The sequence below is a fragment of the Mustela erminea genome, chromosome Y (genome assembly GCF_009829155.1).
Source record: "Mustela erminea isolate mMusErm1 chromosome Y, mMusErm1.Pri, whole genome shotgun sequence".
Classification (NCBI taxonomy): Eukaryota; Metazoa; Chordata; class Mammalia; order Carnivora; family Mustelidae; genus Mustela; species Mustela erminea.
The window spans coordinates 4643043-4715131 of NC_045636.1; the positions used below are offsets into that span (position 1 = coordinate 4643043).

At 36.8% G+C, this 72089-nt stretch overlaps 1 protein-coding gene and 1 pseudogene across 1 annotated transcript; both read left to right on the forward strand.

The window, feature by feature from the left end:
- The first annotated feature begins 18784 nt into the window (after positions 1-18784).
- On the forward strand, positions 18785-51062 carry LOC116583920 (neuronal membrane glycoprotein M6-b). The gene is made up of 7 exons (XM_032331950.1): positions 18785-19255; positions 32179-32365; positions 44755-44911; positions 47556-47727; positions 49129-49202; positions 50378-50443; positions 50814-51062. The coding sequence occupies exons 1-7, from the start codon at positions 19195-19197 to the stop codon at positions 50892-50894; spliced, it is 798 nt and encodes a 265-aa protein (XP_032187841.1). The 5' UTR covers positions 18785-19194; the 3' UTR covers positions 50895-51062.
- Positions 51063-64352: 13290 nt separating this feature from the next.
- LOC116583919 lies at positions 64353-65723 on the forward strand (annotated as a pseudogene).
- Positions 65724-72089: the final 6366 nt, after the last annotated feature.

Below are 72089 nucleotides of genomic sequence, written 5' to 3' on the forward strand. Positions count from 1 at the left end.
CAAAAACTTCTGTACAGCAAAGGAAACAGTCAAGAAAAAAAAGAGGCAACCTAAGGAATGGGAGAAGATATTTGCAAATGACAGTACAGACAAAAGGTTGATATCCAGGATCTATAATGAACTCCTCAAACTCAACACATACAAAACAGACAATCGTATCAAAAAATGGGCAGAAGATATGAACAGACACTTCTCCAATGAAGACATACAAATGCCTATCAGACACATGAAAAAAAGTTCATCATCACTAGCCATCAGGGAGATTCAAATGAAAACCACATTGAGATATCACCTTACACCAGTCAGAATGGCCAAAATTAGCAAGACAGGAAAAAACATGTGTTGGAGGGGATGTGGAGAAAGGGGAACCCTCTTCCACTGTTGGTGGGAATGCAGGTTGGTGCAACCTCTTTGGAGAACAGTGTAGAGATTCCTCAAGAAATTAAAAATAGAACTTCTCTATGACCCTGCCATTGCAATCCTGAGTATTTACCCCAAAGATACAGATGTCGTGAAAAGAAGGGCCATCTGTACCCCAATGTTTATAGCAGCAATGCCCACAGTTGCCAAACTGTGGAAAGAACCAAGATGCCCTTCAACGGATGAATGGATAAGGAAGTTGTGGTCCATATACACTATGGAGTATTATGCCTCCCTCAGAAAGGATGAATACCCCACTTTTGTAGCAACATGGACGGGACTGGAAGAGATTATGCTGAGTGAAATAAGTCAAGCAGAGAGAGTCAATTATCATATGGTTTCACTTATTTGTGGAGCATAACAAAAAACATAGAGGACATGGGGAGTTAGAAAGAAGGGGGTTGGGGTAAATTGGAAGGGGAGGTGAATCATGAGAGATTATGGACTCTGAAAAACAATCTAAGGGGTTTGAAGTGGCGGGGGGTGCTGGGAGGTCAGGGTACCAGGTGGTGGGTATTATAGAGGGCACAGATTGCATGGAGCACTGGGTGTGGTGAAAAAATAATGATACTGTTATGCTGAAAATAAATAATTTTTTTTAAAAAAGAGCAAAAACTATAATAATAATGAATGCAAGTTCAAGAAGAGATACAAGACTGCTAAGAACAAATGGTTCTTCCTGAACTGCGCCTTCAGGAAGAACCATTTGTTCTTAGCAGTCTTGTTTCTCTTCTTGAACGTGCATTTAAGAGCAGGATCTCTGAAGTCATCCTTGTTATTATAGTTTTCTCCAAGAGGATAGCCACACAGAATCTTCATGGTCATGACATGATTGCAGTTATAAACTTTCACAAAAGACTTGATCTTTGAGCTCTTGGTTTTTTCTTTTTGCCTATGGCAGCTGTTACTTTGCAGGAATAGTGATCAATTCCAGTCACCAGAACATGTTTTTCATGGTTATCACTTTGTGTTCTGAGTGGTCTTCACAGCAACTACTCAAACCTGTGGCAGAAAAGAAATTAACAGCACACTGTTAATAAACAATCATTATGACAGAGAATAAACCACGTTAGAAGTAACCAGAGGTATATTTTCTGTTTATATTCTTATTTATGTTCAGTATATAATTTCTAGTCAACAATGGTTCAAGAACGCAAAGGCATAAATAGCTGCATCTATAGACAATGGAAATACTGTGTTCTATCTAAATTTTAAAATATTTCTTTATTCTAAAATTAATATGGAGAATGAAATTATTCGGTTACTTGAACTCTATTTGCGTCCAGCCGATAGAAATTCTAAATATATTAAATTGATGAAATTGTTAAATGGGTTGATAAAATAGAATATGTGTTTGATTGAAGCAAACTAATATTATATGATTAAAACACTAAAAGTTGTTGCTATTTAATGAGCATCAGTCAGATTTGAAGATAGTTTTCAAAATATTTATTTTATCAAAAAATAATTATAGTGTCTTTACTTCTTAAAACGCCAGTAACATCACCATAACAAAAATACAAATGTCCTTTTTGATAATACATATATGTGTGTTTTGACTTGTTACACTTTAGATACCAGTGGAGATAAATATACATAGAAATATATATAGCTGAGAATTTTTAACTTGTTAGTTCTTCATACATACAAAGAAAAGATTAGTTCACTAAAGATAATAATTTAGATAAACAATTGTACTGTTCACAGCAATTGCAGAGGTATTATATGTGGGTATATAAACATACAGATATATACATATATATGTAAGTGTGTGTATACATATGTATATGCTCAAAATATGTGTGTGTATATATACATATATGCTCAAAATAATCATGTATTTTCCATATATTTTAAAAGATTACAATTCAGATAATTTATTTTGGTACATATTCTGTTAATAAAGGGTTCAAGCAATTTACATATATTTTTAAAATAACATTAAAAGTTTTAATGTATACCTGTATGCATATTTATTTATGTCTATCCATCACCAAATGTATTCACATAAAGGTAGATTAACATCTTTACTATAATTTTTACATTTATAATGTACCTAAGGAGTAAATAAAAAATTGAATATTTTATACACTATCACTGAGTTATTTTATGCCCAGAAGAATAGAGGTTTCTTCTTCTTCTTTTTCTTTAATTCTTTATTTGTTAATAATCACATCTAGTGATTTTTAGTTTCAGGAGTAGAATTGAGTGATTCATCAGTTGCATGCAATATCTATATAATACCTGTTCATTCCATTAAGTGCCCTCCTTAATACCCAATTACTCTTTACACCTACTGATCTCCCCTCTAGCAACCCTTGCTTTGCTTCCTAGAATTAAGCATCTCTTAAGTTTTGATACCCTATTTTCATCTTACTTTATTTTTCCTTCCCTTCCCTATGTTCATCTGTTTTGTTTCTTAAATCCCACATACAACTGAAATTATATGTTATAACTGACTGACTGACTGACTTCACTTAGCATGATACCGTCTAGTTCCATCCATGTTTTTGGTATCTTATGTATATATCAAGACAAATATATCATGTCTTCTTTATCCATTCAGCTGCCAGTGGACATATGGGCTTTCTCAATAATTTAACTCTGGTAGACATTGCTTCTATAAACATTGGGGTGCACGAGTCCCATTGAATCACTTTGTATCCTTCGAATAAATACCTAGCAGTGCAATTGTTGGGTCATAGGATAGTTCTATTTTTAACTTTTTGATGTTCCTCCATACCGTTTTCCAACAATGCACCAGTTTGCATTCCCACAAACAATGTAAAAGGATTTCCCTTTCTCTGCATCCTTGCCAACATCTATTGTTTCCTGAGTTGTTAATTTTGGCCATTCTGACTGGTGTGAAGTGATCTCACTGTGGTTTTGATTTCTATTTCCCTGATGCCGAGTGATGTTGAGCATTTTTTTTTTTCATGTGTCTTTTAGCCATTTTTATGTCTTTGAAGAAATGTCTATTCATGACTTCTGTCAGTTTCTTGACTGGATTTTTTTGGTTTGGGGTTTTGAGTTTGATAAGATCTTTATAGATTTTGGCCCTTTATCTAATTAGTCATTTGTAACTATCTTCTCCCAACCAAAGGATGCCTTTTAGTTTTGTTGACTGTTTCCTTTGTTGTGCAAGTACTATTTTGAACAACAGTAATGAGAGTGGGCATCCCGGTCATGTTACTGACCTTAGGGGAAAAGCTTTCTGTTTTTCCCTACTGAGGATGATATTCACTGGGTGTCTATCATATATCGCTATTATGGCATTGAGGTATGCTCCTTCTACCCCTACCTGGCAGAGAGTTTTTATCAAGAAAGGATGCTGTTTTCATCAAATGCTTTTTCTGCATCTATTGAGAGGATCATATGGTTTTTATTCTTTTATGAAAGTGGTGTATCACATTGATTTGCAGATGTTGAACCACTCTTACAGCCTGGGAATAAATCCTACTTCATCATGGTGAATAATCCTTTCAATGTACTGTTGGATGCTATTAGCTATTATCTTGTTGAGAATTTTTGCATCCATGTTCATTGGGGATATTGGCATATAATTGCTCATGATATTATCTTATAATTGGGTTTCTATTTCTGTGGTGTTGGTTGTAATCTCTCCTCTTTCATTCATGTTTTTATTTATTTGGATCCTTTCTCTTTTCTTTTTGATAAGTCTGGCCAAGGGTTTATCAATCTTATTAATTCTTTCAAAGAACCAGCTCCTAGTTTCGTTGATTTGTTCTACTGTTTTGATTTGTTTCCATATCATTGATATCTGCCCTGATCTTCATCATTTCTCTCCTCCTGCTGAATTTAGGCTTCATTTGGTGTTGTTTTTTCCAGCTCCTTCAGGTGTGAGTTTAGGTTGAGTATTTGAGATTTTTCTTGGTTTTTTTTTTTTTTTTTTGAGGAACACCTGTATTGCCATATATTTCCCCTTTTAGGACTGCCTACACTACATCCCAAAGGTCCTGTACTATCATATTTTCATTTTCATTTGGTTCCACATACTTTTTTAAATTCCTCTATAATTTCCTGGTTGACCCATTCATTCTTTAGTAGGATGTTCTTTAACCTCCATGAATTTGTCATCCTTCCAAATTTTTTTTGTGGTTGACTTCATGTTTCACAATGTTGTAGCCTGAAAATATGCATGTTATAGTTTCAGTCTTGTTGTACTGATTACACCTGATTTGTGACCCAGTATGTGATCTGTTCTGGAGAATGTTCCATGTGCACTTGAATGTGTTGTGCTGCTGGAGGATGAAATGCTCAGAATTTATCTGTGAAGTCCATCTATTCCAGAGTGTCATTCAAAACCCTTGTTTCTTTGTTGATCTTCTGCTTATATGATCTGTTCATTGCTGTGAATGGGGTATTAAATTTCCCTACTATTATGATATTATAATCAATGAATCCCATTAATTTTGTAATCAATTATTACAATTTATATACTTGTGTGTTCCCAAGTTGGAGGGAATAAGTATTTACAATTGTTAGATATTCTTGTTGGAGAGACAACTTTAGTATGATATAGTATCCTTCTTCATCTCTTATTAGTTTTTGGTTAAAAATCTAACTTATCTGATATAAGGATTGCTAGTCCAGCTTTCCTTTGATGTGCATTGGCATAACAAATGGTTCTCCATCCCCCCACTTTCAATCTGGTGGTGGCTTTGAGTTTAAAATGTGTCTCCGGTAGGAAGTGTATCACTGGGTCTTACGGGCTTTTGTAGTTGTTCATTTGTTTGTTTTTATCCAATCTGATACCTGTGTCTTTTGATTGGAACATTTAACTCATTTACATTCAGAATAACTATTGAAAAATATAAATTTAGTGCCATTTTATTACCTGTAAACTGACTGTTTTTGTGTATTTTCTCTGTTCTTTTCTGGTCTGTGTTATTTTGGGGCTCTCTATTCAATCAAAGGATCCTCTTTAATATTTCTTACAGGGCTTGTTTAGTGACCACAGATTCTTTTAGTTTCTGTTTATCCTGGAAGCTCTTTAGCTTTCCTTCTATTCTGAATGACAGCCTTGCTGGATCAAGGATATGTTTCCCATTTAGCACAATGAATAATACATGCCAGTCCTTTCTGGACTGCCAGGTCTTTGTGGACAGGTCTGCTGTCAGCCTTATATGTCTACCTACCCTTAAAGGTTAAGGACCTCTTGTCCATGCGTTCAGGGTTTTTTTCTTTGTCTTTGAAATTTGCAAACTTCATTATTATATGTCAAGGTATTGACCTTATTGATTCTGAGGAGGGCAGTTCTCTGTACCTCTTGGACTTTAATGCCTATTTCCTTCCCCAGCTCATGGAAATTCTCACCTATAATTTGTTCAAATAAACCTACTACTGCTTTCTTCCACTTCTCATTTTCTAGGACACCTATTATTCAGATATTATTTTCCTTTATGGAATTTCTGAGTTCTCTAAGTCTTCCCTCATAATCTAATAGTTTCCTTTCCAGCTTTCTTATTTTGTGTCATTTTGTCTTCTGTACATTACTCATACTTCTCCCTCATTCATCCTCATTTTTATGGCCTCTGTTTGGAACTGCATCTCAGTTACAGCATTTGTAATTTCAGCCTGACTTGATTTTAGTTCTTTTATCTCTGCCATAAATGATTCTGTAGTTTCTTCTATGCTTTTTTTTCCAAGTGCAGCAGGTATCCTTTTAATCATTTTAAATTCTCGTTCAGATATCTTATATCCCTATTGATTAAATCCCTGGCAGTGAGTAATACTTCTTAGGGTTTTTTTTTGGGGGGGGGGGGGTAATTTCTCTGTCTCACCATTTTTTCGAGAAATGAAGAGAAGAAAGAAAGAGAAAAAAAACAACAGTAATAACAACAGAAACAAAACAAACTGAAAAAACAAATAACAAAACAAGAAAAAAGAAACAAAGCCAAGTAAAACACTAGCTCCTGGGTGTGTTTTGTTCTACCTGTCTTAAAGAACAAGAGAGAAAGAAAAAATATATATGTATATATACACACACAAAAATATAATTATAGAAATAAAATACAATGACAGGAAACAAAAAAATAAATCACATATATACATAACATATATACATAAATAAAAATTTTAAAAAGAATTTTATTTTATTTATTTTTTAAAGATTTTATTTATTTATTTGACACAGAGAAAGAGAGAGATCACAAGTAGGCAGAGAGGCAGGCAGAGAGGAAGGGAAGCAGACTCCCTGCTCAGCAGAGAGCACCATGTGGGGCTTGATCCCAGGACCCTGAGATCATGACCTGAGCCCAAGGCAGAGGCTTTAACCCACTGAGCCACCCAGACGCCCCTAAAAAGAATTTTAAAAGAGTTGAAAGAATAAAAAGAAAATTAAAAAGGGTAAAGAATTTTATTTTTTTTCAGATTTTATTTACTTATTTGATAGAGATCGCAAGTGGGCAGAGAGACAGGCAGAGACAGAGGAGGAAGCAGGCTCACCGCTGAGCACAGAGCCTGATGCGGGGCTTGATCCCAGGACCCTGGGATCATGACCTGAGCTGAAGCCAGAGGCTCTAACCCACTGAGCCACCCAGGTGCCTCAGGTAAAGAATTTTAAAAAGCAATGAATGCTATGTACATCCCTAAGAGATGAATCTTTGTAACCCTATGATCAGTAATCTTGGTGTGAGCCAGTTGTTCCTGCAGGTCTTCTGGGGGAGGGGCCCTTTGTGCAGATTCACAGGTGGACTTGCCCTAGAGGAAATGTGCCTCCAGTGGGTAGGGAGGCCGGATTCAGTGTAGGTGACTTCAGGCTCCACTAGGTAGTGCAATTTTGCTCCCTGAAGGCTTTCAGCACTGATGGGTGGGATGAATATGGTGGTTCCCCTCTCTCTAGCCCAAGAACTGAAAGTTCACACCCCCACTCTTCAGTGAGCCTTCACAGAAAAGCAGTCAAGTGCTCTTGTTCCCAGTTTCTGACAGAAGTCTATGTTCATTTCTTCACCTTCACTTCATTTCTGTGAAGAAATGTTATCTGAGGCATGCAACTAAGTGTCAAAACTCCAAATTTTATGGATTCCTGCAGAACAGACCCTCGTTCTTCCTCCCATGGGACAGAAGGGTTTCTATCCACATTTATGCCTATTGCTGGACCCCTGCCAGTAAATGGTTGCATAAACAAGCAGTGATTTACAGTTTATGGCAACACAGAGCAGGTGACTGACACCTAGACTTTCTGTTCTCAGCCAGCTTCCCTACTTATACACCTTGAAACTTTGCTGTACTCAGGCACCCATTCTTTTTGCAACCCTAGAAATTCTGAGGCCATGCAGTCCCACCTGGGATTCTGCCCCACTCTGCCACCTGACCACTTTTAAGCCAGACACATCCCCCACTATAGCAGACTTCTAAAAGTTTTGATTTGTGCTCTGCTGTTTATAATACTTTGCAGTAGCCTACTTAAGCAGACTTCCCCCTTCCATTCTCTCCTCAGATAAATCATCCCAGATTCAAGTTTCCACACCACCTGTCTTCCAAAAAGGGTCATTATTCTACATGCAGAATTGCTGCATTTCTTTTCTCAGATCTCAATTGATTTTGCATCTGTTCAGAATGCTTTCATATCTAGCTATATTTGAGAGACCAGACAAACTTAGGGTCCCCTATTCCTCTGCCATTTTAACTCCTAGAGTAGAGGTTACTTCTTATTTAGATTTAATAGTGGTTTCCTTCGGTACCCTGACTTAATTTTATTATTTATTTATTTATTTATTTAATAATGATATTAAAATTCATCCTTAAATTTTAGTTCCCTAAAATTATTCCACACTTGGGATATAAGCTACTACCCAAATTTAATTTAATTTCTCAAAAATTAATGCCCATAAGAAAAAAATTTTGCCGGTTTGCCAAAGTAAGAAAGCAAATATTTATACTGAGGTAAATGCACATTGGAAAGTCCACAAATTCAGAATTCTTTGAGGACCAACGGGTTTCTAAATTCAACAAAATCTTATAAAAATCAAATAACAAAGTAAAAATATAAATAACACAAAGCCCACAAGAAACCAAAATTTAAATATGCTTTGCTGTTACTTAAGATTTAAAAAGCAAACACACACAAAATCTTTTAAAATGCAAACAACCAGATGGTGGTTATGCTTTAATGGAAATACTGTGCTATTAAAGAATAAACAAACAACAAAAAACCTGTTAACTATGTCAGTTGCTACTGTAAAGATAGAAAAGGAATACTTGAGGAATGGAAAGAAACTGTTATTAAATGTCAAAAACCAGTAACAAGCCTTATGTTCTCCCATTCCATAGGATGCCTTTTTGTTTTGTTGATAGTTGAAATCAAATGAAATATCACATTATACTACTTAGAATGGGTAACATCAAAATGACAAGAAAGAACAATTGTTGGTGAGGATCTGGAGAAAAAGAAACCCTCATTCATCATTAGTGGGAATGTAAACTGGTACAGCTACTGTAGAAAACAATATGGAGGTTCCTCAAAAAATTAAAATTGTAAATGCCATATTATCAAATAATTCCACTATTGGGAATTAATCTAAAGAACATGAAAACACTAATATGAAGAAGTATATGCACTCCAATGTGTATTGCAATATTATTTACAGTAGCCAAGATTTGGAAGCAACAGGCAGGTATAGAGAGTCAAGAGTATAAAGCTAAACTAAGTAAGTCAGAGTAAGAAAGGCACATACCACATGATTCCACTTATTAGTGAAATTAAAATATTCTTAATATTTTAATAATAATATTATTACTATGCTATTAATAATAATAATATAATATATAATATAATAATAGTATTATTTTAAAAAGAATAAGCAAAAAAAAAAAAGGCAGAATTGGACCTGTAAATACAGAGAATAAGCTGATTGTTGCCAGAAGGGAGGGAAGGAGGTAGATAGTTGGGCAAAATAGGTGAAGAAGAGTGGAATGAATAAGTCACAGGAATAAAAGCTATAGCATAAAGAATATAGTCAATGGTATTGCCTTATGGAAGGCAACTGGGGACTTCCACCTCCTAGACAAGGCATAGCAAAAAAAAAAAAAAAAAAAGTGATTTGAAATAGCGAAAACTTTAGTAAGCTAAGAACTTTGATATGTAGGGGTCTGGGAACAAACTGCCAAGAAAGAATTCTTGAGATGGTGCAAAAAGCATAGGTACAAGACACATGGGCACAAAGACCCTTGGATTCTGGCGGGTGGCTGATTATATACTTTTACTTGAGAAGGGTTTAGGGATAGCACAAGTCTCTAAGGAATTTGGAAGCCAGTCTTCCAAGACTTTGAGGAGCCGACTGCTGTTAAGATAAGGTTATTTACTATTGTCTAGTAAAATGTTAGTCATGAGACCCTTCACGTATATGTCAGTGGGCCATAATGTTTGGAAGATGATTGCTAATACATCACAGGTAGGGTAGAGATGAAGGAAGTTTCCAGAAGGATTTTTATATGTCAAAGAACACTTGACAGGATCTAGGAGGTCAGGCTAATACAAAGGTAGGGTTGCCTTTTGCATCTAAGCAGAATATTATCATTAAGGCAGTTGTGTATTCCTGGAGGAAGGTTACTCTGTCTTGAGTATTTGTCAGTGGGTTGCAAGTTCTAAGATTTATTTTTTTTGCTAGACTTTTGTTTTTTGTTCTTCACATCACTGTGATTGAAAGGTTATCTAGATACTTGTGTTTTCAAAGCCAGCCTTATCATTGTTTAATACATTTTGCGTGTTGTTTTGTCAAGTCCTCAGCTTATTCAGGTGGCTCTCTTACTCTAAATAACTACATCTGTAGTTTTTAAAAACAAGACTCAAGTGAGTTAATATTAAAGATCTTATTGGCTTTATTCAGTAATGTATGATTTGGGCAGCATCCAACCTGGCAAATAGAAAGGAGCTCTGAAGAACTGCACAAGGCAACAGATTTTTATAGACCTGAGAGAGCAGGATCAAGGAAATTATTGTGATCGGTCAAAGTATGATAACTTTCTTTAAATGGAGCAAAGGGAAGTCTTGAAGTCTGGTCAGTTAATAGGTGTTAATGTAAGTTGGGATTGGTTGATAAAGCCTTCTTTTTGCAAGAGAGCGAAGCATAGAAAATTACTTGAAGTATTGGTTTGCTGAGTAGAGCTTAGCATGAGTGATTCCATCCTGGGTCCAATTTGCTTTTTAACAAATGCTAATTTTTTTATGTCTTAAACTTCTGTATTTATGAAACAAAATTATCCAGGATTTACATACAAGAGAAAATAGTATTGCGTAAAGGATCATATGCTCATAAGCAGAACTGTGTTTTGCTGTTGCTCTTACTGACTGATTTTTATGCAAGGAGGTACAGTGCTTCATTTAATTCATTCTAAGTATATTTTAGCTCAGTGTTCTTTGAATGTTGAATTTTATATAATGTTAACTGTGTTTTTTTGTTAGGGATAATGCTCCATAATTCTATTTGTTGTGTCTTTGTCTGGTTTTGGTGTCAAGGTAATGTTGACTCTGTACATTGAATTTGGAAATACTCTGTCCTCTTTTGTTTTTGGAATAATTTAAGAATCATATTATTTCTAATTTAAATGTTTAGTAGAATTCACCTACAAAGTCATCTGGCCCTGGACTTTTGTCATTCAGGGGGGAGGGTGTGTTTAAATTATCAGTTCAGTTTCATCACTAGTAATCACTCTGTTCAGATTATGTTTCTTTTTTACTTAGTCTTAGAAGATTATGTTTCTAGGAGATTATCAATCTCTTCTAGGTTGTCCAACATGTTGGCATTTATTTATTTTTTCATTGTAATCTTTTATTCTGATTTCTAATCTTATTTATTGAAATTACCTCTCTTATATTTCATAATGGGCCTGGCTAATAGTCTACAAATTTTATCTTTTCAAAAAAACATATGTTAATTTTATTGATATTTTATTGTTTGTTTATTCTCTATTTCAAATGTAAACTTTAAAACTTGTTTTTACTGACATTGGGTTTTGTTTGTTCTTTTTTCCTAGTTTTGTTAGGTATAAGGTTTAACTTCTTATTTCAAATTTTTCTTGTTTGTTGAGGTAAACCTGTGTCACCATAAATTTACCTCTTAGAATATACTTTACTAGGCCCCAAAGATTCTGAAACATATTGTTTTCATTTTCATTTTTCTCACTATTTATCATTTTCTTCTTTGATTTCGTCATTGACCCAGTGATCATATGGTAGTATGTTATTTAGTCTACACATATTTATGTTGCTTTCAGTTCATTACTTATAATTAAGTTCTAGTTTCATGTCTTTGTGGCTAGAAAGATGCTTGATATAAATTCAGTCTTTTTAAATTAAGGAGACTTTTTTTGAGAACTAACATGTGATCTATTATGTAAAATATTCCGTGGGCAGGACGTCTGGGTGGCTCAGCTGGTTAAGTGGCTGCCTTCAGCTCAGGTCATGATCCCAGTGTCTTGGAATCGAGTCCCACATCAGGCTCCTTGCTCGGCGGGGAGCCTACTTCTCCCTCTGCCTCTGCCTACCACTCTGTCTGTCTGTGCTCACGCTGTTTCTCTTTCTTTCTCTAACAAATAAATAAATAAAATCTTTAAAAAAAAAAAAATTCCGTGGGCACCTGAAAGGTATGTATTTTCTCCTGGCTTTTTAATGGAATGATCTGTATATATTTCTTAAGTCCATCTCATCAAATGTGTCATTCAAAGTCACTCTTTCTGTATGATTTTCTGTCTGAATGATCTATCCATTGATGTAAGTAAAATGTAAATGTCCCATATCATTATTGTATTGCTGTAATTTATCCTTTTATGTCTATTAATATTTACTAAATGTATTTAGATATGCCTATGTTTCTGCAAAGATATTTTCAATTGTTATAGTCTCATATTGAATTGTTCCCTTTATCAGTATGTAGAGTCTTGTCTCTTGCTGTAGTCTTTAAGTCTATTTTGTAAGACATAGGGTTAATATCCTAGGTTTTTTTCCCTTCATTTGCAGGGTAAATATTTTTTTATCCCTGCCCTTCAATCTGTATTTGTCTTCAGGTCTGAAATGAATCTCTCCTAGACAACATATAGATAGGTCTTGCTTTTTTATGCATTCTGACACCCGTTGTCTTTTGTTAGGAGCAATTAATCCACTTACATTTTAAGTAATTATTAATAAGTATGTACTTAGAACCATCTTGTTACTTATTTTATAGTTGTTTTGTGGTTCTTCTCTGTTTCTTTCTTCTTCTCTAGTTCTCTTGTCTTGTGGTTTGATGACTTTCTTTAGGGATATATTTAGATTTTTTTCTCTTTATTTTTTTGTGTGCCTTTTATAATTTTTGGCTTGTGGTTACCATGGGGCTATTGTATAATATATCCATGTTATGTGGCAGTCTATATTAAATTAATGGTTCTTTGATTTGGACACATTCCAAAAGCACTAAATTTTTACTCCCCCCTCCAGATTTTACATATGTGGTATCATATTTTTCATATTTCTGTTTTGTGTATCCTGTCCTTAATTTTTATAGATATAATTAATTTTACTACTTTTATGTTTTATCCATTACACTGACTTTATAACTGATTGCTTTTGCCAGTTTTCTTTTTTTCTTTTCATAATTTTCTTACTTTCAGTTATACCCCACACTTGGATGGGGGAAGCAGTGCTAGCAAGGTAGATAAAGTGTGTCAAAATTGGCTTCTACAAGCATTTATCCAGCTGGGCTGAAGGAAGGCAAGGAGAATGATGCCCCAACACTTTTATTCCTGGAGAAATATCCTGCAGTTCCTGCCTCTCTGGCCATGTCCTAAAAGTTAATAAATCATGTGTAAATCAGATGCTCTTCAAGTGTTGCTTCTGTGCTGGGTCTTATGCCAAATGATATAACATGCTGGGTCTTATAAGAATGGAGATTCTTCACTTCTCGGCCTTTTGGCTAAGATCAAGTGAAGAGTGAAGATGCAGTTTTCCATTACACTCCAGCTTTCCCAAAGTTAAGCCTCAGCTCACTGATTTTGAAAGCAAGAAATTATGGGAACTTGTTTGCACTGCAGGATCACAGGACTGCCAGTGTCTGGTGTGAGGCTTGATCTCTTTCTCCTCGTTGCTTCTAATGTCCCTCCTCGTTGTGCTTTGGTTCCTGATCTTGATTCTGCCCTTCCTGCCCTTTTTGATATGGCCTTTTCTTTAGGACTTTAACTGTGGAGGATCAGTTCTGCCATTCTTCATGCTATTTTCAGAGTCAGTTATGATATGTGTATTTTTTGCAATGTGCCCATGGAAAGTGGTATACTCAGGATCCTTTTCTAGTCCTCCATAGTCTCTCTCTCTCCTCTAGCAAACTATTAGCTGCTTTGTAGATACAACTAGAATTCCAATAGCTGCAATGTGACAGCTAATAATGAGGAGACTGGAAGGCCTGATATTTTTTACTTGACTGGCACATGCATGGGAGATTGGTTAATTGGGAGCCCGTGCTAGGAGAATGTATTTGCAGTGTGCCATTCTTAATGAAAAATATGGAATATAAGGTTGCCTGGGTGGCTCCGTGGGTTAAGCCTCTGCCTTCAGCTCAGGTCATGATCTCAGGGACCTGGGATGGAGCCCCACATCAGGCTCTCTGCTCAGCAGGGAGCCTGCTTCCCCCCCAACCCCTGCCTGCCTCTCTGCCTACTTGTAATCTCTCTCTTTGTCAAATAAACAAATAAAATCTTTAAAAAATATATGGATATAATAGTTATTAAAAAGGAAACAAATAAAGGGAGTAACTCACGTAGGAGGGAACCAGAATGGTAGCATACCCATTGTGGTTGTACACAACAGGATTCCCTCATTTGGGTCTTGTGCTCATTATTTCCAGAAATAATTTAGATTGCAACCATATAACATAGATAAAACATGTTTATTGCAGTTGGAGATAAAACTAACCTGGGAGTATAATTAATTTAATAGGTAATGAAAGACAAATTTAAAATTATCAGGAGAGGTTACAAAAATGAACCAGGATGTTTAGGCAGGGACATAAAGCCCTATGTATATGTTTAAAGTTAAGTTGGATAAGAGAAGTGTCCTATTTTGTTAGTAATAACTGTAAAAAATACTGGGTTGCCTCACATCTGTCTCTGCTATTTAACCAAAACTATTCTTAATGAAGTTCCAGTGGTTACTTGGCAGTAAAAGCTACTTTCTGTTTGCTAATCCTTTTCCTTTCTGCTCTTTCCTGACCCTTTATTTAACCCTATACAAAAGTTTAACTAACTTCCTAATTCCATTATCTCATGTTTCCCTAATTTCCCTGTATGTCCTATTTTTCCTTCTTGGTCTCTTTTACCATACCTTTATTTTTTTTTTTTTAAGATTTTATTTATTAATTGGTCAGAGAGAGAGACAGAGAAAGAACACAAGCAGAGGGAGAAGCAAGCAGAAGGAAAAGCAGGCCACCGCTGAGCAGGAAGCATAAGCCAGGACTCAATCCCAGGACTCTAGGATCATGACCTGAGCTGAAGGCAGATGCTTAACCGACGGCATCCTTTGCTATCCCTCTAAAGGTTTTCCTTTCCCCTTTTCATTTAAAATTCAATGTTCCCAAAATTTTAATCACAGTTCCTTTGTACTCTTCATCTCTCTCTCTTCTCTCTCTCTTTTTTTTCTATTAATTCATACTAAATACAGTTGCTGAGGACCTGGGAGGTGAATTAAAGCAGACATTGATAAATATAAAGATATTCCATCTTCATGAATTGAAAGAATTAATATTGTTACAATGCCCATACTACTCAAAGTAATCTACAGATTCAGTGAAATCTGTATTAAAATGCCAGTGGCATCTTTCGCAAAAATAGGACAAACAATTCTAAAATTTGCATAGTACCAGAAAAGATGCAAAATAGCTAACGCAACATTAACAAAGGGATAAGGCAGGGGGCATCTTTCTTTCTGATTTAAAATTGTATTATAAAACCATAGGAATCAGAACAGTATGGTATTGCTATGAAAACAGATATATAGATCAGTGGAACAGAGTAGAGTTTAAAAATAAATCCATGCAAATATGGTCAGTTTATTAAAAAGGACCCAAGAATATGCAAAAGGGAATGGAGGAGTCTTTTCAACAAATGATGCTAGAAAAACTGGACAGCTACATGAAAAGGAATGAAATTGAACCACTATCTTACATCATACACAAAAATAAATTCAAAACGGATTTAATTAGAAAATAAGACTTGTAAAACTCCTAGAGAAAATATACTCAGTAAGATCCTTAATATCACTTTTTGCGAGGATTTCTTAGATTTGATACCAAAGCAGGTATCAACATGGGGACTCGAAGCTTGTGACAACTCTTGAACACAGCTAGATATCAATCATTCCAAAAATCCTAGAAATCTATCTGAATGCTGAGAGAATGAAGTGCAAAACTAGAGGGAGAAGAGAAGCAACATCATGGAAGGTAGGAGGTTCAGAGATGTGATTCCAAAGAGCAAAGAATTGCTGATGTGGCAGAGGGGAAGAAGCCTAGATCTCAGAGAGGGGGCGGAGAGAGAGAGAGAGAAAGAAAGAGAAAGCAGTGCAACAAGAAAAAGAGTGCGCAAGAGAAACATTTCACCAGAACCACTGAGTGGGAGAACTAGAGCAGGTGATGGCCACAAGGTTTTATAAGAAGCAGAACTCAATGTCTGAATTTTTAGAAGTTGCCGCCATCACTGGGATTGCATCCAGTGGGCCTAGCAGTGCTCCAAGGAGCAGAAGGTGGAACCCTGGGAGTGCACAACATGATCTGAGGATCCCCTGGGATGTGGAGAGAAATAGTTTCCTTGTTGGAATATATTTAGGAGAGATGGACAACCTCTTTGGGACTCAAGAGCTGGCAGCACCAGTGGGTGTTCCATTCATTAACATAGGAGCAGAGACACCAGCTGAGGGCAAAAAACGTTGGTGTTGGCTCTTTGCTGGGCTCTACAATAAACTCCAAGTGCCAGTGTGATTTTGTGAGTGCTTTTATGGGACAAAGAGTCACCAGACACAGCATGGTAAGACCCACCCCCACAGGATCAGCACAGGTCCACACTGTGCCAGGTCACTAAAACCTGGAGGTTTGAAACCCAGCCTTGTCCCTGAGATAAAATACAGGAGCACTGTGCTGCCTGAGAGGTAGGCAAGTTGAATATAGACAGGAGGAAATCAGGGACTTTACAGAAGCCTGTAACACAAGAGGGGAGATCCCTCTTCTGTGAGAGTTTCTTAACCAGCAGTGGGTGCAAATCTTCCAGTTGCAGGATGAGAGAGAACCATATAATGTGACATGTCAAGTATATATCAATAAAAATTATGCCAATTATGTCAATTGAAAAATAAGAGGAAAACAAACAAATAACAGGTAATTTGGATTGTTCCTTCATACTGAATTAACTTTTGTTTTGATTTTAATCCTCATTTGAAATACTAGTGATACATTGTCACAAACCAACATTTATCATCTTTGTGGCTAAATGGACCTAGTACTATTTACAAAAATACTTTTACACTATTCTAATGGACTACATAATTTAGTTTTCTGTATAGATAGTCACACCACAAACTAATATTTTTCAGAAATCAGCAGATTTAGGCTCACCATACTTCTCTATCTCCTCACTATAAAACAATAATATTTCCTAGACCATTATTTAAGGGACCAATTAATTATAGCATAGTCTTCTTGAACAATAGGAAAAAAGAAAGATGAAAAATTAAGGAAAATGTTGAAATTAGTCAAAATGATATCAAAAGTTCCTTCTTGGTTTAACAGACAGAGGTACTGAACATAAGGGTTTAAGGACTATCTAAAACATTAAAAGATCAGATTGCTATATAATTTTAATTTAGTATTTTACACACTTTTCTTTTTAGGTTTAGAACAAAAAGCTCTCAGGAACGGTGAATTCCATCCAGGAATGGAAGTTAAGTAAAGTCAACTAAAAAATTCCATCCAAGGGTGCCAGGGTGGCTCAGTTGGTAAAGTGCCCCACTCTTGAATTATGCTCAGGTCCCGATCTCAAGATTGTGAGATTGAGCACTGGGTGTGGATCCTGCTTAAGATTCTGTACCTCTCTTCACCAGCACCTCTCGAAAAACAACAGTAACAAAAAAGATCCATTCACAGTAAAAGAATAGTTTGGCCTATGGTTATCAATGGTTATTCAGCATTTAACTTTAGTATAAATATATATATTTATCTATATAATTTATATATTATATATTATAAATAAATATTGTATGATATATAAAATATATAATTTATAACATAATATATAAGCATATAATAGTACATTGTATATACAATAAATATATAATATATAATATATGTAGTAGATATATACAATAAATTGTTTTATACATATAACTGTATATATAATTTATAATATATAATATATATTCTGAGTTTATATTCTAGTATTAATATATTGAGTATATTGAGTTAAATATCCCACTATGTCACTTGAGCTTATATGTATATGTACTCGAGTTTATATGCATATTTGGTAGATACACATATAGAGAGAGTATAAAGAAAAAGAGTATAAAAGTAAGCTGTTAATAAGATGTTTAAAATATTGAACAGATATTGAACAGAAGCTGTAGCTTAAAACCATAATAAAGGCTCATATGCTTGGATGGGTTGAACACTTTGATATCTTAATATCTGGGTATGCCTGGATGGAAAGAAAGCTTGTAAAACGAGCATCAAAAGAATAGAATAAGTACAACAATCTTTATGCTGAACATTAAGAATGTTAAAACATAGTGGTGACTTTCAACGAGGAGCTCCTGTTAATAAAGTGCTCAGTGAGAAAATCCACTATATTTTGATAGTCATTCCAGAATCTTCCAAAATATTAGCTAGGGATAGCATATTGTAGCATATTATGGTTATTTTAAAAGAGACAGTGCCTCTTTATGAAATTGGGCTTGAGCTTTTTTTAAAATCACATATTTAGCTATAGATCAAGATATTCATTCTAATAATTAGTATGCTGCTATTGCCATATCCACGTTTGAGTTTTCTTCCCCCTAGAATTTTGTTTCCCTTTTAAGGTGTATTAAAATGTACGTTTTTATATCTAGTATATATTCTAGAATGAATTAGTTAATCTATCCATTGCATGAAAGAGAAATACTAAAGAAAGCGAATGCAGCAGAGATCCTGGGCTGGTCCTCTGACCTCGGGGTGGGGTCAACGAACTTCAGCCGGCCTGTGATGCCCCACCAGGGGGTCCCCCAATGAGGGAGGAGTTTGCAGGGATGGAAGCCCGGCATTCTGCCGCGGGAAGAGAAGGCCGACCAGCTGAGTCACGTGGTGGGAGGGGGCTCGCACGCGCTCTCTCCCCCCCTCCCTCCCCTTCTCCTCCACATCCCGTCCTCTGATGTCACAAATCTGTTCCTCCCTGGGAGAGCTGATTAGCATTCAGTGGGTGCAGTTGGCCGGGAGCGAGCTGCGCGGGCAGGCGGGCGGGGGCGCGGCCGTCCCCCGGGGAGCCGCAGTGGCACTGGGCGCAGGATGGCCGCGTTCTAACTGGGATCCTCGCTGACGTGCGGCTGCCGGCTCCTTGGCAGCCGTCTTTGTGGACCAGTAGGCAGAGGGGAAACGGACGCTGCCGAGCCTTTTGCATCTTGGAAGGGACTGTAATCTACTGTAGGGAAGAACAAAACCTCTCAATCACGCGGTGTAAATAAGAGACGGAGGGGAGCCCAAAAGAAAAGGAAGAGGAGGGGAAAAGTGTGTGTTGGGGGAGCGGGGAAAAGCATTTTTGGTGGATGGTATGAAGCCAGCCATGGAAACTGCAGCCGAGGAAAATACTGAACAAAGCCAAGAGAGAAAAGGTACCCAGCGCTCTGACAATAGCCTGTTTCCAGCTTTTCACTGTGGTGCTTTCAAAGGGGTAGCCCGGTTTTGTGTCTCTTGGAAAATAGCTCTGAAACAATCCCTCTGGCATGGTCTTGCTTTCTGGGTGGTTTTTGCCTGTAGGCTGATGTTAAATTAATAGAGCAGCCTTCCTTCAGCCCAGTCCTGTTCCAGATCTTACCTACTGTGGATTTCCCAAAAAGATGTATGCACTTAGTCACCTTGGGATGGGGAAACTTTTTTTTTTTTTTCGTTAATGGAATGAGTCATAACTTAATTTCGATATTCTGAGTTATATTCCAATTACGTGCAATACCTTGTTTCCTCCTAATGACAAGGAAGAACTATTAAATATGCTTTGGTTCTGCTAATGCTATAGTGATTCTCTATATTTCTCTAATTTTCTTATCTAATATGATTGTTATTTTTGTGTATCCAAGTTCTAACTATGACATACAGTAACTACATTCGAAGCTTGAGAGACACAGTATCAACTTAGTCACCTACTGCTGTTTAAAGGAGTTTAAAAGAGAATGTCTTCTACTATGTACAATTTAGAGATTTGATGAATGCAAATAGATAAAGGTCCTGTTCCTTAGATGGAATTTTGGAACATATCATGGTTCTGACATGCAAAGTGGATTTTTTGGAGAAGTGTTTGCAGTAAGAAAATGCTAGAAAACAGAAGGAAAAATTAATGTCTTTTCTTAGGTAATAATTGATTTCAAGTTCAATAGCACATAGAATTTTCTCAGCCACTGCTATGTGAAGGTCATCTTTCTGCATTGGAATTTATTTTCCTCATCCAAAGTTACAGATTATCAAAAGGCACAAGAACGTACTCTATACCCACAGAAACTTTATTATTAAGGTTATTTCTCAAGGCTACAGCAAACACTGAACATCTCTAAACATAGTAATTCTTCAAGGTGAAGGCACAAGTGTGTTTTACTTATGAATCTGTACATTGTACTGTCTGAAATTGCTGGTAGTCAACAGTTATACACCTATAAAAACAGCAATTTCACATAGATCTCAAATTGGCATGCCATTATAGAGACTGTTTTCTATGGGATTTCTTCTGTACATAAGACTTTATGTCTCATAAACAGCAATTTTATTTATAAATTGTTAGTTTATTCCAGTTCTTGCATCAAACCTATCTACTGCAAAACACCAAAAGAAGAAGTTAAAGGCAATTCTGGAAAAAGAATTTTTTTTTAAAGATTTTATTTATTTGTCAGAGACAGAGGGAGAGAGAGCGAGTGAGCACAGGCAGACAGAGAGGCAGGCAGAGTCAGAGGGAGAAGCAGGCTCCCTGCCGAGCAAGGAGCCCGATGTGGGACTCCATCCCAGAACCCTGGGATCATGACCTGAGCCGAAGGCACCTGCTTAACCAACTGAGCCACCCAGGTGTCCCCCTGGAAAAAGAATTTTAAAAGCTACCAAAACTGAAAAATACAAACAAGCAAATATGGTAATTGCAGAAAATCATCACCATCATCATCTTTGTAGTTTCCCAGTTTCCTGGCCCATTTTCATTACCAGTACATATAGTAGGCATTAGACTTATCACTTCACTATTCCTTCAGATTTAATTTTTAATCTTAAATTTAAAATAAATCAAGAAAGTATGTCAGTTACAGTCTTTGTATGATAATTTCAATGGAATAAACGTTTATTTTAAACTTTAAATCTGAAGTGATGGTGGAATGACAAGCATACTCAAACACTTGTTTGTTTTCATGACAATTAGTAGATAAGCCAACCTCTAGAGCAGCATTTTTGGTAGGTCACATTGTGATTACAACCTGTTTTGTTGAAGATCAGTAAAAGTAAATCCCAACTCATATTCTTTTTTTTTCTTTCAGCAAGGAATTTTACTACTAAATTTAATCCTATACATTTTATCACCTCATGTAATTTTATATGTACTCCCCCCCTCCTCTTTTCTCATTTTCTTTCAGTTGTTGGCATTAGATTCAATGCCACTCTCTTAATTTGGGGTGTTATTGCAATACTCTGTAGCCTATAAACAAATAGCATTTGATAGTTATTAGAATATAATATATATAAGGATATAATTTAAACTTTTGGATATAAATTGGCCTCAGCTTTTCAAGTTAGTATCCTTTCTGAAGAATTTAGTCTGAACAACATATCTTAACTGCTGTGATTCACCGATACCTATTTAAGACAACTGTTTCTTTAAAATACATCAGAATGACATCCTGTTGTAATCCAAAACTATACCAAGTCCTGAAGAAAGACTGTGTTTGAAACAATTTTATATCCATCACAGAACACAAGTAGGTGACCAAAATTTGTAACTACTTAGTTGATACTCAGGGATTTTAAAAGAAAGGAAAGGATACAAGGTTTCTTAGGGATCGCTCTAAGAAACTGGCAGTTTTAAAATTGATAACTTTAAATTAAATCAAAATGTGATGGTTGAATAATGATTGATAATATTCACTGTGTAAGCATATGCCAAGGAAGACATCTAAAGAGAAAATATCTAAACAATGGACTCATAGAGAAAACTGTGGCTGGACAGATGTTACCAGTTATAAGTAGGAGTTGTAATACCATCTTCTTTTACTGTTTAGAAAATTTAAATGTGAAATAACAGCTCTGATGATCTATCAATTGCTTTGGGGTATTTTTTCCCTTTTTTGAAGGGTAACAACTTTGTAGCCTTCCTTCATCAGTTCTCACCAGTAGTGTTTCTGGGGGTTCGGTCCTATCTGTATTCCTGAGTTCATTGACATGGTTTATTAGATCTGTGCTTTATATACATACTAACCTCCTTATCAAGATGTTTTCCATAATCTTGCTGTTCTTTTTTGAAAACTTGTCCTTTCTCTCTCTCTCTCTCTTTTTTTTTTTTTTTTTTTTACAATGGACAGAAAATGGACATTTTCTACATTTTAAAGTTCTGGTTCCTATTTATTTAACAACTCCTTCAATTTCTTTTCTCTCACATTTTATTATAAACAGTCAGGAGGAATCAAATATATCTTCTTCAAACACTGGACATAAGTATTATTCAGTCAAGTTCTTTGCACATCATAAAAAAGAATTGTCTTTTCTTCATTGTTCAATAGCATGTTCCTCATTTCCATCTGAGATCTTACTAGAATAGTCTCTTATTGACATATTTCTACCAATACTCTGTTCATGTTTATTTATATGTTAAGAATATGGAAGCTTTTTTTATAGCTCTTCTTTTTTTCCTTCTGAGCTTTCTTCAGAATTGTCTTCAAGTGTTCATATTTCATTCATTCATGGCAATCTGCGCTTTTTTTTTAAAACATGTACCTCAAAAACTTTACCAGAATCTCCCCATTTCCAAAGCCACTTCCACACTTTTAGGTATTTGTTACAGTAGCACTTTCACTTCTCAGAATCAGTATTGTCTTAGTCTTCTTTAGAGAAACAGGAACAGTAGCACATTGTAGAAACAAGTCCATAGTCAGCAAACTCACCAAAAAGAGTGAGTTTTATTGTTCCATTTTCAGTAGAGAAGTCCCAGATCAGTCAAGCAAAGATAACACAATCAGTCTGGTCTTTTACTATAAGAATATAAATCCCATCGCCGGGCCTCATCCTGATGACTTCATCTAACCCCCAAACACAAAGACCCTATCTCCAAATACCATCACTATGGTGCTGGGGCTTCAAATATATAAATTCAGGGAGGACAGTAACATTCAATCATAAGACTATTGCTTTTTTGCTTTTAACCTAGTATTTACTTAATAAATATTTATTAGAGATCTACTTGTTCTGGGTATGTAAGAATACCTTGTTAAGATGAGGGTAAAGTTTTACAGATAAAATCCTTTTGGTTAGGATCAGTGTGAGAGATTCACAGCCACTATAAGAAGTGAAAGTCAGATCAAACCATAAGGTAATTTAATCTTCTGGTTCTTTGCACTAGCCCACTTCTTAATTTTTAGAAAATGTTGCATAACTTAGATCTGAGAGATGTCTTGAGCAAGAAATTTTTTTAAAAATCTAGGGAAGGTTGAGGCTTACGAAGTTTTTAGAATTCTGAATTGACATTACTGAACTAGAATTAGATTATTTCTTTAGGAGGCACAGAAGCATAGATCATATCTGAGGGAACTCAAAAGAAACTCTTGCTGAACTAACCACTATTGACCCCAAAAAAGGCACCAAATGTCCAAATCACAGTAATATGATATGGTATATTCAGAAGTGTGCACTATGGAGTCAAAATTTCCCAGGTCCATACCGAGGATTCTCTACCCTTTTGCTGAATGCTTGTGGTCAAGTGATTTACCATCTCATTGCCCTTGGTTTCTTCATTTGTAAAAAATAGAATGATAGACATACCTATATCTTTCTGTGGCTATGACAGCTAAAAAAGCAGGTACAGTGCATTTAACATGATGATAAAGGCTTTGTGAGATTTTAAGTATACGAGTCAGGACACTTGATTGTTAGGTCCTTATCCTTAGTGATCTTATGTGCACAGTAGAGAGTTATATGCTCACCCATGGGTGAAATAATTACCCATTTCAATGTCAGAATTATCTTTTTTATCTTTACTATTTGTAGCACTGCAGGGGAACATAACCCCTTACTAGAATTTATGGGATTCTCAGACATGAATTGGCCGTATCAACTTTATGGTTTTTTAGGGATTTCAAGATTTGAATCAACAAGTTACTATATACCTACTTTGTCCTAAACAAATTTAGAGAATATTTTCTTCCCTGATCTTCAGTGAATATTGAGAAATACAATCATATTATCACATAGGGACCTGACTCCACAAAGCCACTGTGTATCTCAGTAAGTAATGGTGTAACCCTAAACCAGCAGCCTTTTTTCTATAACACTGAAAGGCAATTGGAGCAGGATGTAATCTATAACATTCTAGGACTGTAAGGTACATTTATTTCTCCAAAGTGCTGGGTGTGACAGAATATTTATTTCTCCAAAGTGCTGGGTATGACAGATGGTGTGACAGAATATTGCAGACATCGATAAGAAGGCAGCAATTTCACCATAGAATCAGAAAACTTCAGGATTACTTGTCACATTCTTCAGGACTTGGGCTGAGAACCATTATGAAGTGTGCACCTTTATTCATTTTTTTCTTATCAGTTAGCAATAATTATATTGTACTTTTGGTTTGAAAATGAAGTAGGCATAAAGAAAAATATTGTGAGAAACAAAATTTTTAGTATAGAATTAGTGTCTGCCTAAAATGACAATTTTAGGAGTAGAGGAGAGAAAGCATGGTGGGAAAAATGAAATAAAAACATTTTGATGGTTTATATAAATTTAAATTCAAAATCAGAGGTTGAGATTCAATAAATTTTCCATTTACCATGCTGAGTTAATAAGCTCATATAAAGAACTGCATTTTGATAGCAAACGTATGTATCTATGCCAGTATTAGTTTAACTCTATGGCAAAACAATAAATAAAACTGCTAATATACAACATTTCCTGGATATAAAGACGCTGACTCTTTACTACCTGAAATTAGCAGTGAACAGCAGGGCTGAAATGGAAATTTGCAGGAATCACTGGATGTACTTAGGTTCAAAGAACCACCAGTACAATCTATGTCTATCTGGGATACAATGCTAGCTTCAAACATTGTATATATCTATATATAACATAGATATTATATAGCTATAATGTTATTTGGGATGACACATTCAACTTAGTATTATTTTATGTTTTTCTTGATGTATTAACTATTTCACATGGGTTTGGACAGAGTGGCCCTTAAAGGATTTTAGTGAACTTTTTTTCTCTCTCCTTCTCCATTTCACCTCATCTTTTACCTATCTTCTCCCTTTTCCCTTTTTTGTCACCTTAAAGGAACAGTGTACAGTGAGATTTGTCTTTGAGTTGACCACAGTATTTCCAATGTCCAAAGAAATAATGGAGAAGGGTATTAACACATGTATGTCATGGGGCTGAGAACTGTGCCAGCAATAACCTTACCTCTGAGAATACAGTGGTTACTCCCAAATGTCTTTCTGGCCCTTCTGATTTATATTTCTCTGTTTTAACATCAGTAGATACTTTTGAGAAGGAAAGAATCAAAGCCAATAAATAGCCTCTTTCTTGTCTACTCAGGTCTGGTTTGTCTCCCTCCTGATCCCATCTTGTTTCAGTTTTCCCTTCCCTACTTCCCACAACCCCTAACCCTGCCTCTCAAATTCCTCATATCAGGGAGACCATATGATAGTTGTCTTTCTCCGATTGACTTATTTCCCTCAGCATAATACCCTCCAGTTCCATCCATGTCTTTGCAAATGGCAAGATTTCATTTCTTTTGATGGCTGCATAGTATTCCATTGTATATATATCCCACATCTTCTTTATCCATTCATCTGTTGATGGACATCTAGGTTCTTTCCATAGTTTACCTATTGTGGACATTTCTGCTATGAATATTGCAGTGCATGTGCCCCTTCAGATTAGCATAACTAATTTTATTATACAAAGGCAATACAGTGAAAAAATTGAGAACATGACAATATTTTTTTTAAGGTTTTATTTATTTATTTGACAGAGAGAGATCACAAGTAGGCAGAGAGGCGGGCAGAGAGAGAGGGGGAAGCAGGCTCCCTGCCAAGCAGAGAGCACAATGTGGGTCTCTATCCAAGGACCATGAAATCATGACCTGAGCTGAAGGCAAGAGGCTTAACCCACTTAGCCACACAGGCGCCCTGAGGGCATGCCAGTACTTTGATGAAGAGTTTTGATGTTACAGACCTATTTCATAGGGCTGCAGAGACCCAGTCTTGATAAAATGTATAATCCACCCCATGACTCCAAGTGGAGTTGTTGGAACTGGCAGGATCTAAGCACCTGGTAAAGGTAAGAAATGCTTTTTTTTTTTTTTTTAAGATTTTATTTATTTGAGAGAGAGAGACAGTGAGAGAGAACATGAGCGAGAAGAAGGTCAGAGGGAGAAGCAGACTCCCCATGGAGCTGGGAGTCCGATGCGGGACTCGATCCGGAGACTCTGGGATCATGACCTGAGCCAAAGGCAGTCGTCCAACCAACTGAGCCACCCAGGCATCCCAGCCCTGCCTTTTTTATAGAATCAGCATTTTAATGAGATCCCAAAGGGATTTATATTCACATTGAAATTTGAGAACCACTGTTCTTTCAGAGGGGCCTGTAGAATTTTCTTACAAAGGGCCAGATAGTAAATATCTATGGTTGTTCTCTGCCTTTTAACTGCACCCATTGACAATTAAAAAAAAAAAATGAATGTGACTATCTGCCAATAAAACTCTTCATGTTTCACAAGATCTTCTTTTGAATTTTTCTCCTTTACTCGAGTTTAATTTTTTTCTTTTTTTTTATGTTTTCTTTTTCTTTTCTTTCATTCTCCCTCTCTTTCTTCCTTCCTTTTCTTCCAACATATTACAAATGCAAATACCGTTCTTGACAGGGTTGTTTTGATCCCTGCATCACAGTTTGCCACTTCCTGCTCTATAATACTTCTTAATTATGACTGGTCATTGAAACCATATGAAGAGCTTTAAAAAACAAACTCATACATTCTGTCCATAGAACTTCTGATGTAATTGATAAGGTGAAGCCTGAGCTTTAGGATTTTTAAAATATTCTCCAGATGATTCTAATGAACTGATTTTTAATACATTTTATTTGAAATTAATTTTGTTATAAGCATTGTTTTTTTTATTTAAAAATTAGCATTTGGCAGTGTTGCCAAATATCTCAGACAAGGATTGTACAGAATGAACAGAGCAAAGTTTCTCACCCTTGGGCACTACTGACATTAGCTCTGCCTGTGACTCTTCACAGGGACAGCCTGAGTCACGAATGCAGTTCCTTTCTAGAGACCTTCTCTTTTGTAGGGGCCATACTGTGCATTGTACAGTGTTAGTAGCATGCCTGAACTTTAGCCACTGGCATCCAGTAACACCACTCCCTGCCACAAAGTAACAAACAAAAATATCTTCAGATATTATTTAATGTCCTCTGAGCCATACTCACCCTTACTGAGAACTGCCATGTAGACCATTTTGAATCAGGGAGGCCTATATACATTCACTTTTGCTTCTGTAAGTCAGATTCTTTCCACCTCTATTTTCCTATTGCTGGTTGTCTAAAAGATGTAAACTTGGCGTGTTTTCTTTTTAATTTTGTGGCTCATTATAAATCAGTAGTTAGGAATCCTAAAGCTCAGGCTTCACCTTATCAATTACATCATAAGTAGTTAGGAATGCTGTATATCGGGATGTGTGTGTGTGTGTGTGTGTGTGTGTGTGTGTATGACATTCGTTCCCTAAGGAAGAATATAGCCATTGTTAACTCCTGGCCCTCCTTTTGAGCCAGCATTAAATCTGCTGCCAGGATTACAGACACTATTAGGGCAGATCATTAGGCCTTTGTGAATTTATAGCCATGGCAACAACTATCTGCAAGCCTGAGGACAAAATGTGTTTTATTTTGTTGTTCTGCACAAAAAGTTTCAGGAATGCTGGAGACAAAGTAGCCATTGAGAGTTAGAGGCACTGATCCATGTTTTTTCTCCCTACTATGTAGTTTATATTTGAACTGTGTTAGGCTAATGCACACTGAAGTTTTTGTGTGAATTCAAACCTAAAATCCTCTTTAGCCAGAAACTAGGTAAATGAAGGCTTATTCCATGGCTTCACCTGGTTCTGAGGCTAAAACCAGAATCCTTAATGCCACTTAGAAAGCCCTGATTGATCAAGTTCCAGTAGACCGCTTGTGCCCTTTCCATGCTTTTTATATATTCTGTGCAGTTTTTTACCTGATTCAAGAAGGAGAGGAAATGTGGTCCCTGTTATTCCACTTTGGTCAGAAACCAGAAACAGAGGTTCTCAAAATTAAGCACCCCCAAAATTACACAGAAGGTTTATTTAAAAACAGACTACTGGATTAACTCCCAGTTTCTGATTTAGTTGTTTTCGAGTGGGGTCCAAGATTTCCCATTTTTAGTGTGTTACTAGGTAATGCTAATGCTTCTGGTATGTGGTTCATACTCTGAGTACCACTGCTTCCAGATATGGGTCTGCAAATTTTTACTATAGAGTAGAGTCTTAGGCTTTATAAGACATGAACTCTCTTTTGACTATTCAACTCTGCCATGTGAAAAAAGAGTCACAATTTGTAAGAAAGTAGGCATACCTGTGTTCCAATAAAACTTTATTTACAAAAATATAGGCTACAGTTTGACTACCACTGTTTTAGGAGAAACTTAACATTGATTCTGTCAGGAGTAACAATAGTACTTGTTGCCAACTTTCAGAGCAAAGGAGAAATCATTAATTGTAGCACATGGGGAATACTTTCACAGAGTCTGATGGTCACTGTACTCAGAATGACATGGTAGGGAAGATTATGTTTGCATTTCTAGGCTTGTATTTCTAACACTATGAAATAGAACACTACTATGTACATACGTTATAAGAAACCCTACATCTCCGTCCCAGGATACACCCAGGAAAGGCTACATAATGTTCAGGGCTTCTAAAAAAATTAAAATTCAGACACCTGTGTTAAAAACTTATTTAATATTTTACATAATTAAACTGAGAAAACAAAGACTCATTCAATGGCTCAGTTGTTAAACGAAAATATGTCCTATGTGAATAAACAGGCCACAAGCACATGTACATGCACATGAGGCCAGCCTAAAAAAAGAACACCATCATGGACTCTAGCACCACGTCTATAACATACATATGATACACATGAATACATGAATTTCTGTTCACAAATTCTATAAATTTAGAAGCATTCCTAGTATCAATATCAGATTTAGACAATATCTTTAACGTTTTCTTGTTAACTCTGTGCATTAATTTTGATTTTTTTGGAATGAGGTGTAGCATATAGCCATTCTCCTGGGTTCAAACATATCTTAACACACTACAGATAGAGATACTTTCTAGACTCACATACAACTTAAAAGCGGGGGTATGTGGCTGCTCAGATATGTACCACAGAAGCAATTTTAAACCTGCAGAGAACTGATCAACAAAATAAAAAGAAGCTCTCCATTTTGCTATATTATTTCATATATTTCCCTTTATTATAACAGAAGTTTCTTGTCTTATTTGCAGTTAGGATCCATGAGAGTTTTATCTGTATTTGTGCAATAAGATGATCAATATATTGACTTCTGGGAGCCAGAATTCCTATAGTTATAAATAAAATCATCTACTAAAAATGCAAGAGTTTTGGAAGTGCTTTGCATCAGCTGAGAAGGTATGAGTCTTAGAAGAGATATCCCAAATTCTTCAGTCCCTGGTTTTCTCTGCCAAAACTAGATCCATGGAATGGGGTATCTAAAATCCTGAGAGAGATAAATCAAAGGAAAATATGAACCTTTTTCTAGTGCTAAATCTGGGACTGAATGTCATCATTTTTATAACCCCATTTGTCTTTCTGAGCCGGGGAGCAGCTCCAATCTTATGCTCTAAAGCTTTGGATGAAAGACTGTTTTGAAGTGGCAGCTGTGCATTTGGAAGGCTGAATTCTGTTGTTAATGGGCAAGCATGGCATGCCACCTCACCTCACCCTAACTCAGAACAATGAGGAAGGAAGTGGGCTTACTATAGTGTGTGTGCACCAAAAATATGCAGGAAGTAATGAGCATTCTATCAGATTATATGGCAGTCCTGGTATGTCAGCTGTGTATATATCCTGTATACTAGATCTTTCTGCATAAAATTCTTTCTGACCTCCTCCAGTATAAATCATCATCCCTCATCTTCTTCCCTATCTGCTCACCATCATTGGCTCTCCAGCAGTCTGTATTTTGGCCCTTATCACACTACTGTAATAATTGTTGTTTGCCTGCCTCTAGTGTTACACTGATCTCCTTTACACAAAGATGTCTTATTTCATAGTGTATCCTCAGTGCCAAGCACAGTGCTGGGCATCCACCAATTCTGTTAAAAAGTGTGAATTAATGAAATTCAAAGGAGAACCCAGTTATTATTTAACTCACATCAGTGAAAATTGAATTATTTTACAAGTCAAAAATGTGACTTTACAAAGTACTGTTTGGCAGTCATGGAATGCTCTCTGATATTGCACCTATGAAATATGACCAGCACCACTAAATTGATTTTTTTAATTTAATTTTAAATAATTTAAATAACTACATATGCTAGTGCCTATAATACTGAATAGCACAGTCCTGAGGCCACACATCTCTGTCCAATGAAGACCAGCTGTAACTTCATTAGCTAGGAAAGCAGGCAATATCTAGTTCTTTACACCATTCTACAATGGGTGAGAGGGTGAACAACACCATATCAACAGGTTTTTTATGTAGTGGAACATAAGGCTAAGAGTTACAGTTTTTCTTGCTTTGGGAGTGTGGGGAGAATTTGGACTTTCGATTGCCTTCTCCCCTCACCTTGTTTCCAAGAAATTTGTATGACAGCATAAGATGGAAGTCCATCTTCCTTGCTGTTAGTTCTCAAGTATCCAAAGATCTTGAAGGTATTGATCTGATGGTAAAATTGAATTGTATTGTACACTGGTTCACATTGTATGTAGTTTCATATATCCATTTTAGGTAGGTTGGTCTTCATGACAACAGTCAACCATCTTTGGAAATAAAACAAAGCACACTTTCATATGAACGCCTAAGATATTTTGTTTTCCAGTGAATTGAAGAGAAATCTGGTTTATGTCACCTCTGCTTTATGCTGGGTAGTCATTCTCTGTCTACTGTAAAGACCATTCAGGAAAAGTAAATTTAGCTGCATAATGTGCTTGTCTTGAAGTATTGAACAATTCTTGATCACAGTTAAATAGCATAATGAATTCAGTTAGGTTCTCTGACAACAATTAAGTTTGGATAATCCTAAACAAGGGATGGAAGTCAGGAGAGGTACTCACATTGCCTCAAAGCCAATGCCACTTCAACTGAAACATAAATGTCTCTTAACTGAAAATATAACCTGACCCTATCCTTTTGAGAGGGTAGAGAGCTTTATAAAATCTTAAGTAAAAGATTTGTTTTGAAAATGATCATCTGTATTTCTCAAGATTTGGCTTGAATTTCAACTTTTTCATTTCACTTTATTGATGTTCATTTTGTCTTTTCTTTTTCTTCTATTCCTTTAACTTCACCTATTAGTTATGGGTTCTTAATCTGAACACTCATATCAGAGAAGACAGGTAGAAATTGGGGAGGATGAGGAGACAGGAATAAACTGTGGTGTTGGCAAGCCTGGAGAGACATTTTTATTAAAAAGTTGAGGGAATTTGATGTTAACATGAATGAAACTTGAGTGGATTTTGGTGACCTTATACTTGTACGGACCAAAATACCCTTCATTTTTCCAAAATAACTATGTTGATATTTTCTGAACCCAGCAACAGTATGATTACTATGTCTGCTTCTTTTGATTGCCCAGGAGGTCAAGAGTGGGAGAAAGTTATTGGCTGCTAAGAAATAGGTATTTGAAATCCCTCAAGATTAAGTTGAAGTGTCACTATTCCTGGAACTGCAGCTTCACTGCTGTCCTCTCTTTTGACTTTGTTAGTGAACAATTGCTCCTCACTGTTGCTGGAGCAGTCTCCCATTCCAGCCCCAGGTCAATGAGGAAGCTGTAGAATTGTGACTTACTCCATTAATTTTTTGTCACTTGGTTGGTGTGCTACTAATCCTAAGTAAATTAACTTATGTTCCCTCTTGGAGTGCCAGGGTCCTACCCACAGAGTGATAAGGGCTACACAAAACTGGCATATTGAGCTGTTATCCACAGAACATGAAACGGGAGCTGGCAAGGGCGAGCCCTCTCTGCAAAGGTGTTGTGTTGATGAAGACAGAGAGGTCTTGCCCATAACCGCTGCATTTTGTCTTCTTTGGGTCCAGGCTGCTTTGAATGCTGCATCAAGTGTCTGGGAGGGGTCCCCTATGCCTCTCTGGTGGCCACCATCCTCTGCTTCTCTGGGGTCGCCCTGTTCTGTGGCTGCGGGCACGTGGCCCTGGCGGGCACTGTGGCAATCCTTGAGCAACACTTCTGCACCAACACCAGTGACCACACCTTGTTCAGTGAAGTGTAAGTATTAATTACCTTTTAAAGTGTTTTTAAGGGGTGCCTGACTTGCTCACTTAGTAGAGCAGGTAACTCTTGATCTTATGGTTGTGAGTTCAATCCCCATGTTGGGTATAGACATTAACTTAAATAAAAATAAAAGTTGAAAATTTAAAAAAAATGTATTTAAAATGCAACAATCTGGGGCACCTGGGTGGCTCAGTGGGTTAAAGCCTCTGCCTTCAGTTCAGGTCATAATCCCAACGTCCTGGGATTGAGTCCTGCATTGGGCTCTCTGCTTGACAGGGAGCCTGCTTCCTCCTCTCTCTACATCTGCCCTTCTGCCTACTTATGATCTCTCTATCTGTCAAATATACAAATAAAATCTTTTAAAAATTAAAAAAAATAAAATACAACAATCTCATGGCATTTCTTAAAAACTATAGTGCATTAAGGGTCATTGAAACGTGGTTAAATATGAAATGGAGGCAACTGTCTTCCAATGCATACAATAATTGTACTGGCAGGATCTGTCTGATACAACTATTTTTGACTTCTAGATTCTATTTAAGACTTACAACTAACAGGAAGAGTCTTGGATGGTTAATTTTATGCACTTATAGCCCTCATAATTGTAGCATCTATTGATACCATACCTTTCACCCTCACAGACCTTGAGTAGCTTGCACATTGCTGGCAGAACCAGAGTGGGCAAAAACTCTGCCCACTCTGTAATTATAGAGTGTTGCTTTTGATTACAGGGTCAGGCAGGCACTGTTGCTCTTATCATTTTTCTAAGTCCTTCCCACTCTTGCTAAAATGACTTCTAGGGCCAATGCTTATCTTCCCCCTCCTTTATTTTCCTCTTTTCTTTGTTGGGAGCAAGATATTGAGGACTACAACCACGTATGTGAGAGAAAGTAGAAAGTAACTCCATATGCCCAGGTGAAGACACAGGATTAGAAAAGACATCAGAAGATCTTAAATTTACATCTTAGGGTGATCCTCAGCATAGATATTCTGCAAAAATCAAAAGCAATGAACAAAAACATAGTGAAGCATAAGGAACAAAAATCTGATTTCTAAAGTTACCACATCATTAGATTAACATATACAGTTTTCAACAAAAAATATAAGGTATACAAAATAAAGAAAGCATTGTTTCCATGGAAAGGAAAGAAAAATACAAACTGTTCCTTAAAAAGTTCTAGTGGCAGGTCTGCTACACAGACTTTAAATCAGTGGTCCGAAAAATGTTCAAAGTCTTAAAGGAAGATCTGGAGGAAGTTAAGAAAACAATGTCTGGAACACATGAAAGTACCAATAAAGAGATAGAAAATCTAAAAAAAAAAAAAATTCTGTAACTGAAAAGTACAACAATAAGTGAAAACATTTGCTAAAGGGATTCAAAGGCAGATTTGAATTGATAGAAGAAACAATCAGGAAACATGAACTAAGGACAAAAGAAATTGAGGTTTTTTTTTTTAACAAAAATAAAGAAATGAACAAAGATGAATACTTTAAGGGGCTCATGAGACACCAGGGAGTCCTGGAAGGAAAAGAGAGAAAAGGGGGCAAAGAGAATAGTCAAATAGTCAAATAATGAATATTGAATATTCAATACTTGAATATTCAATATTCATTACTTGAATATTCAAATATTCAAATAAGTCAAAAAAATAATGTCCAAAAAGTTCCCAAATTAGATGAAAGACATTCAGGAAACTCAACAAATTCTAAGTAGGGTGAATTCTAAGGTTAAAAGACAGAAGGAAGGACATAATATATTAATAAAAGTTTCAATGCAGCAACATGAGAAAACAATTATAACCATCTATCATTAATATAAATCAAAAATAGAATTGAAGGTAGAAAAAGTCTTACAATAATAGTTGGAGACTGAATACCACACTCTCAATAATAGATAGAGTAATCCCATATACATAAGTATAGAAATAGAGGATTTAATCCATACAAAAATCCAACTAGACCTGCCCAATGTATTCTAGATATTCTATCCAACAATGGAATGTACATCCTACTCAAGTGCACAGATCTCCTGCATTTCTTATGATAGACCTAATGACAGGGGACATTTCCTATGATAGACTACATGTTAGATCACAAATTAAGTCTCAATGATTTGAAAATTCAGATATCATAATATCTTTTCCGAGCACGACAGGATAAAGTTAGAGATTAATAACAAAAGGAAAACTGAAAAATTCAGAAATTGTGAAAATTAATACACTCAAGCAACCAATGGATCAAAGAAGAAATTATATGAGAAATTGGACAAATGGCAGTAAAAACACAGCATACTAAAACCTAGGGAATGCAGTCTGAATAGTGCTGAGGAAGAAATTTATAGCTACAAATGCTTATACAAACAAGAAATGACTGAAATCAATTACCTAACTTTACAAATTAAAGAATTAGAGGGGCACCTGGCTAGCTCAGTTGGTTAAGCATCTACCTTCTGCTCAGGTCATGATCTCACCGTCATGATCTCAGGATCATGAGATCAATCCTACATTGGACTCCCTGCTTAGCGGGGAGTCTCCTTCTTCCTCTGCCCCTCCTCCAGCTCATACATGCTCGCACGTGCCCATGCTCACTCGCTCTCTCTCTCTCAAAACTAAATAAATAAATAATCTTTTTAAAAAAGAATTAGAAAAACAAGAACAAATTAAACACAAAACTAGCATAAAGAAGGGAGTAATAAAGATTTTTGATTATATAAATGAAATAGGGAATAGAAAAATAATAGAGAAATCAGCAATACATAATTGACAAACCTTTCACTAGAGAAACTAAGAAAAAGAACAAAATGATTTAAAAAATCAAAGATGTAAGTGAAGATATTACCAATTCTATAGAAATAAAGAGTACTATAAAAGAGCTACTACGAGCATCTGATAACAAATTCGATACCTTAGATGAAATGGACAAATTCCTAGAAACACAAAAATTACCGAGACTAAAGCACACACCCACAAAAAAAAAAAAAAATAGAAAGTCTGAGTAGACTTAAATTATCAGGGAGACTGAATGAGTAATCAAAAATGTTCCAACAAAGAAAAGCACTGGACCTGATGGTTTCACTGGTGAATTCTTCAAAGTTTTTTTTTAAAGATTTTCTTTATTTATTTGATGGAGAGAGTGAGAGAGGGAACACAAGCTGGGGTGGTGTAAGAGGGAGAAGCAGTCTCCCCACTGAGCAGGGAGCCTGATGCAGAGCTCGATCCCAGGACCCTGGGACCATGACCTGAGCTGAAGGCAGATACTTAACAACTGAGCCACCCAGGCACCTCACTTCAAAGCATTTTAAATACTAACATCAATCCTTATCAAACTTTCTCAAAAAATTGACCAGAAAGGAACACTTCCTAACTCATTCTGTGAGATCTGCATACCCTGATACCAAAGACAGATAAAAACACTACAAGAAAAATACAAATTAATCTCTATAAACATTGAAGCAAAAATCCACAACAAAATTCTAGCAAACTGAATTCAGCAGTATAAGTTGCATATGCCATGACCAAGGATTTATTCAACCATTATTCAGCATAAGAAAATCTATCAACGAAATTCACCATATTGACATAAAAAGGGTGGGGAAAGAGGAAGCACAATTATTTCAAGTGATGCAAAAACATTTGATAAAATTCAATACTCTTTAATAAAAACAGTCAACAAACTAGGAATAGAACGACATTACATTACAAAAAATTTAAATGAAACTTAATGAAAACCCAACACCAAACATAATCAATGCTGAAGTACTGGCAGTTTTCCCTCCAAGATGAAGAAAAGGCAAGAATGTCTACTCATATCACTTTTATTCAACATTCTACTACAAGGCCTGTCTAGCAATTAAGTGAGTAAAGAAACAAAATGCATCAAAATTGGAAATAACAAGTAAATTTATTTCTGCTCACAGATGGTATTATCTTTATATATATATAAATACTATAAATATATAAAACCCTAAGGAACACAATACACAAAAGTTAGAACTTAAATTCAGTGAAGTAGCAGGATTCAAAATTATCACTTAAAAATTAATTGATTTCTATAGAATATTAGTTATTAATTTGAAAATGAAATTAAGAAAATAGTTCCAATTACAGTGCTATCAAAACAAACAAATAAAATACTTGAGAATTAATTTAACCAAGGAAGTAAAAGCTTTGTACAAGGAAAACTATGAAACAGTTCTGAAAGAAATTTAAAAGTACATAAATGGAAAGCCATTCATGTTCAGGGTATGGAAAATTCATTGTCAGTAATACCCAAAATGATCTACAGATTCAAGCCATCCATACCAAAATCTGAAAGATGATTTTTTTTTTTTTTGAGAGAGAGAGAGAGAGAATGAGAGAGGGCATGAGAGGGGAGAAGGTCAGAGGGAGAACCAGACTCCCTGTGGAGCCGGGAGCCAGATGCAGGACTTGATCCCATGACTCCGGGATCATGACCTAAGCCAAAGGCAGTGGCTTAACCCACTGAGCCACTCAGGTGCCCTAAGATGATATTTTTGCAGAAATAGAAACACTGACCCTAAAATTTATTGGAATTTCCAAGGTGCCAAGTAACTATAATAATCCTTTAAAAAAAAGAAAAAAGAAAAAACTGGAGGACTCACACTTTCTGATTTCAAACCTATTACAAAGACACAGTAATCAAAATAGTACTGGCATAAAGATAAACATATAAACTGATGGACTACAACAGAATAGAGAACTCAGAATATAAACTCTTGCATATATGATCAAAAGATTTCCAAATGTGCCAAGATCATTTATTCAATTGGGAAAAGACAGTCGTTTCAATGAATTTTGCTGAGAAAATTGGATATCCACATACAAAGGAGTGAAACTGGACTCTCACCTAACATCATATGCAAAATTTAACACAAAATGGATCCATTCCTTCACCATAAGACCTAAAACTGTAAAACTTTTAGAAAAATACATAGGGCAGAAGTTTTACATTGGATTTGGCAATGATGTTTCATATATGAAACCAAAGGCAGGCAACCAAGAGACAAACTGGACTTCATGAAAATATAAAAAGGTATTATCAACAGAGTGAAAAAACAAAACACAAAATAGGAGAATGTATTTTTAAATAATATCTGTAAAGGGATTAATGTCCAGAGTATACAGAGAACTGTTAAAGTTCAACAGAAAAACAAATTCAAAAATGGGCAAAGGATTTGGGGCACCTGGATGGCTCAGTTGGTTGAGCATCCAACTCTTGGTTTCAGCTCAGAGCAGATCTCAAGGTCTTAAGATCAAGCCCTACATTGAGCCCTGAGCTGGGTTCCACACTCAGTGGGAAATTTGCTTCTTCCTCTCTGTTTGCCCCTCCCCCTGCTCACTTGCTCTCTCTCTCAAGTAAGTAAGTAATTGTTTCTTAAAGTGGGCAAAGGGCTTGAACAGACATTTATTTAAAGAAGATATGCTAGTAGCCAATAAAAATGTAATTCATTATCAACATTAGTAGGGAAATGCAAATCCAAACTACAGTGAAATTCTGGGAAAATAATAGATTAGGAAAATCCTGATCTCACCTCCTCTTAGGGAAACTGAAACTACAATTACATATAATAGAGCTAATTATGAAAACAATCTGAGGACTAGCAGAACACATCTTCTACAGCAAATTTTTTTTTTTTTTTATGAAGAAGAGGAGGGACAGAGACCTAGTTGGGGACCAAACCTCCAGCATGAGGACCCACAAAAGAGATGAATATTAAAGGAAGGGAACCCCTCCCTGAGGAGCAATGGAATTATGCCCCAGACTGAACATTTGCAACTCTAGGGATTTAGACAGAATATGAAAGCCTTTATAGCATCTATCTTTGAAAAACAACAGGACTTAACTTTGGGAGCTTTAAAAAAATCAGCAGGTTTAACTTCAGAAGAGCCAAATGGTTGTGGAACATTGAGACTCCACTCTTAAAGGGCCAGAGCACTATATCACTCAGTCTAAGACTTAGCACAAAGGCAGTAATTTGAAAAGTGCCAGGATTATATGTGAAGGGGAATTACTGACTAATTTTAGGGCATGCATCTGTTGGGTGGGGATCTATAGAAGTTTTATCCAGAAATAGAAGTGCTGGTGAATGCCTTTTTTTTTTTACTCCTTTAGCATAGTTTGTGGGAAGCACTTATGAGAACACTTCTTGTCCTGCTATGGCATTCCCAAACAAATCTGTCCCACCTAACATGCCCCTACATGAGGTGTTTCTCTAAAGTAATCTATACACAACCACACTTGGTGGGGAGCTCCAGTGAAGATAGTAGCCCTCCAAAGCAACTATGGCTCCAAGAAGTGGAGTGGTCAACTCCATGCACCTGTATGCCCACCATAGATACAGCCTGTCCTATCAACCAGCTCTGCCTGGATCCAACCTACACCAACTATAGCCAGGCCTCTCAGTCAACCATACCAGAGGCCAGATCTTACCTGTGCACTACAGCAGTAACAGCTGGTCATTGCAACCACCCAGGCTTGGAGCCAGAGTACATACCAAAGGAGTCACTGCCTCTTAAAAACAATAGAGTAACTCTTGCACATATAGGAGGCAGCTCTGGAGTGCTTTGTTCTGGCGACCAGGGGAGATTGAGTCCTAAGCCCTAAAAGATGTCTCCTAAACAACACCACTACTTTCAAGTCTAGGGAATGTAGCTTAACTTTCATAAAACAGAGGAACAAATACAAAGGGTCAGACAAAATGAGGAAACAGAGAAATATGCTCCAAATGAAAGAACAAGACAAAAGCATAGAAAAAGACTAAGTAAAATGGTGAAAAATAATCAACGTATTGAAGAATTCAAAGTTATGGTCATAAAAAATGCTAATAACACTTGAGAGAAAAGTGGATGAACTCAGTGAGAAATTCAATAAAGTATTAAAAAAAATCAGTCAGAGATGAAAAACTCAGTAACTGAAATTAAAAATATACACACACCCACACACACAAAATACACACACATACACTAAAGGGAATTGACTGCAGATTAGAAGATGGAGAAAAACAAATAAGTGATCTGAAAGACAGTGTAATGGAAATCACCCAATCAAAATAGCAAAAAGAAAAGAAATGATAAATGAGAATCAGTTAAGGGAGGTCTTGCACAATGTCAAGCATGGTAACATTTGCATTATGAAGATCTCCATAAAGAAGGCAAAGAGAGAGAGAAAATGGCAGAAAACCTCCTTGAAGACATAATAGCTGAAAAATTCCCTAATCCGGGGAAAAAAACAGGTATCTAGATCTATTAGGCACAGAGGTAGCCTCCAGCAAAATCAATCAAAGGAACTCCATACCAAGACACACAGTAATTAAAATAACAAAAACTTCTAAAGAAACAAAAAGAAATTTTAAAGAAGGAAGAGAGAAGCAAATATTTATGTACAAAGGAAAGTCCACAAGACTATCAGCTAATTTTTCAGTAGAAGTTTAGCATGCTAGCCAAACTATGAAAAAAACTTAAATTTCCATCAACAGATGAATGGATAAAGAAGATGTGGTGTATACATATAATGGAATACTATGCAGCTGTCATAAGAAATGAAATCTTGCTGTTTGCAAAGGCATGGATGGAACTAGAGGGTATTATGCTGAGCAAAAGAAATTAGAGAAAGACAATTATCATATGGTCTCTCTGATATGATGAATTTGAGAGGCAGGACAGAGGGTTGTCTGGGTCAGGGAAGGAAGAAAAATGAAAAAAGATGGGATCGAGAGGGAGACAAACCGTAGAGACTTTTAATCTCAGGAAACAAACAGGATTGCTGGGTATTGAGGGAGTGATAGGGTAACTGGGTGATGGACATTGGAGAGGGTATGTGCTGTGGTGAGTGCTGTGAAATGTCTAGGCCTGATGATTAACAGACCTGTACCCTTGGGGCTAAAAATAATTAAAAAAGAAAGAAAGAAAGAAATGTTGCAGGCCAGAAGAGACTGGCGTGATATGCTCAGAGTGCTGACAGGAAAAAACTGCAACTAAGAACACTTTAGGCAGCAAGATGATCATTCAGAATTGAAGTAAAAGTAGAGTTTGTGAGACAAACAATAGTTAAAAGAGCTTATTACCACAAAAGAGATTTATAAGAAATGTTAAAGCGGATTCTTTAAGTTGAAAATGAAAGACCATACTAGGAATAAGAAAATTATGAAAGGAAAAAATGTCATTTGTAAAACAAACATAACATTTATCTAAAAATCTAGTATGAAGTTGCTAAATCAGTTATATCTATGAAAATTATTTAAGGATCCACAAAATTAAAGAATACTTGGAGGGGAGGGCAAAAATTTGGTGTTCTTAGAATATATTCAAATTTAAATGATCATCAACTTAATGTAGATATGCATAGAATATTATATATGAATATATAATATATATATATCATATGCATAGAATATTATATATGAATCCAATGGAAAACACAAATCAAAAATCCTATGATAGATAAAATAGAGAAAGGAATCAAAACATAACACTAAAGAAATTATAACAGATGAGAGCAAGAGAAGGCAAAAACAGAGAAGTACAATGACAACCAAAAAAAATTGCAATAAGTATATATATATCAATAATATCTTAAAGTATACAGTTCATGTATACTAATGAAAAGATACAGGTTGACTGAATGGAGAAGAAAAGAAGACCATCTGTGTACTGCCTATTAGAGACTTACTTTAGACCTAAAGGCACAGACTAAAAGTAAAGGGACAGAAAAAGATATTTCAGATGTGAATGTAATTGAAAAAAAAAAAAGAAGAAGAAGCCAGGAAAGCAATCCTTTATATCAGGCAAATCCTTTATATCAGACTTTAAAATAAAGACTGTAACAAAAGAAAAAGGACATATAGTGATAAAGGGATCAATTCAACAAAAAGTTGTAATAATTTTATATATCTAATGTACCTAACATAGGAGCATCTACATATATAAAGCAAATTATAACAGACATAAAAGGAGAAATTAACAGTGATACAGTAATAAAAGAGGACTTTAACACCTTACTTACATCAGTGGTTAGATTGTCCAGACAGAAAACCAATAAGGAAAAACAGTGACTTGGAATGACACATTAGACCAGATAGACTTAACAGATATATACAAAACTCTCTGTCCAAAATCAGTAGTATACACATTCTTTTCAAGGTCAACTGAAAGAGTCTGAAGAATAAATCACATGTTGGGACACAAAATAAATCTCAATAAATTAAGAATGTTGACGTCATATCAAGCATCTCTTCCAACATAATTGACAATACTAGAAATCAATTACCAGGAAAAAAAAAACTGGAAAATACACAAAAACATGGGGACTAAAGAACATGCTACAAAAAACCAGTGGGTCAATGAAGAAATCAAAGAGGGAAAAAAATACATTGAAAAAAATACATCCTTGAAATAGACACAACCTGATTTAAAATCCTTAGGAATCAGTGAAAGCAGTTGTAAGAGGAAGTTTAGTGATACAGACCTACTTTAAGAAACAAGAGGAATTTCAAGCATTCTAACTTCACACCCAAGAAACTAGGGACAGAAGAACAAACAAAGCTTAAAGTTATTAGAAGGAAATAATAAAGATATAAAGAGAGACTTGCAAATAAATAAATAAATAAGCTAAGAGCTGGTACTTTGAAAAGATAACAAAAATTGATCATCTTTAGCCAAAGTTATCAAGAAAAAAAGAGAGAGGACTCCAAAAAATAAAATCAGGAATGAAGGAGAATTAATAACTGGTACCACAGAAATACAAAGGATTATAAATACATAGACAACTATGCAAAATTATAAGCCAACAAACTGGACAACCTAGAAGAAATGGACAAATTCCGAGAAATAATTTTCTAAAACTGAATCAGGAATAAATAGAAAATTTGAATAGACTGACTGTTAGTTACAAAACTGAATCAGTACTCAAAAAATCCAATAAACAAAATGAGGGACCATATGACTTCATAGGTGATTCTACCAAACATTTAAAGACGAGTCAACACCTACCCTTATTAAAGTATTCCAGAAATAAAATTCTTGCAAATTAATTCTATGAAGCCAGTATTATTATACCAAAATCAGACAAAGACACTACAAACAAAGAAAATTACAAACCTATCTCTTGTGAACAAACACACAAAAATTCTCAACAAAATATTAGTAAACTGAAATTAATAATACATTAAAAGGATTAGTCACCATAATTAAGTGGGATTTATTTCAGGTATGAAAGTATAATTAAATAGTCACAAATCAATATGACAGCAGATTAACAAAGGACAAAATGTATATGATTACCTCAATAGATGTAGAAGAAGCATTTGACATAATCCAACAAACATAAATGTACAAAATTACATACACAAACATAAAAACTGTCAATAAATTGGTTTAACAGGAATATCTGTCAACATAAGAAAGTCATCTATTACCCAAAGCTCACACCATATTCAGTGGTGACAAGCTGAAATTTCTTCCTATAAACAGAATTATAGATACAGAAATAGAATGGTGGTTGTCAGAAGTTAGAGGGAGAGGAAATGGGAATTATTGTTTTAAGAGTAGAATGTTTCAGTTCTGTATAATGAAAAATGTGGAGAATGATAGGGTGATGGCTGCACAATATGAATGTAATTATTAATACCTCTAACTATCTACTTATCAATAATTTAGATAACAAGTTATAATATGAATATATTAGTATAATAAAAATAATAATTAGTATAATAAAAAATAGTAGGAAAAAACTTCTTTCTCTGCCAACAAAAAATTGATGTTTGGTTTTTTAAAATTTTTTTTTAATTAATTTATTTTCAGCATAACAGTATCATAAAAATTGATGTTTTAAGTAAAGTTCACTGTGTGCAGATAACAAAATGTTTATGAAAGAGGGAAAAAATTAAAGTAAGGCACTGATTGTTATTTGGAATCTGGGGTGTATTGGACTGGCAGTGGAATTTCATCTGTTAATAGCCAAGTGTACAGATAAGTCATTCTGTATACAGTAACTGTGGACATGGAAGAATGTTGGAAGGTTAAATTGATGTTGCCGATCTTCATATCGATATAACACCTCCTAGTTTTCTCATAGGAAATCATTCCTGGGATGTTTGGAAATCCATTGAAGACTTAGCCCAAGTCAAAGTCTACAAGAATATATTAAGCACTCTCTGGCAGAAGAATAATTCCTTGGGCATCCTTACCTGAAGGATGTTTCAGGGGTTTAGTCCCAAATCTTTGCCTTCTCATTCTAAAAATATTCTCGGTGGAGTCTTAACAACTACCATGCATTGATTCTCTAACTATATAAACCCAGCCTTAATAGGTTCTCCCTTTTCTCCATTTCCTTCAGAGTTTTCTTTTTCTCTTTTTGAATCCCAGAGTTTAACAATGCTTGTTTTTGTTTTTTGGGTTGTTTTGTTTTGTTTTGTTTTGTAATTGTAAGAAATTTTACTAGATAGAAAGAGATATGAATGAATATTTTTGGAACTATACTGTGAGTCCTTAGGGAAAAAATGTCATTCCTTTTTATTTGTCCATTAATGTCATCCAAGGAAATAAGTGATGTGGGAAGGGAGAAATATCATGGACAGAAGACATTTACCGAGTGGTAAAGAGGACTATGTACAAAGAAGACCAAGAAATATTTACCAAAATTGAATCTGGGAAGGTTCTAGGAAGCTCTATAATCCCCATGCCATGCTTCACCGAGACTAATTAAATCATAATCTCTGAAGATAGAAATTTCTATCTGTAATTTCTAAAGCTTCCACTGATTCTCATGGGTGACCAAAGGGTATGGAATGGTCACCTGGGTCTTTGTAGATATTCATTAGGACAAAGTTAGGTGTGAATTAACTTTCTGTATTTTGACATATTATCATTTGTGTAGTGAAAATCTCAATGCAAAAGCATCTTCCCAAGTTAACTCCTTAAAGAAGTCCTAAGTGCTTATGTAGAGGGTTCTAAAAGGATAACAATCAGTAAGCCTAGTTGGAAAGCATTTTGCTATGGCAGAAAAAACATGTTGTCCTTAGACCAGAATTCAAATGGTAGTTCTGCCAGTGACTCCGTACCTTTAAGTAACTTAACTTCTCAATTCTGTGTTTACTTGCATGCAAAATAAGGATTCTAGCCCTCACGGCAAAGGATGCAGGTGAGTATTGAAAGATGACAACTGAGCCTCTCTGCCCCTGACCACGTTGCTGTACAGGGGCAGGGATGACTTCCTGGAATGCCCCATTAGCCACTGAAGCCATTAGCAGGGTGGGAGGTATCACAGGATATCACTATCGCTCATGTCTTCCTTCCTGGGGCTGAAAACATCTTCTCTTTACCATGTGGACAATGTCAGTTTTCCGGATCTTGTGTTCCTTTCCATAGAATACAACTGATGCAGTATGTCATCTACGGGATTGCATCCTTCTTTTTCTTGTATGGAATCATTCTGTTGGCAGAAGGCTTCTATACCACAAGTACAGTGAAGGAGCTGCGTGGTGAATTTAAAACAAGTGCCTGTGGCCGATGCATTAGTGCAATGGTTAGTACAAATCTCTGTCTGACATACAACCAGAGCCACATATCTGGGTATTTATTTGTATTTGGTGAAAGCTATGAGATAATCAAAGGTGGATGAAGTCCATGACACAAATATTGTTCTTACCACTTTATAATCAGAGACAAAATAAAGACTTTCAACATAGTATTGATAATAAATTAAAATCTATTGCTAGTAGTACTGAACCTTTCTCCTATCAATGTATGGGAAGTAAGAATACTGAAAATTTTTCTTATTGTCAGTGCTGTCCTGTCTTTGAATATTCATATTGGACCTAAAGCCATACATGTACTATGATTACTTATATCATAACTGTTCTGGAAGTATATACCAAGCATGTACTGTATCAAGCATACAGCTGGGAATTTTGCTGATTGCTAGTGTGCAAAGATTAAAATACATCTGCTCAAAAAGTTTATAAGCTAAGATAGGGCTTTCAAACTGCAACCTGCAGGCCAAATCTTGTTTTTGTATAGCTAGAACGGTTCTCACATTTTTAAATGTTTGAGGGGAAATGTGATGATCATTTTAAGACATGTGAAAATTATACAAAGTCATATTTGAGTTTTGTTGTCATACGGCACAGTTTCAAGAGTTTGTATAGTTTTCACATGTAGGCCTATATTTCGAGTGGTTCCCCTCAGAAGGCATGGGTGTGCCCAGTGGGCTTCTGGAAGACTTCCTCTTAACCAGCACTGTCATTTTTATCTGTTGAATCTGTTACATTAATTTATTTATATAAAAAGATCTGTTTTAAAAAGTTCAAAAGACTGCTGTGCAGGACTAGCTTTATTCATTTTCTCATTGGTAACTTATCCTTAACACTATTTTTGTTGATACATTCAAGAAGATCATTGAATAAACCTGCTCTGGAGGATTTTAGGAAGATAGAAGTGACAGGGAGGGCGTTGACAGTTAGAGGAACATGCTAATACAGGAAGTTGTATAAAGTTTAAAATATAAATGAGCTTTGCCCACCATGGACAGCAAAACTCAGTTTTGTCACCAGAATCCCTGGTTCTCTCTGGTCCTTTATGGGATTCTTCTACCTGGGAAGACACTACGAAGTAACTCTGCATGCTTAAGGCCACCATGATAGGAACAGTCTGCAAGGGGAGCACTTTCCACTGGACCCTGGCCTATACTTTGGAATTCTGACCATCATTGAAAGGGAGGGCTGACCAATAAAGGAGCTACCCAGTTCTTCTTCAATTTTCTATGGTGTTATTGAAAAGTAAGTGAAGTTTTCTTTTAAAGAGTTAGAAAAAGAAACCCCAGTTTGCAGTAGTGTATCCATAAGCACTGGGGACAAAGGGTATGTGAAAGTAATGAAATCTACTTCTTTGAATATTTTCAATGGAAATACTTTTGAAAGTGTTGATGTCCTGCAAGTACAAGTGATCTGTTTCTAGAGTTTTCTGGGGTGACCAACAGGAAGTGATCTGTCTGACACCAAATGGAACTCCTATGGTTCAAATATTTGGTCTTCAGGATCAGTTGAAGAAATAAAAGTCAAGCCAAAAGAAATCCAAACACTTGCCACACATTCTGAGGATATATATTCTGGGAATATAAATACCACAACAGTTTATGGGTAGTCCTTAAGAGTTCTCTTAAATTTGTACTCGGGCAGAAAGTTATGAATAAAGTGAAGTGATATCATTATGATTTTCCTGAAATTGCTCATAGCAATGTGTAGAAGAACACAATGAGGATTTTTTCCTAAGCCATTGCTGTGTTTGTAAAACTGCTATGAATGCTGAGTGTGAAAGAAAACTAAAAGGAAATGAGATATTTCTCTCTTCTGTGTTCATTAAGCTCTATTTAAAGTAATTTTCAGCTTCTTTTTTTTTTTCTTTTTAAAGATTTTATTTATTTATCAGAGAGAGAGAGGGAGAGCTAGCGAGCACAGGCAGACAGAGAGGCAGGCAGAGGCAGAGGGAGAAGCAGGCTCCCTGCCGAGCAAGGAGCCCGATGTGGGACTCGATCCCAGGACGCTGGGATCATGACCTGAGCCAAAGGCAGCTGCCCAACCAACTAAGCCGCCCAGGCGTCCCTAATTTTCAACTTCTAATAAAGACTCAAGCATCCAGTGCTTTTACTAATTTCACAAGGCAATGAAACTAGCCAAGTTCCTTTTGAGAAAGAGCTTTCTGAAGTATTTGTTATTGTACTATCCATATGTTGTGTAAAATAAGGGCAACTGATATGAAGTTATCATTCAGTGCTGTGAAAGAATCCCAATACATTATAATCACCATGGTAAGTATTTAGTAATTGCTGCCTCCCTTTCTAATTCAGTCTGCAACTGTGGACAAGGGAAATTACCACTTGGGGTCTCCTGGCTTTGTTTGTTGAGAGAGGGACCTGCACAAAATCCCTTAAGTGGCTTTGGGCAATCACATCGTCCATCATATAGGTCTAGAGAGCATGCCTGCCCTGGACCAGCCCTGCTTCCCCTTTCCCTTGTGGCTAAGCCTGTCACTCCCATGGTCCAGGCGGTGCTGGGAATGCAGCCCCCTGGTTCACCATCCAGCCAGAGCTGTGTGACCATTTTGTCCCCAGGTGCTGTAACCCTGCCCACCCCCTCAGTAATGATTCTTTCTCCTTCTCCTTTTCTGCTCAGTTCGTGTTCCTCACCTACGTGCTGGGAGTGGCCTGGCTGGGTGTGTTTGGTTTCTCCGCGGTGCCCGTGTTTATGTTCTACAACATCTGGTCAACCTGTGAGGTCATCAAGTCACTGCAGACCAATGGCACAGCCAATGTGGAGCAGATCTGCGTGGACATCCGACAATATGGTACCTCCCTGTATTACACCCAGTGAACTTTTATCCTCTTGTGTATAGGTCCACACGTTAGTTATAATAGGGTGTTTTTTTAATCATTGTGATCAGTTTCATATATTCTTTGAAAAAAAATTAGAGATAGAGTGAGTAGGAAGAGGGGCAGAGAAAGAGGGAAAGAGAGAGAATCTCAAGCAGACTGCATGTCCAGTGGGATTCCTACCTGGGGCTCAGTCTCACCATCCTGAGATCATGACTTGAGTCAAACAGCATTAGTTAATGGTTTCATGCATTCTTCTTTTGGAATTGTTTGTAGTCTTTCTCTCAATATACCCAGTTTGTGGGATATTTGTATAACCGATTATTCCTGAAATCATTGTTTCACTGACAGTTTGGGGACTTGTCATTTCTCTTCTGAAACACAGAGTTACTTATGGCTGGAAGAATATGGAGGATGGAAGGATATGCAGATTTTATTTTTTTATCTTTCTTCTTTATATACTGAGAAAACTGTAATTTGAGCTATTTTAAATTTTTAAGTACACATGTATGCAGAAATCATTCACTTACCTTTAAATTAAGTGGAAAAGAAAAACAGCCTATGAACAATTGTTAAGTATAGAGAGAACTCAGGGTTACTATGAGAGACACATTATAAACTGTGCTTGTCCCATCCTCTGGGATGAAAAATGGTGTTTTTCTTTTTAAATATTTACAATTACACTTTCAATTCAAAATGATTTCTAATACATTTACACTTAGTCTTTTAATCCAAAATTATTTCCAATACTTAAACATAATAAAATGTATTGTAAAATACATGCAAAATACAAATTCAAATTTGTATTTGTAATTTGTAATTACTCTGCCAAATTTTTATGAAACTTTGTGAATGTATGCTCTCAATTTCAGTACTTATCTCATGGTAGACTAAAAAGATCTTGTTGTGAACACCTCTTTTTCACTTGCAAGGTGACAAACCAAGATATTTGTATAGAAAGGTATTTGACCTGAGTATAATATAATAACATATGATGTAAAGAATAGCTTTGTAAGAGAGTCATACTATAGTTATTTATTTGTAATTAATAGTTCATAAATTCAGTTTAGGGAAATTTTAGTTTTCTAAATTAGTAAATATTTAGTAAATAAAGCTTTATTTGTAAAAGGAAAAAAGTCATATTGGCTCATATTGTTTGAATTTCTTATTCAATTTTGCTCTTACCCTGTTGTCCTGATGGGGCTTACTTTTTATTTCAAAAGGCCTGGTCTGCAGAGGGCCGACCTGTCAACTGTTGATGAAGAACAGTATACAATTACAGTGTAACTGGATCCTGAAGTGGTGAGGACCAGTGAGAGCATGGAGCACTGCAGTGTGTACTAATAACTAACGTTCTGTTGGGCTTCATCTCACAGGTATCATCCCTTGGAACGCTTTACCAGGGAAAATCTGTGGCTCAGCCCTCGGGAACATCTGCAACACCAATGAGGTAAACCCTTCTCCTGTCAGTGTCTGGACATGGATGCTTGGCAGAGCCAGCTGTGGAAAGGGCTCTCTGAGGTAGAAAGAGCAGAAGGTGGTACAAATGCTAGGAAAAGCAGGTCTTTGTGCCAAATTGTATGTAATCATCAATACTCAGCCATTTTTTATCTAGCAAATGGCCATTTGGCCCTTTGGTCCAGCTATTGAGTAAGGATATTTAGCAATCAGAAGTCTTATTCTTTTGGCAATAATATGTACTGATATCAATTCTGCACATCTGAAAACACATGTATCTTCTTCTCTTTGACTGCCACATATTTTTTTGAAAGTAAGACATTTGTGACAGAATAAATATAAACTAATTTTCTTAAAAAGATTTCCCTGAATTTGTGTATAAACTCATTTTTTAAAGACTTTATGTACTTATTTGACAAAGACAGAGACTGTAAGAGAGGGAACACAAGTAGGGGGAATGGGAGAGGGAGAAGCAGACTCCCCACTGAACAAAGATTCCCCATGCAATGCAAGGCTCGATCCCAGGACTCGGGGATCGTGACCTGAGCCAAAGGCAGAGACTTAACTCACTGAGCCACTCAGCACCCGTGCATAAACTAATTTTTAAGTCCATTACTGTTCATTATTTTTTCCATAGTGATTCACTGGTATGTCTCTTTGTTTTTAATTAGATTTAAAATCCTTGTTTAAAATATCACAGTTCTAGAATATTTTTAAACATCAGTTTTTAAGTGTTTGTGAAGGAAAAGTCCCAAATATACTAGTGAGAGTTTGCAAATTTAAGAGAATCCTAGTATGCTTTTGCAAAGCATGTGATTCATTTATCACTGAAATAATCAGTCACTGCCTCCTTCATTATGTAGTTTGTATATCCATACTAAAGCGGGGGCTCCCAAAGTTGGCTGTACACTATAGTCACAGAAGAGAATTATACTTATGACTGAGGTCCAGTCCCCAAATTGTCAGATTTAATTGGTGTAAGGTATAACCCAGGCATCAGAAAGTTTTAGAAAACTCCTAGGTTATGCTTTTCTGCAGCAAGCCAGGCTTCAGATAGAGACTTGAAAGGAGTGCACACTGGCACACAACCTCACAGAAAGCAGCTCTGGAGAAGAAATAACAGGTGTAGGCCCATCAATGCTCACCCAGTGCGCTGTTCTTTCCTAGTTCTACGTGTCCTATCTCTTGTTCATCGTGGCCTGTGCCGGAGCTGGTGCCACTGTCATTGCCCTGGTGAGTAACCCTGGCCTAGTGCTGCTCTCCTCCCTCCAGGCTCTCCTGCCAGACTTATCTTCCCCCAGTCCAACTCCAGGACAGAGCCCTGGTTCCATCTCACCCATGTAAACTTCCCCCTTCTTGGGGTACAGGCAGACCTTCTTGCCTCTCCTGAGGATGTAGAGTAGAATTTGAATTCTTTTGGAAAGAATTCAATTTCTTTTGGAAAAAGAGAGATATCAATACCTGGAATAGGTGTTCACCAGGAATAGCAGTTAACCTAGCTTCTGCTGTGATTATAAAGGGGAAAGAAGCCATGCATGGGTCCCGAGCGGGCAGCCGCCCTGACTGCCGTTATCTTACTATCCGTTCTGTTCTCTTCCACCAGCTGATCTACCTGATGGCTACTACCTATAACTATGGCGTCTTGAAGTTTAAGAGTCGGGAAGATTGCTGCACTAAATTCTAAATTGCTTAAGGCCAACGAGGAGCCCCGTAGGGAGCGCTCCTCGGGAGCCTGAAATCTCCCTAAAGCTGAGGCCAGGTTGCTGTAGTCTGGTGACAGGAATATGTAAATAGCTTTAGTCCACTCATTTTGCATTGTAGATTAATAAAATGACTTACCCTGAGTGAATTACAAAATAATGAGATCTGGCTATTTCCATGTTGTGAAAAGGATTCAGTTATGAACCTACCTTGGTGAGCATATGTTAAAGAGTAATTTCCTGAAACTTAACTTTCAAGCAGTATTTCTAAATGAAGTGTTAAAATTTTATAATACCTGCATTTTCCATTATTTTTGCTCACTTAGTAACCAGTTTCAGTAACAAAAATATAAAGTGTTAAAGATGAAAGAGAAACGGAATTGTTTAACTCTGCATTTTCTTTTATCAGACTCTTTTTCTGCAAAACGTTTGGCAGATATATTTTGATTTCAAATACTTTGTGATCATATGCCTCATTACCATAACAAATACTCCTAAAGGATTATATGAGAATTTGAAGGAAAAAAGCATGAGTATGTTTCCTTCAAAAATAGAATTAATTAATGTGTGATTTTGGGGGGCATAATTCTGTGATTCCTTTTACAGTCCCGAAACTAAGAACTTTAAACCGCTGTGTTTAATGAAACATTCCATGCAGGCTTACCAGGATGTCAAAGCAAAGGAAGAACAGGAACTGCAAGATATCCAGTCTCGGTCAAAAGAACAACTCAATTCGTACACATAAGAGTTTGCCAGAGTGTTACGGGCTGACGCGTTGACAGCCCTGCCCACTGCGGAGACAGCTGCTCTGCAGTACTAACCCCACCAAACAGCCTATTCACTTCACTGTCTGGCTCCAGCTGCTGGGATGTATTTCTGGGAACACCTTCCAGCAGGTCAATCTTTTTCTTCAGAGCAGATGTTGGAGGTTTCATGTTAGCCTTTTTGAAATACAGGGCATATTCACAATCTTACCAAGACAAGCAATACAAATGTATCATAGCTTTTGTGAGGTGCCCTGATATATCACTATCAGGGATATAAACTATAAGCTCATGTATGCTATCTGTGCTCTGCTAAATTTTCTATATTTATACGGAGAATAAACTGGAACTCTGACGGCTGTCATGAATAAAGCCTTGACTTTTAATGTGGCTTATGTTAAATAAAAAAAAATTTTAGCTGAGTTTCTCTCTCTCAAATCCAGAATACATAAATTTCTTCAGCCAACTAGAAACCTATTCCTCCTATTGAAACCTACACAACTAAATAAGCTGGAATTTTACACATTAACAAGCCGTCAGGAATCAATTTTATATAAATTTCATTTTAATAAGGTGGAAAGAACCCAATGTCATTAGTCCTTTTGGAAAAAAAAAAACCACATCATTTCTGATAATAACCACTAATAAGTATTTGCTTTAAATTTCTGAGCATTTAATTTGCAATAGTAAACCCTAAAACTTTGCAAGTTTGTATTATAAATGCTTTTCTTCATTAAGAAATATTACCTTAAAATAATCACTATTCTAATCCATTCATACATAGTCTGGATAGTGAGTTTACAGTTTCATATCAACCAACTAAAATCTAATTACCAATAGACAACAGACTTTCTGCTCATTATGCTTTAGTAATTTAATTTAGAGAATTCATTTCACTTTTTCTTATCAAACCTTCATTTTCTAGAATAATCATGTTTTCTTTCCAGCAAGAAAACTCTTTAAGTGTAGGCCATTTAAAAAAAAAATGTAGTTTTTAATTCATTGTGTTCCAGACCAGTAAGTGACTGTAAGTATTGGGTATTACTGACAGTAAACTTTGTGTTGTTCTTTATGAAATTATATATAAACCTGTTGGATGCATTAGTGCTTTTTAAAAGGGACTGCATAATATAGGGTTAACTATATATATATCAGTGAGTTGTGATTTGGCTGTTCCCCTGATTTTAAAACATATGTGTATAGAGATGTCTTAATTTTTAAAATCATATTTTTATCAACATCCTATTAAAATTGAAAACTCCTCAGTTACAACATTTCATCATTTCGTTTGGTTGGTAAATGACTAAAAATGTGTACTTGGATCTTTTTGTTTTCTTTTTAACTGGGAGAAGCTCTCTTCAATGTAGAACAATTGTTCCAGAATACCTTGTTTTGTTTTCAGGTTGCATGTCAGACTTAACTTTTTTTTTCCAGCAGTGGAGGTGCTGTTAGAGTCCAGTGTTCTAGAAGACACACTGTCTCAAGTCTAATTTTACTTTTCTAATTCTGGTAACTATTACTAAGAATATTTTAAAGTTTTCTGAAGTAGTCTAATATTTTCTATGTAAAAAGCACTAAATTTTTCTATGTGTAAATTTTTGTAACCTAACAGTGAATCAGTATCTTCTGTCAGTGCCTAGGGATTCCTGTTTAAGGATTTCTATTTAAGTGTTACAATAAATATTATAGATAACAGTCAATACTGGTGTATGCTTATTTCAAACATCTACTTAGATGAAATAGGTTGCAAATGTAGTAACAATTATGGAATACTTCATTTACTTGGCTTTTACGATACATAAATACTACCTTTCTTTGTCTTAGAATGGTGTAACTTTTAAATAATATGCATAATCAAGATCTGACAAAATATAATTCATCAGGCTGAATTTTACATAAATACTAGTAGTACTTTATAGATTTATATAAAAGTTAAAAATAAATTCTGACTAGGTTTTCCCACAAAAGTCATTTGCCCATAGAAATGAAGAGAAACTTAATATCTGCCACTAATTGAGGAAACTAAAAATAGAAATCTTTTAAATAAGTCCATATTAATTCAACATGAGGAGAAAGTGAATTTAGAGTGCTAAGATGTTATGAGGTGGTGTTGAAAGTGAAGATGTCAAGTTCTTGGTGGCAGTAGGACTCAATGTTTTATATGCTAGATGTGATAAAGATGATGTCTGGACACCTCATTTCTTCACTTTTAAAGGGATACTGCAATGAAAAATTCCTTAGAAGCCTAAGCAATAACAAAACAAAGAAATCACCTGCCACCTTGCTATGGATATTAGTGACCTAATAAGTACGATGGACAAACCCATTTACCCCAGTTTGTATTTGTACAGGGAAATGATCTCTGCGACCTCACTGAAAAGACAGACCAGACAAACCCATCCCATGTTAGGAGGTGGAGGACGATGGGTTAGTCTCATGGCCTAGGAAACCAATCCAGTCCAGGCAAACTATGGTCAGCCTCAGGGACATTTTGTGTGCACTTTTTGGTGACTATACTGGCAGTGTCATTGAAGAACTTTTCCAGGATGCTCCACAAACAAAACGATGGACTGTGAGGTACAGGTGTGCAAAGATGAAGAAATGGGAACAGCAAATGCACTTCCTCCTCCCTTTCTAGAGGCTCTGTGGGTGCTGCATAGGAGTGCATTTACACTATTTATTCTCTGTGTGTTTTGTTTTGTTTTTATAAGCATATAATGTATTTTTATCCCCAGGGGTATAGGTCTGTGAATCACCAGGTTTACACACTTCACAGCACTCACCATAGCACATACCCTCCCCAATGTCCATAACCCCAACACTCTCTCCCAAACCCCCTCCCTGCAGCAACCTTCAGTTTGTTTCCTGAGATTAAGAGTCACATATGGTTTGTCTCCCTCCCAATCCCATCTTGTTTCATTCATTCTTCTCCTACCCCTTAACCCCCCATGTTGCATCTCCACTTCCTCATATCAGGGAGATCATATGATAGTTGTCTTTCTCAGATTGACTTATTTTGTGCAAGCATGATACCCACTAGTTCCATCCACATCATCGCAAATGGCAAGATTTCATTTCTTTTGATGGCTGCATAGTATTCCATTGTGTATATATACCACATCTTCTTTATCCATTCATCTGTTGATGGACATTTAGGTTCTTTCCACAGTTTGGCTATTGTAGACATTGCTGCTATAAAAATTCGGGTGCATGTGCCCCTTCGGATCACTACATTTGTATCTTTAGGGTAAATACCCAGTAGTGCAATTGCTGGGTCGTAGGGTAGTTCTATTTTCAACATTTTGAAAAACCTCCAAGCTGTTTTCCAGAGTGGTTGCACCAGCTTGCATTCCCACCAACAGTGTAGGAGGGTTCCCCTTTCTCCACATCCTCACCAGCATCTGTCATTTCCTGACTTGTTAATTTTACCCATTCTGACTAGTGTGAGGTGATATCTCATTGTGGTTTTGATTTGTATTTCCCTGATGCCGAGTGATGTGGAGCACTTTTTCATGTGTCTGTTGGCCATCTGGATGTCTTCTTTGCAGAAATGTTGGTTCATGTCTTCTGCCCATATCTTGATTGGATTATTTGTTCTTTGGGTGTTGAGTTTGATAAGTTCTTTTTTTTTTTTTAAAGATTTTATTTGTTTATTTGACAGACAGAGATTACAAGTAGACAGAGAGGCAGGCAGAGAGAGAGAGAGGGAAGCAGACTCCCCGCCGAGCAGAGAGCCTGATGCGGGACTCGATTCCAGGACCCTGGGATCATGACCTGAGCCGAAGGCAGCGGCTTAACCCACTGAGCCACCCAGGCGCCCCTGATAAGTTCTTTATAGATTTTGGACACTAGGCCTTTATCTGATATGTCGTTTGCAAATATCTTCTCCCATTCTGTCAGTTGTCTTTTGGTTTTGTTAACTGTTTCCTTTGCTGTGCAAAAGCTTTTGATCTGATGAAATCCCAATGGCCTGGGAAACCAATCCAGTCCAGGCAAACTAGGGGGATGGTCAGCCTCAGGGACATTTTGTGTGCAAAAATGCACATTTTTGACCTTGATTTTTGCCCTTGCTTCCCTTGACATTGGCGATGTTCCTAGGAAGATGTTTCTGCAGCTGAGGTCGAAGAGGTTGCTGCCTGTTTTCCTCAAGGATTTTGATGAATTCCTTTCTCACATTGAGGTCCTTTATCCATTTTGAGTCTACTTCCGTGTGTGGTGTAAGGAACTTGTCCAATTTTATTTTTCTGCATGTGGCTGTCCAATTTTCCCAACACCATTTGTTGAAGAGACTGTCTTTTTCCATTGGACATTCTTTCCTGCTTTGTCGAAGATCAGTTGACCATAGAGTTGAGGGTCTATTTCTGAGCTCTCTATTCTGTTCCATTGATCTATTTGTCTGTTTTTGTGCCAGTAGCAGGCTGTCTTGATGATGACAGCTTTGTAATACAGCTTGAAGTTGAGAATTGTGATGCCACAAACTTTTGCTTTCTTTTTCAATATTCCTTTGGCTGTTCGAGGTCTTCTCTGGTTCCATATAAATTTTAGGGTTATTTGTTCCATTTCTTTGAAAAAAATGGATGGTATTTTGATAGGAATTGCATTAAATATGTGGATTGCTTTAGGTAGCATAGACATTTTCACAATATTTGTTCTTCCAATCCAGGAGCATGGAACATATTACCATTTCCTTTTGTCTTCCTCAATTTCTATCATGAGTACTTTATAGTTTTCTGAGTATAGATTCTTTGCCTTTTTGGTTAGGTTTATTCCTAGGTATCTTACAGTTTTGGGTGCAGTTGTAAATGGGATTGACTCCTTAATTTCTCCTTCTTCTGTCTTGTTGTTGGTGTATAGAAATGAAACTGATTTCTGCACATTGATTTTATATCCTGACACTTTACTGAATTCCTGTACAAGTTCTGGCAGATTTGGAGTGGAGTCTTTTGGGTTTTCCACATATAGTATCATATCATCTGCAAAGAGTGAGAGTTTGACTTCTTCTTTGCCGATTTGGATGCCTTTAATTGCTTTTTGTTCTCTGCGGAGGCTAGGACTTCCAGTACTATGTTGAATAGCAGTGGTGATAATGGACATCCCTGCCATATTCCTGACCTTAGCGGAAAAGCTTTCAGTTTTTCTCCATTGAGAATGATATTTGCGGTGGGTTTTTCATAGATGGCTTTGATAATATTGAGGTATGTGCCCTCTATCCCTACACTTTGAAGAGTTTTGATCAGGAAGGGATGCTGTACTTTGCCAAATGCTTTTTCAGCGTCTATTGAGAGTATCATATGGTTCTTGTTCTTTCTTTTATTCATGTATTGTATCACATTGATTGATTTGCGGATGTTGAATCAATCTTGCAGCCCTTGGATAAATCCCACTTGGTCGTGGTGAATAATCCTTTTAAGGTACTGTTGAATCCTATTGGCTAGTATTCTGGTGAGAATTTTTGCATCTGAGTTCATCAAGGATATTGGTCTGTAATTCTCTTTTTTGATGGGATCCCTGTCTGGTTTTGGGATCAAGGTGATGCTGGCCTCTAAAATGAGTTTGGAAGTTTTCCTTCCATTTCTATTTTTTGGAACAGTTTCAGGAGAATAGGGATTAGTTCTTCTTTAAACGTTTGGTAGAATCCCCCTGGGAAGCCGTCTGGCCCTGGGCTGTTGTTTGCTCAGAGATTCAATCTCCTTACTGGTTATGGGTCTGTTCAGGTTTTCTATTTCTTCCTGGTTCAGTTGTGGTAGTTTGTATGTCTCTAGAAATGCATCCATTTCTTCCAGATTGTCAAATTTGTTTGTGTAGAGTTGCTCATAGTATGTTCTTATAATTTCTTTGGTGTTAGTTGTGATCTCTCCTCTTTCATTCATGATTTTATATTTTTGGGTCCTTTCTCTTTTCTTTTTGATAAGCCTGGCCAGGGGTTTATCAGTCTTATTAATTCTTTCAAAGAACCAGCTCCTAGTTTCGTTGATTTGTTCTATTGGTTTTTTTTGGTTTCTATTTCATGGATTTTTGCTCTGATCTTTATTATTTCTCTTCTCCTGCTGGGTTTAGGCTTTCTTTTTTGTTCTTTCTCCAGCTCCTTTAGGTGTAGGGTTAGGTTGCGTACTTGAGACCTTTCTTGTTCCTTGAGAAAGGCTTGTACCACTATATATTTTCCTCTCAGGACTGCCTTTGCTGTGTCCCACAGATTTTGAACCATTGTCTTTTCATTATCATTTGTCTCCATGAATTTTTTCAATTGTTCTTTAATTTCCTGGTTGACCCATCCATTCTTTAGAAGGATGCTATTTAGTCTCCATGTATTTGGGTTCTTTCCAAATTTTGTCTTGTGATTGAGTTCTAGCTCCAGAGCATTGTGGTCTGAAAATATGCAGGGAATGATCCCAATCTTTTGATACCGGTTGAGACCTGATTTAGGACCCAGGATGTGATCTATTCTGGAGAATGTTCCACAGGCACCAGAGAAGAATGTGTATTCTGTTGCTTTGAGATGAAATGTTCTGAATATATCTGTGATGTCCATCTGGTCCAGTGTGTCATTTAAGGCCTTTATTTCCTTGTTGATCTTTTGCTTGGTTTATCTGTCCATTTCGGTAAGGGGAGTGTTAAAGTCCCCTACTATTATTGTATTATTGTTGATGTGTTTCTTTGATTTCGTTATTAATTGGTTTATATAGTTGGCTACTCCCACGTTAGGGGCATAGATATTTAAAATTGTTAGATCTTCTTGTTGGACAGACCCTTTGAGTATGATATAGTGTCCTTCCTCATCTCTTATTATAGTCTTTGGTTTAAAATCTCATTGAGCTGATATAAGGATTGCCACCCCAGCTTTCTTCTGATGTCCATTGGCATGGTAAATTGTTTTCCACCCCCTCACTTTAAATCTGGAGGTGTCGTTAGGTCTGAAATGAGTTTCTTGTAGGCAACATATAGATGGGTTTTGTTTTGTTTTAATCCATTCTGATACCCTGTGTCTTTTGATTGGGGCATTTAGCCCATTAACATTCAGGGTAACTATTGAGAGATATGAATTTAGGGCCATTGTATTGCCTGTAAGGTGACTGTTACTGTATATTGTCTCTGTTCCTTTCTGATCTACTACTTTTAGGCTCTCTCTTTGCTTAGAGGACCCCTTTCAGTATTTCCTGTAGAGCTGGTTTGGTGTTTGCAAATTCTTTTGGTTTTTGTTTGTCCTGGAAGCTTTTTATCTCTCCTTCTATTTTCAATGATAGCCTAGCTGGATATAATATTCTTGGCTGCATGTTTTTCTCATTTAGTGCTCTGAATATATCACGCCAGTTCTTTCTGGCCTGCCAGGTCTCTGTGGATAAGTCTGCTGCCAATATAATATTTTTACCATTGTATGTTACAGACTTCTTTTCCCAGGCTGCTTTCAGGATTTTCTCTTTGTCACTAAAACTTGTAAATTTTACTATTAGGTGATGGGGTGTGGACCTATTCTTGTTGATTTTGAGGGGGGTTCTCTGCACCTCCGGATTTTGATGCTCGTTCCCTTTGCCATATTAAGGAAATTCTCCCCAATAATTCTCTCCAATATACCTTTTGCTCTCCTCTCTCTTTCTTCTTCTTCTGGAATCCCAATTATTCTAATGTTGTTTTCTCTTATGTTGTCACTTATCTCTCAAATTCTTCCCTCGTGGTCCAGTAGCTGTTTGTCTCTCTTTTGCTCAGCTTCTTTATTCTCTGTCATTTGGTCTTCTATATCACTAATTCTTTCTTCTGCCTCATTTATCCTAGCAGTGAGAGCCTCCTTTTTTTATTGCACCTCATTAATAGCTTTTTTAAAATTTTAGTTCTTTTATCTCTCCCGAGAGGGTTTCTCTAATATTCCATGCCTTCTTCGAGCCTGGCTAGAACCTTGAGAATCATCATTCTGAACTTTAGATCTGATATATTACCAATGTCTGTATTGATTAGGTCCCTAGCCTTCAGTACGGCCTTTTGTTCTTTTTTGTGTGTGTGTGGTGAATCTTTCCTCCTTGTCATTTTGTCCAGATAAGAGTGTATGAAGGAGCAAGTAAAATACTGAAAGGGTCAAAGGAAAACACACTTTAACCAAATCAGAAGAGCCCCCAAATCAGGGAGGGGAGAAAGGGGATAAAAAGAAGTTCAGGGAAAAAAAAGAAAACAAATAAAGAAAAAATATAAAAAAGAAAAAATATATATATTAGATAGACTAGTTTAAAACGTTAAAAAAGAAAAGGGTAAAAGTTTAAAACAATTTAGAGGAAGAAAATAAAATTATTTTTAAATTAAATTAACCTCAAGACTAATGAATCATGGGGAGAAAGCCATGAGTTCCGTGCTTTGCTTTCTCCTCCTCTGGAATTCCGCTGCTCTACTTGGTATTGAACCTGCACTCCTTGGTAGGTGAACTTGGTCCTGGCTGGATTTCTTGTTGATCTTCTTGGGTGGGGTCTGTTGTAGTGATTCTCAAGTGTCTTTGCCCCAGGTGGAATTGCACTGCCCTTACCAGGGGCTGGGCTAAGTAATCCGTTCAGGTTTATTTTCAGGAGCTTTTGTTCCCTGAATGCTTTCTGTAGAGTTCCAGAGGATGGGAATGAAAAAGGCGGCCTCCCAGTCTCTGGCCTAGAGGAGTGGAGAACTCAGGGCCCCACTCTCAGTGCACCCTCAGAGAATAGCGCCCAATAACTCCCATCTCCCTGGCCTCCGGCCGTGCTCCAAGCTCACCCATGCTGTGACCGGTTCGAGGTAACCCCGAGGTGAGAGCTCATTCTTCGGCTGTGTCTCTGTAGCCAGCTTCCCTGTTCTAATACCTGCAAGCTCTGCGACACTCAGACACCCCCAATCCTTCTCTGACCCTGCGGGACCTGGGGCCACACTGACCCTGCGTGGGCTTCACCCTGGTTTAGCCTCTGGAGCAATGTCCCTCAGTGGAACAGACTTTAAACAGTCTTCTCCGCCACTTGCCGGGAACTAACCCTCCCCCCGCAGTCTATCTTTCCATCGCTTTGGATTCACTTCTCCACCAGTCCTACCTTTCAGAAAGTGTTTGATTTTCTGTTTCTAGAATTGCTGTTCTTCTTCTCTTTGATCTGCTGATGGATTTGTAGGTGTTTGCAATCTTTAGATAAGCTATCTAGCTGATCTCCTGCTACCTGATGTAGCCTCAGCCTGCTACATCTCTGCCATCTTGACTCCTCCCCTTCTCTGTGTGGTTTCTAAAGGTCACTCTGGAAAAAGATGTCCACTGGGTGACCTACTGCAAGTTATGGGATGTCTTCCACAGGAGAAGCTCCAGAACAGCCCAGCATAGAGGCAGCACTGGTCTCCCACTGGGGTATATATCCTGGCTCTGCTACTTGATGGCTATAAGAACCTAATCAAATCACCAACCTATCTATGCCTCTCATTACCTCATCTATAAAATGCGGATGGTCATAGTACATATGCTTCATATGGGTAATATAAAAATTAAGTGAGTTAATACATAAAAAGTTTTAAAATTATACCTGGTTGGGGGCACCTGGGTGGCTCAGTCAGTTAAGCATCTTTCTTTGGCACAGATCATGTTCCTAGGGTCCTGGGATCAAGCCCACATTGGGCTCCCTGTTCAGCAGGTTCCTGCTGCTCTCTCTCTCTCTTTTTCTCTCTGGCAAATAAAAAAATAAAATCCTTTAATAATTAATTAATTAATAATAAATAAATAAATAGTACCTGGTACACAGAAAGTGCTCAGTAAATCTTACCTTATCTTTTTATCACCATCTAAGAAGGGGTTGCATTCATTTTCAAGAAGAAGATGTCATAAGTAAAGACCAGATACAACATTGTATATACCATTTCTAGAATCTACTATGGAATAAATCAGGAGCAAACCATAAGGAGAGTGTTTGACAAGTGGTCTCCCAACTGTGGAGAAGAAGGAACACAGTGAAACTTCCAAATGAAGGGCTGGAGTTTGACTAATAGGATAGGTTAGTCTTATTCAAAAACTTACACAAGTTGGGGTTGGGGGGGAGGAGATAGCTTATCCTTATACTGAAAGGCCTAACAATGATAAATTTTATGCCTGGAGAAGGGGTATCACATGACTAATACTCTTGGTTTACAAACTATAGTATCAAAGAAAATGATAGAAAAATCATAATGGAGTACATGTAAAATCTTTATTAAGAATTTTCTCTTTTTACAAAAAAAAAAAAAAAAGCCTTAAACATTATATATATTCTCACTTTTACATGTAAAAAAGATGAGCAGCAAACACTATCCCTAAAAGTAAACTGGCTTTTCACAGAAAAAGTCTGTGAAACTAAACTGGGGAAAGAAGGGAATAAAAATTTAAAATATTCATGTCAGGTTTATTCTGATATCTTCATAATGTTCTCATTAATTCAGTGAAAAGTGTCTGTCTTCCTTGCTTGTAATTAGTATAAGGTTCCCTTGCACAAATAAAAAACACAGTTTTCTTAAGCCATTTGTTTTGAATGACTCAATAATTTCTGATAGGCAACCTCTTCTATCTCAAAACTTCCCTTCATTGAGAAAACTAGTAATAATGGTTTTGGATAAGAACACAATTTTGGGAATACCATACCTTTCCTGTTTGTCACTAGATGGCAGTGTGCCCACTCTTGAGCCTTCTCACATTTTTTTGGTTGTTTTTGTTTCTGTTTGTTGTTTCTTTTTTTTTTTTCAATTGTGATACAAAGAGAAAGGAGGAATTTTTAATTACGTACATACTAGTTTAATAAAACTCTTAATTTCTGAAAAAAACTTTTTTGTGTGTGGGACAGCGTGGGTGGCTCAGTCGTTAAACATCTATCTGCCTTTGGCTAATTTCATGATCCTAGAGTCTTGAAATGGAGCCCTATATTGGGCTTCTGCACCGTGGAGGGCCTGCTTCTCTCCCTCTGCTGCTCCCCCTGCTCGTGTTTTCTTTTTCTGTCTCTCTTTCTCTCTCATAGATAAAAATCCTTAAAAAAAAAATTTTTTTTTGAAATGTATATGAAATATAACTTGAGTCTACAAAATTGGTCACTTTTTCATGCTAAGTTTAGGAAATTTCTAAATTGCATTTTTGTATTACAAATATTTGTAGTACTTTAGACTTTTGTCTCATTAAGTGTTTCATACTTGGTGTCTCAGTACTAATGAATTCATTAGTGATTGATAGAGCTTTGTTTTTTAAACAAAGTCTTTACTCTTAAAACAATAATAGACAATCCAGTCTTTACAAATTTGAACAAATGAAAATCTGAAGATTATACCCATCTAAAAACTATGAAATTTTGTTGAAAAAGTATTATATATGTTAAAAATTGAAGACTCCATTCAAACTTTGGATTTTCATGGTTTTACCTTGTGGTCCCGTTAATGGAGATGACAAATTCCTAGCCAAAGGTTTTTGTGTAAACTATTAAAAAGCTTGTTTGTATACCATTCCCACCTACAGATCGGGATCTTCGAAGCATTAGCACCTTGGCTGCCAATTCCTAGTTTCTCCCATGCTGAATAATTTTTTTTCAAATTTTTATTTAAATTCTAGTTAATCAACATACAGTACATACAGCTGGTTTCAGGAGTGGAATTCAGTGATTCACCACTTACATATAACACCCAGTACTCATCACAAGTACCCTTTTTAATCCCCATCACCCATCTAGCCCATCTCCCACTGACCTCCATCAGCATTCACTTTATTCTTCACCATTAAGAGTCTCTTATGGTGGGTGCCTGGGTGGCTCGGTGGGCTAAATCCTCTGCCTTCGGCTCAGGTCATGATCCCAGATCTGGGATGGAGCCCCCATCGGGCTCTCTGCTCAGCAGGGAGCCTACTTCCACCTCTCTCTCTGCCTGCCTCTCTGCCTACTTGTGATCTCTGCCTCTCAAATAAATAAAATCTTTAAAAAACAAAAAAAGAGAGTCTTTTATGGTTTGGTTCCTTCTGTTTTTTCCCTCTTCCCATATGTTCATCTGTTTTGTTTCTTAAATTCCACATATTAGTGAAATCACCATATATCTTTCCCTGACTGATTTCAATTAGCATAATATACTCTAGCTACAACCACATCATTGCCAATGACAAGATTTCATTTTTTTTTGGAAGACTTAAGTAATATTCCATAGTATATACATAACACATCTGTTTTATCAATTCATAGCCAATGGACATTTGGCCTTTTTTTTTTTTCATAATTTGGCTATTGTTGATAATACTATTTTTGATAATACAACTATAAAGAGCAATATGCTTGCACCCCTTCAAAACAGTATTCTTTTATCCTCTGAGTATATACATACTAGCACAATTGCTGGCTTGATAAGTAGTTAGCTCTATGTTTAACTTTTGGAGGAAGTTCCATCTTGTTTTCCAGATTGGCTGCAACAGTACACATTCCTACCAACAGTATGAGAGGGTTCTCATCCTGGGAGAGCACAATACCTGTTGTTTCCTGCATTGTTAGTTTTAGCCATTTTGACAGGTGTGAGGTGGTATCTCATTGTTTTGATCTGTATTTTCCTGATGCCAAGTGATCACTTGCACAATTATGCTGTGAATGATGAGCATCTTTTCACATATCTATTAGCTATCTCTGTCTTCTTCAGAAAAATGTCTGTTCAGCCCTTCTACACGATCACCCTGAGCTAGTAGCCGCGCCTGCTCCCTGCCACTGCCTCTGGACCATGGACTCCCGCAAAGTGAGCGAGCTTCGGGCTTTCATGAAAATGTATAAGAAGGATCCGAGCGTTCTGCACACCGAGGAAATGCGTTTCCTGCGGGAGTGGATGGAGAGCCTGGGGGTAAAATACCACTCATAAAATTAAATCAGAAGACAGTATCAAGGAAGAAAAACCAGATAGTAAGAAGGTGGAGGAAAACATAAAGACAGATGAACCATCAAGTGAGAAGAGTGATCTAGAAATTGACAATGAAGGTGTGATTGAACCAGATACCAATGCCCCTCAAGAAATGGGAGAAGAAAATGTAGAGATAACTGAGGAAATGATGAATCAGGCAAATGATAAAAAAGTGGCTGCCATTGATGCCCTAAATGATGATGAACTACAGAATGCCATTGACTTGTTCACAGATGCCATCAAATTAAATCCTCGCTTGGCCATTCTGTATGCCAAGAGAGCCAGTGTCTTCATCAAATTACAGAAGCCGAATGCTGCCATTTGAGACTGTGACAGAACTACTGAAATAAATTCTGATTCAGCTCAGCCTTATAAGTGGTGTGGGAAAGCACATAGTCTTCTGGGCCATTGGGAAGAAGCAACACATGATCTTGCTCCTGCTTGTAAACTGGATTATAAAGAAGATGCTAGTGCAATGCTGAAAGTTCAACTGAGGGCCCAGAAAATTGCTGAACATGGGAGAAAGTATGAGTGGAAACATGAAGGGCGAGAGATCAAAGAAAGAATAGAAAGGGTTAAGAAGGCTCGGGAAGAACATGAGAGAGCCCAGAGGGAGGAAGAAGCCAGACAGCCAGACGACAATCAGGAGCCCAGTATGGCTCTTTCCCAGGTGGATTCCTGGGGGAATGCCTGGTAATTATCCTGGAGGAATGCCTGGAATGGCAGGGGGGATGCCTAGAATGGCAGGAATGCCTGGGCTCAATGAAATTCTTAATAATCCGGAAGTTCTTGCAGCCATGCAAGATCCAGAAGTTATGGTGGCCTTCCAGGACGTGGCCCAGAACCCAGCGAATATGTCAAAATATCAGAGCAACCCAAAGTTTATGAATCTTATCAGTAAATTGTCAGCCAAATTTGGAGGTCAAGCATAATGCCCTTCTGACAAATAAAGCCCTTGCTAAAGGAAAAGCAACTTCAGTCACCTAATGGATGTCGCAATAATACAAACCAGTGTACCTCTGATCTTCTCATGAAGAAAGCTGGGGTGCTGTGAAGAGAATCCCTACCCCTCTGCTCCCCATGCAACTGAAACATTCTACAATGGTTTGCCAATAGGGTACTCATTCAGATAATGTTTTCCTACTAGGAACTACAAACTTTAAACACTTTTTAAACCTTAAAAATATTTAAAAACATATTAAAAGGGTGTGTTAGTCCCTACATTTTTCTTTACTAATCATTTCAGTTATTTTTCCTTTGGATTAATTGGGCAAGGAAGATATTTCAGTGTGGAAGATTCATTGCTCAGTTATAACGAGTGAAATAAAGATTTATTAGTGGGAGGCAAATAATACATTAAAATAGATGAAGTTTGAGTTGGAGATACAGTTTCTGAGGCATTTTGACTTGTCTTTTTAAAAGCTTTATTTTTTAAACACAGTTTATTTTGATAGAACCATTGGGACCACCAGTATTGCAGTCAGACCTGGGTAGGGACCGCAAGTGCTTGACAGGGCAGCAACAAACTTACTCCTTTTATATAGTGTTCACCCTTGTGCAGAAGCATTTAAATCTTACACTGTGGTGAAGGGATGATTTTTATAATGCTGCAGTAGACTTGGATTACTTAGCTGTGTTCTTGTCTGATATAGAAAATAAATGTTTTGTGTTCTTTCCACATAGGGGAAATAAGGGAATACCTTTTTTTTTTTTTTTTAATATTTCTGTGTTTAGAGTGACCTTTCCTGGCCAGAAAATACCCATTTCTTTGTGTGCTTTCTGCTTATTTTCATGTCCCCCCTTCTCACCTCCCAGTACTCTTTGAGCTAAAGATAGTCCTTTTTCACTGGTGTCATCACTATTATCATCATTCACAGCATAATTGTGCAAGTATATGTAATGCTGGGTTTACTGTGTAATACATATAGTGATTATGTAAGGTAATACCCATAACAGTTGTAGTTTCTTACTTGGCCAAGTGATTGCATATTTAAATGTTAGGTTTCTGCTTCGGTGAGATCTTAACCATCTCAAAAGATGTTGGAAGGAGGGATTCCCTTTGATGTTCAGTCTTCTGAGGAAATACCTGTTGCAGTTGGAGTTTATCTGACATTATTCATCTTCGTTTGGAGAGTATGAGGTTTGAATTCATTGATATACATAGAGGGGAACCAAATTTCTTGATCCAATATGAATTATAAAATTGATGAGATCCATGGTTCTTTATTGTGAAGTTGGTGGCATTATGAGTGTTCTTATTCAGCTCTTGAATACTGCACCATATCCCACACCTCTCCTTTTTTCCTTCCCTCTCCTCCAAGGATAAAGAAATGATGGATATTCTGTTGTACATTCAAATCTTAACATTAATTAAGACTAAGTCTAGGCACTGTACTAGGAATCACTAGGTTTCTACCTTTCCAATTTAAAGTGCTGGTGTTCAAAAACAGTTTTCAAGGGATGAGACCCTCTATACTTTGCTTATTTGAAGAATCAGTGGTAGGAGCAGTGAAGAAAATTCCATGGAATAATTTCTGAAATAGCACATTTCTGAAGTCATAAGTAAGTTGATTCAAGTTCTAACCCTTTACTGTACACAAGCAAATAGAAATGCATCTGTTATATAAGTGAGAAAAGGCTGTATGCTAACTGAGCATGCTTTTTAAATCCTTTAAAAATACTCAGCATATAAACTTGCATTTGAGCTTGTCAGCGGGGGAAAAAAAATGTCTGTTCATGTCTTTTGTCCATTTCTTAACTGGTTTACTTGGATTTGTGGTGTTGTTTGATTCTTTATAGATTTTGGATTCTAAGTCTTTATTAGATATACCATTTCCAAATATCTTACCCATTTTGTGGTGGCCTTTAATTTTGTTGATTGTTTCCTTCACTGTGTAGAAGCTTTTTATGTTGTTGAAGTCCTGATAGGTTATTCTTCCTTTTGTGTCCTTTGCCTGTTGCTGGTGTTTATAGGGATTGTATTAAGTTTTATTTTGGATAGCATAGACATTTTAACAGTGCTTTTCCAATCCATGATCATAGAATGTTTTTCCATCTGTTTGTGTCTTCCTCAATTTCTTTCATAACTATTCTATAGTTTTTGAAGCACAGAGCTTTCACCTCTTTGATTAGGTTTATTCCTACATATCTTATGGTTGTTGGTGCATTTGAAAATGGGCTCCATTCCTTGGTTTCTTTTTCTGCTGCTTCATTACTGGTGTATAGAAATGCAACACATTTCTCTACATTTGTATTATATCCCACAAGTTTGCTGAATTCCTATATCACTTCTAGTAATTTTTTGGTGGAATCTTTCAGGTTTTCTACAGTGTATCATGTCATTTGTAAATACTAAAAGTTTGACTTTTTCCTTGCCGATCTGAATGCTTTTTCTTTCTTCGTTGTCTGATGCTGAGACTAGGACTTCCAATACTTTGTTAAATAATAAGGGTCAGAGTGGACATCCCTGGTCATAAAGGGAAAACTCTGTATCTCCCCACTGAGGATGATATTAGCTGTGGGTCTTTTTTATATGGTCTTTATGATGTTGAGTTATGTTCCTTCTATTCTCTACTTGTTGAGAATTTTTTTCAAGAATAGATGTGGTACTTTGTCAAATGCTTTTTCTGCATCTTTTGAGAGGATCAAATGGTCCTTATCCTTTCTCTTATTAATGTGATGTATCCTGTTGATTGATTTATGAACCATTCTCACAGCTCAGGGGTATATCCCACTTGATCATGGTGAATAATTCTTTTAATGTACTGTTGGATTTGATTTGCTAGTATCTCATTGAGAACTTTTTGCATCCGTGTTCTTTGAGGATATTGGTCTGTAATGTTCCTGTTTAATGGGGTCTTGATTTTGGAATCAAGGTAATGCTGGCCTCACAGAATGAATTTGGAAGGTTTTCTTTCCCTCCTAATTTTTGGAACAGTTTCAAAAGAATAGTTTTGGGTTAGGGCAGGGCTGTTTTAGTAGACATGTACTCCTTTAGGTTTGTCTAGAAAATGTTCTCTCTCACCTTCTATTCTGAATTAGAGCCTTGCTAGATAAAGAATTCTAGCCATGTATTTTTCCAATTCTGCACATTGGATATATCATGTCAGTCCTTCCAGTCTGCCATGTTTTTGTGCACAGGTACCAAAGACCTGATATATTTTCCCTTGTAGGTTAAGGACTTATTTCCCTTGCTGCTTTCAGGATTCTTTCCTTGTCTGTGTATTTAATGAATTTGAAAATGCTATACTTTGGTGTTGGTGGCCTGTTTTTATAGAATTTAATTTGAGTTCTTGAGCTTCTTGGATTTGGATGTCTGTTTCCTTTCCCAGATGAGGGAAGTTTTCAACTATAATTTTCCCAAATAAATCTTCTGCACCCTTTTCTCTCTCTCCTTCTTTTGAGGCTTCTTTGATATAAATGTTTTATACTTTAAGAAGTCACTGAGTTTCCACATCTATATTCATGATCCAATGTCTTTCTTTCCCTCTTCTTTTTGGCTTTATTATTTTCCACAGTTTTATCTCCTATTATTACTGATTCTTTCCTCTGGTTTGGTTCCTCATTTTCATGGCATCCACCCAATTTTACAACTCACTTATAGCATTTACATTTACAACTCACTTATAGCATTTTTTATTTCTGCTTGACTAGTTTTAAGTGCTTACTTTGAGGAAGTAAGGGGTTCTCTAGTGTTTTCTGTGCTTTTCTCAAGGCCAGCTGGTATCCTTATAATTGTCTTAAATTCTGGTTCAGGCATCTTATTTATATCAATTTTGATGTCCCTGGCCAATTCTACTTCTTCTTTCTCTTGGGGTGAATTTATTATCATTTCATCTAGTCACTGGTTCTTTTTGTATGATTGTTATGCAAGCATGTTATATTCCTGCTCCTGAGAGTATTGGCTGTATTAAGAGATCCTATACTGTTTTTGACCTAGTAGCTCAGGAGATATTTCAGAGTGTGCATTCTGCTGTTGTGTATTGCCTTCCCTTTTGCTCAGGTCAGTCCTCTCCAAAGTTTCTCCTTGGCTGCAGTAGGGGGTATTTGGACCTTGTCCACATGTGGTAAATTTTAACTAAGTGTGTTTTGGTCTGCTTGTTAAAATAACCTAGGAAGTAGAAGAAGGAGAAGGAGGAGAAGAGGAGGAAGAGGAAGGAGAAGAAAAAGAAAAGAAGGAGGAGGAGCAGGAGGAGAGGAGGAAAATGCCTGTGGAGTGGGAGGAGGAGGAGGGAAATGTAGGGGGAAGAAGGAGGAAGAGGAGGAGAAGGAGAGGGAGAAGAAGAAGGGGGAAAGAGAGAAGAAAAAGAAGGAGAAGGAGATGCTCAGTAGATCTGGTGTGTGCAAGGGGTTTGTACTGGTCTTCTGGGGGTGGGACCTGCTGTGTTGATTCTCAGGCAGACTTATTCTAGTGGAGGTGCACCTGTAGGTACAGGGGGGTTTGCTGTGAGTGCCTCCAGACTCCATTGGATGACTGTGGCTTGCACCCTGAAGTATGTTAGTGCTAATGGGCAGGGATGGTAAAACCTCACCCTCTTATCCCTAGAATGGGGATTTTGTGCTGCCAATCTTCAGGAAAACCTCACAGAAGAGCAATCACCCCTCCTGGGTCCCCAGCTTCCATCAGATCCCTGCCCTCACCTGTCTATGTCCAAGCTGCCTGCCCTGCAAGTAGCACAGTAGTCCTGTGTTTTATCTTAGGTGCAACTGGGTTTCACACATTCCAAGTTTTAGGGAACTGTGCTACACTAACCTGCATGGATAATGTAGGGAAAGGCCTCACCACAGTCTGGTCAGTGTCAGTTTGTCCCAGAGAAGCAGTCACAGGACAGCACAGCATTTCAGAGTTTATGGTAAAATATAGCCAAACATGGTACCAAAGTGTGCTGCCATCAGCTGATATCTCCTTCCTATGCTAATAAACAGGGCAGCGTATTGGCTCAGCCATGTCTTTTGTACCTAAATCCACGCCACCTCTACCAAGCGTACTCCAAGAAGGGAAATAATTTCTCACCAGGTGGCCCAGGGGATCCTCAGACCATACTTCCTGCTCCCAGGCCTCTGCCCTTTTTCCCCACTGGAGCACCACTAAGTCCACACGGACAACTCCAGTGATGGTGCAGACTTCTAAAACTTCAGACCTTGAGCTCTGCTGCTTCTATAAAGCAGCTCTGCTGCTTGTATAAACTTGTAGTAGTCAGTGCCTCTCCTTTACCCACTCAACAGCTTTGGTGAAGTAATTTCTTGTGCAGTTCCCTGTGCTCGCTCTCGCTCTCTCTCCCCTCCCACCCCCCATCATCAGGGCTCCCTTCCCTCCGCAGCACCCACTGTTCTTCTCTCCCCCAAATCAACTCTTCGTACCTCCTACCTTCCATGACACGGCCACTTTTCTACCTGTAGATGTGCAATATATCATCATTCTGAAGATCCAAGAAATCTCAGTCCTCAATTTCTTGGATCTTCAGAATGATTAAATATTTATCTAGCTCTGTTTAAGGGAGGAAACAAGCTTAGGATCCCTGCCCCTCCACCACCTTAACTCATTCTGAAATATATATATATTTTTTAATTATTTTTAACATCAGCACATTTTTCTTCCGTTTATTGAAAACTGTTTTCTATTTTTTTCCCATTTCAATCATCACTGATTTTTCAATCACCCTTTATAAAACAGATAGTTATAAAAATAGGAAATACATGAATATGTTTTTAAATACATCATAAATGTTTTTAAAAATTACATAGTGATATAATGTTGATTTTTGTTTAAATACAGTCTGCAAGCCAGAGAATTTTAGGCTGTTGTTGTTATTGTTAATTCAAATGATTAGTTTCTCAATCATTTCAATTCAGTCAAGGAAGGGACTAATAAGTATAGTATGTTTTAGACTCAAATTGACTTACTACAAAGAATAGTCTTCTGGATGGTTAACTTAAATAAAATTTAGCAAACATATTAAGTGGCAAAGTAATCTACCTTTGTAGGACCAAAATCAGGACATAGAAGTCAAAGATAGACTAAAGAAAGCAATTGGAGACTGTGAAGGCAAGCATGAACTACCAGCCACCTCCCCTAGGTTCTTTTAGTCCCACCTCTGCTTCCAGCTAGCTGCCTTTGACACTGTATTCTTTAAACTCCATTTATAAGATATATATGTACAGCAAAGGTAGTAAACATCCTTTACAAGTGGAAGGATCAGGATAAGAATGCATGCAAAACTATACTATAAAAAAATTTTTAAAGATTTTATTTATTTGAGAGAGAGAGAGTACACAAGAGGAGGAAAAAGATAGAGGAAGAGGGAGAAGGAGACCTCCTGCTGAACAAGGAGCCCAACACAGGGCTCAATTCCAGAACACCAAGATCATGACCTGACCCAAAGGCAGACACTTAACCAACTGAGCCACCCAGGAGACCCTATATTATGAAACTCTTAAGAAGCTATATTTAGCTTTTCTCACTGCTTTGAAAGAAAGGTAAGGAACGGGATGACTACAGGAGCTTCAAAAGTTACCTACCCAACCTTGGGACATGGTAAATGACTCATTTCAACCTTAGGTCAA

Bases quoted from the DNA above. Each gene is read 5' to 3' on its own strand.
- LOC116583920 (XM_032331950.1), top strand. From the start codon at position 19,195: ATGAAGCCAGCCATGGAAACTGCAGCCGAGGAAAATACTGAACAAAGC. The intron at 32,366-44,754 runs GTAAGTATTAAT...TCCTTTCCATAG, and splicing joins CACACCTTGTTCAGTGAAGT to AATACAACTGATGCAGTATG. The intron at 44,912-47,555 runs GTTAGTACAAAT...TTTTCTGCTCAG, and splicing joins GCCGATGCATTAGTGCAATG to TTCGTGTTCCTCACCTACGT.